The sequence below is a fragment of the Dipodomys ordii genome, unplaced genomic scaffold (genome assembly GCF_000151885.1).
Source record: "Dipodomys ordii isolate 6190 unplaced genomic scaffold, Dord_2.0 Scaffold75, whole genome shotgun sequence".
Lineage (NCBI taxonomy): Eukaryota > Metazoa > Chordata > Mammalia > Rodentia > Heteromyidae > Dipodomys > Dipodomys ordii.
In genome coordinates, this window is record NW_012267291.1 from 787,455 (window position 1) to 859,113 (window position 71,659).

Here is a 71,659-nt window from a genome sequence, read left to right on the forward strand (position 1 = left end):
CCGAGATATCCCATTTTATACAGTCTGCCCCTGCTCAAAGCAGGAGAGGACAGGAAGAGCAGAGCCAGGGGAGTGGCCTAGAGCCCTGGACTGCTGGCCCACATGCCAGGGGGTCTGCTTCCTGTAGCCAGAGGACTACAGACACGGTGCAAAGCCTGAGGACAGCACACACGTATGTACATGTGAGGGCAAATTTGATGCCTTGGCCTGGATGGGTGTGTAGGCTGACTGTGGTTTTTCAAACCTGCCAAATGTTTGTGTTTGTGTTTGATAGGAATATTTGGCATTTGCCATCCGTTCAAGGAGGTTACTGTGAGAGTTGGACTCTTAGTGGTTTCTTGACATCATCAGCACCGCCATTTTACAAGAAGACGAGCTGCCATCCTGCCAGACGCTCTTGCACTTGAGCCACATACCTTTTCCTAACAAGGTCCTGCTTTGGTGGGTGTCCAGATCTCAGCTGATTGCCTGGCTAAACTTTTACCCTTTCAAGCTAACCACGTGTGGAAGATTGTGAACCTAAATTCTGACCAATGGAAACAAGGGGCGGTGACATGCTAGGGATAAAACCTGGGTGGACCTTCCCCCAGTGTGTTTGCATGCGTGGCTTCCTGACCATAGTGTGCCCTGCAGCGATGTAAGCTATGCCTTGTCAAGTTCTTATTCCTACCTGACCTCACTAGCCCAAGACGTTTCCAAGACGACCTTTGCCGAGCGGGGTGGACCCTACCCAATTACTGCACCCTTTCAGAGCAAAGCTGAGGTTTTCTACGTGGGAGGGAATCCTGCCTCAGTCTATCACAATAAACATCTGTTGAAAGGTAGGAACCAGGGCCTGGAGTGTTGTTGGATGGTAGAACACTCGTCCAACATCCTTGAGGCCTGAGTTTGATGCCCAGGCTCCCCTAAAATAAAAAAGGTTTTAAAAAGAGCCATGACCCAATGTCCGTTGTCTTCCCGCCCCATCATTCTGTTGTGTGACTTGGTCCTCTCCGGAGAGGTTCCCTGCTTCCTTCCTCCATCGCAAATGGCAAAGTGGAGACGCACGCGAGGCTGCATGACACCCATGCAAGCCAGTGCTTGGCCACTCAGCTCGCAGCAGGCTGTGAGCTCACGCTCAAGCCCCCTGAAGGCCATCCATCCATCCTGCAGCCGTGGGCTCCTCCACCAAGCCAGCTCTTCCGGGGCTTCAACTCGAGCTCTGCTGTGTTTGCTCACCACACGGCAGCCCAATATGTTCATGACTGTGAGCCAGGAGCTCTCACGGGGTGCTGAGTGACAAACATGCCTGTTAAGTCTCTTGCTGCTCAGCCTGGGAGCCTGGGGCCACAGATGGATGTGACAGGACACTCATTTCTCCCAGAGGTGTTGAAGACTGACCTGGGGTATCTTAGCACAGAAGCCAACTCTGGGGGCAGGGGTGGGTCCAGCTCTGCACTCTGGATCTGCCACCAGCCTGTGGTTTGGTTGTGGACAAATCGGGTCTTCTCTGAGCCTAGGTCTAGCTGCTGTATGTGCCCGTTAGCTACAGCTCCAAACTCAGTAGCTTGATTAAGAAGTGCTTGTTATTGCCACTCAGCAGTGGTCAGCTCTCCTGCCAACTTCATCAACCTGTGGTTAGTTGCTGTTTAGAGGAAAGTCCCTGCTGAACCAGCCTGGGCACACTTACCTGACTAGGGCTGCTGGGAGGAGAGGATGGGCTGGGTTGGGACCACTGAGCTCTCCTCCATGGGTGGGCTCAGGCCCTGCAGACCAGGCCAGGCTTTCCTCCTCGCTGGGTTCTGAGAGACGGTTCTGAACAAGCCAGGCCTCTTAACTCTTGGGACTCCAACTTGGCATGCGTTCTGTCTTGTTCTGCAGGCCAGCTCCACGCTCACAGGTGGAGAGATAATGTCACATCTGGACAGAAGCCACTGGGTCGCATTGCCAGTCGAGCGAGCACAGGGGAGGTTAAGGCTTGATGTCATTTGTAACCCGCCTGGCAGCCTGTAGTGTTTCCTCTCAGCTGGACACAGGCTGGATGTGGTGGCACGTACCTGTAATCCCAGCACTTCATGAGCAGAGATAGGAGAATTGAGAATTTGATGCCAGCAGAAGAGAAGTTTTGGAGACCTTAGCTCAAAAACAAATGCAAAACAAAGGAATCCAAGACCTGGATCCACCTCCAATACCTAAACAAACACACAGCCCTGCTCTCCCCTGGCCTAGGGACAGACCCACCACTGTGCAGGCAAGTCACCGCTTCCTTTAGGATAAATGAATCAAGAGCCTGCAGGAGTGGCCCCCCAAATCCACCCTGCTCCCAAGGTGCCTTTGACTCAGCCTACTCCCGGGGCGGTTTCCCTGCCTGCCTGAGGGTTCTGTATTGTAAGTGTCCTCCACCACCAGGCCAGGGCGTCTTTCCAAAGCACAAATCCCAGGACATAATCCTCCTTCTCACAGTTCACCTTCCTGCCAAGCTCAGATCTGTTCCTGCCTGCCATGCACTCCATACAGCCAACCCACAGCGGCCTTCCCCTCCTCCTCCCCGCCTCGGCCTCCCATTCCCTGGTCTCCTTCAGACCCCTCAACACCCAGCTCCTTCTTTTATACTTTAGGCTGCAAGTTACTCACACCTAACGTCACCCCCTAAAATGGAGTTACAAGCCATCAAGGCTCCCAGGAGACTTACTGACCCAGCAGTGCCACCAGAGGCTTGGTTTTGTCCCACATCTCCACAGGGCCACCTGGGCATGTCACCTCTGACCTCTCTGTGTTCTCAAGGTCAGGAAGAGGCTTAGAGAGTTCTAGATACTGTGTGTGGACACAGCAACTCCCATGGGAAAAAGGACCATTTCCAGGCAGGTGACTTTTGCACCATCCAAGGCTTTCCTTCTGAACATCCCTCGTCTATGAACTAGATTCTTCTTTATTCGCTTTACATCACATTACAGACATGTAAGGTCCACCCCAGGACCTCCTCCCTCCTCTTGGCTAAGATGCAGCCCAGTATCTGTGTCACCTAGGTAGCCTCCCGGGGTGGACCTTACGAGAACCTAACATCATCTCTTTTGTTTGGGGGGGGGAGTATATTTATGGGCACATATTAATTTCTGTCTCCCTAGAGCCAGGGAGCCGTGTCCCATTCTCCATGAGCAGTACCAGTGATGTTTATTGATAATGATGTCCAACCATTGGTTGTTGGCTTGGCTTGGCCAAAGTTGAAGCGTGAGTTTGGCAATGGAAGGCACTATGAAGTCCATGCGGCTGCTGTACCACAGCCGCGTGCCCTCACACAGCAGACTTGTGTGTCCTCATCAGCCACGACGAAAGACCCAAACTCTGGGCGCCCTTGGCGGGGAGCCCCGCCCTCCAGGCTCCCCAACCGCTGGTTGCCACCACAGGGAATCCTCCTAGTGTTGGTCCCATGGCGGAGCTCACCCCTCCCTGGGGGTTTTCACACCCTGCACTCCCACAGTTTAACTCGAGTGTGACTCAGGGTGTGAGGGAGCGGCCTGTGGAAGGGCTGGAGCTTGGTTGGAGCCCCCAAAGCTTACCTGGACTCTGTGTGTGTAGAAATGAGACAAATCGGGGTCAGAAAGGTGGGCAGAAGAGCCCCCGAGACCTGCTTCCCCGTCCTGACAAGCCTCACAGCCCTGCTGGCCACAGGATCTCAAACTGGCTTCCAGTGCTCGGAGAGCAGATGCGTCCTGGTACTGGTCTTGGGAAAGAACACCTGGCGGCCAGCCGTGGTGGCATCCCAGGCCGACTTAGCCTCACAAGTACAGGTTCTCAGCTGGCATCAGCATGGCCCTGCGAGAGCCACTTGACAAGGCCTGGGAGTGGTTTTGGAAGTCAGAGCCGGTCAGGACCACCAGCATGCGATGAGCGGAGATCAGGAAGGCGGCCATGCGCCCCAGTGCTCCCGGGACACCCCCACAGAAAGTGTCCTGCACGCGACCTCCGGGAGGCAACGGTGGAAGGCTGCGGCCCAAGGAAAACAGTGAAGCGGTTAAGCCTGTGGGTTGCCAAGCACAAGGTGCCAGGTTCAAAGTCAGCCTCAAGCAGCTCCACCAGAATTCCTCTCTGGCTCCTGGTCCTCTCAGCTGCGCTGTGTGGATGGCCTGCACCGGCCAGCTGACCTCAGAGCGCGGGGCCTTCTAAGCCACACCTCAGGGGCCTGCCCCCCCCCCGCCCTCGCCAGGGACGTCGCAGGGCAGATGCCAAGGCCGCCGCCCCGCTGGCGCTCCCAAGGCACCTTGTCCTCATTTGCTTGCTCCATCGCTCATCATCTGCCAGGAGCGTGACCAGGCCCAGATGCGGGGAGGCCACACGCCAGGGCCCCAGACCATCTGCAGAGATGCGACCACTTCCCCCGAATCCTGAGACCCAGCTGCCCTGTCAGAGGGACCCTTTGTCACCAGGGATGTCCAGTGGCATTTCATTTGACAAAGGCTTGGCTGAAGCCCCAGGGCCTTCTGGAACAGTCTGTTCTCTGCATGTGCCAGGCTTGGTGGCGGCTGTGTTCCCCACAGGGCGACGGGGGAGTCTGCACCGGCCATGAACATCTCCAGAGGAGGGCTTTCCTACCAGCGTGTGGCTGGTGGCCCGGAGGCCTGGCGGGGACAGCCATTCTCTTGTGTTTCCAGCCTCTGTCACCACCTGCCTGGCTGGGTTATTGTCCCAGTCCCTGGCATCTCTGGGGCTCTGACTGCCTACAATGCCTAGTGTGGACCCATGCTTCATCTTTGTCCTAAAGTGTGAGCCTAATGGGTATACCCTGCCCCCACCATAGGTTCAAAACTGGGCCTGGTTCTCCCAGGCCTCTAGGAGAAGCACAGAAGATCCTTCAGTCCTTGTGATCACAGTCTCCTTCCTCTTTAATCTCCTGCCATTCTGTGATGGTCAGGATCACACACACACACACACACACTCACACACATACTCACACTACTTTTTTTTGTGCTAGTGCTGAGATTTGAACTCAAGGCCTCTCGATTGCTCACCTGGCTTGCTTGCTCTACCGTGTGAGCCATAGACTTCTGCTGGTTATTTTGGAGATGGAGTCTTGTAGACTTTTCTGCCCTGGCTGTCTTCAAACTGCGATCCTGAGGATCTCAGTCTCCTGAGTAGCTAGAATCACAGGCATGCCCCTCAAGCACCCAGCTTATACTCTTACTACACGCTCCCATACACACTCAATGCCCGGACCCTGCATGCCTACGTGCACTGACCTGTGCTCTTTTCCAACTGAGGCATGCCTTTCCAACCCGCATGGTGTCAGGCAAGGCCTTCCCTAATACAGGGGCAGAACAATAGTTTTAGGGAGTTGTGCCAACGTTCAGAACCCCCAGGAAAATCTTCATTTAACCCTCGAAGAACCATCCCAGGGGCCGGGGCGCAGGGGGATTGGATGACTTGCCACATGGCAACTGGGCCTTCGTGTGGGGCCGGGTTTGTACCTGGCTGTCCTCTTCTGAGCCAGGAGAAGCCGTCACCACACAATGCTGTGTCTCTAAAGGGTTTATCAACGTGAGGCTCTCAGCACACCCTGTCCCTTAGTGCATCACCACCCAGCGGTGGCTTCCTAGACACCTCCTTCCTCAGGGCCAGGTTCTAGAAGAACCATCCACAGAATTCCCACTGAGCCCTGGCCGGACACGTGCTGTGTTTTGCATGATTGTTGCCAGGGTGCTCTTTTGGTTCTGGGTTCTCTCCAACTGTTTGCAGGACTGGCTAGAAGAGTTCTTCCATCACCAGCCAGCCCTGCCATGCTGGGGCCAGTGTCAGGCATGAGCAGAGCCTTCCCGCAGACGCGCCTTGCCCCTCTGCTGGACAGCTCTCCTTACAGCCCACGGCTCTCCGTGAGCACAGCTGCTCTGAATCCATGGTCTCATGTGGAGGTGCTCCAACGATGCAGAGAGCCTTCCTAAGCCAGGGGTCACCCCAACAGCATTTCAGAAGGCCCCCAAATGACTTCCCAACCCAAGATGGACACTGGTGGCGAAGGATTTAGCTTTGTCCAGAGTAGACCCTCTTCTTACCATCCTTTTGTTCTTTCCTTGTGATTTCTATTGATGACTTGTGCTGGGTATGTATCATTATAGTGTGTGTGTGAGAGAGGGAGGGGGGGAGGGAGGGAGTGGGAGAGGGGGGGGGAGAGGGAGAGAGAGAATGCGGCTTGAACTCAGGGCCTGAGTGCTGTCCCTTTAGCTTTTCTGGCTCAAGATTGGCACTCTGAGCTACACCTCCACTTCTGGCTTTCTTGCTGGTTAATTGTAAGAGCCTCATGGGCTTTTCTGCCAGGCTGGCTTTGAACCGCTGATTCTCAATGAGTAGCTAGGATTCCAGGCATGAGATACCGGTGCTTGGCTAAGGCACATACTATCCTAAGCACTCACATGCCTTATTTCAGTGAGAACGAGGCATGACTAGTACATTTTAGATGGGGAAACTGAGGCAGTGAATGTAAGGAACGAGACCAAGCCTCCAGCCTAGGTAGCCAGGCCTCTTGAGATTTCAGAAATAACAAGACCTTTCTTTGGTGATTCCTCCAGGCTTCCCTGGGCAGGGCAGACTACAAGCCCATTAGAAAACGGTGCTTTTGTTACACATTATTTTGTCACTTAGAGTAAACCTTCATTGACAGTCACCAGAGGATGCTTTGTTCAAGTTAGAAAATGTAAGAAAAAAACGTCGCATTATTGCTATCATTTAAGCAATGTTCCCCCTCCCCCCCCCAGGTATTTTGTCATTTAAAGTAACATGATGAACATCTTTGTAATCAAAAGTTTCAGTTTGGAAAATTTCAAGTTCTTCAATCATTTTGACAAACTGTTTATGTAAGAATCATTCTAGCTTACATTTCTTCCCGTACGCTGTGAGAATCCCAAATCCTCTGCATCGTTGTCGGGTTTAGAAAATGCCAGAATAAATTTCAGTGTTCAAAATTGGCAATCTTTCTTCAACTAGGAAATAGTGGATGAACCACACCAGACTGAGAGAGAAACTAACTCCCATCTAGAATTAGCCAGTAAAATGTAGGACAGATTCAATTCAGAATTTCAGGTAAACAATGAATAATTTCACAGCATACGTCCCAATCATTGCACAGAGCATACTGACAATAAATATTTTTGTTTATTATTTACCTGGAATTTAAATTTAACTGAATTTTCTGTGTTTTTGTTAACTCTGACAAACTTACTCCAATCTACTGGAGACAGAGACTCCTTTTTTTGGGGGGGGGGGAATCCGGTCATGGGGCTTGAACTCTGGGCCTGAGTGCTGTCCCTCAGCTCTTCAGCTCAAGGCTAGTGCTCTACCACTTGAGCCACAGCGCCACTTCCGGCTTTTTTCTTTTTGCTTATGTGGTGCTGAGGAGTCGAACCCAGGGCCTCATGCATGCAAGGCAAGCACTCTACCACTGAGCCAGCTTCCCAGCCCCTGGAGACAGCAAAAAGCTGGAGTGAAGTTGTAGATCAAGTGGTAGAGTGCCAGCCTTTAGCAGAACAAGCTCAGGAATAGCTCCCAGGCCCCGAATTCAAGCCCCAGCACTGGGATACACATACACACATGTGTGTGCACACATACCCACATGTGTGTGTGCGTGCATAACTAAATACTTCTAAAATCACACTTACTAACAGCGTGCAATACAATGGTCTCCATGCATGTATGTTTAGACCAGAGCAAGCATATCTACCTCTTCAGATACATAACTCCATCATGGTGAAAACAGCCAAATTCCTCTCTTGTAGTTTTTTTTATTTTAATGTACAGTGGTACACCACTGTTCTACAGTGTCATCCTGTTGGTAAGTGTTCAAGCTTCCAGGAGCTCTGGCTCCTCACCGTATCCACTTTCACTTCTCTGCTTTGCCTTTGGAACATAAGCATGAACACACTCTCCAGTCCCTTCAGCATGACGAAGAGGTCCCTTAGCTCTCTGGGCTGTGGCTTGACTTGGAGCCACTGCCACTGGTTATATGAAGTTTCTAAGGTGTCAGGAACTCGGGAGAGCATCCGCCGAGCCTCTGTCCCTGTCATAAGGTCATCCCCTGGTGGCCTCCATACCCCTGCCCCTCGGTGCTTCTAGTAGCAAGAGCCCTCACCGTGTTCACAGCAAGAGAAGTGGAGGGACCAGCTCTGAACTCCTCTGCAGTCAGGTCTGTGTGCCACAGGAAGGCCATCCTGTCCTCAGCTACCTTAGGTCAGGCTTTGCAACCGCAGGAATGAAGAGAGATGCCACCCCTTGGGAAAAGCACTGATTACTTTAGTCGTATGTTACGGAACAGCAGATGCTCTGGAAGGCCAGGGCCGGAATTTGTGGTTGTGAGTAGACTAAGCATGTCCCATGCGATCAAGATTATACTCTTAATTAGCTCTCTTCACGGATAATTCAGAAAGAGCACCCAGTCCACACCCTGTCAGGACAATTAACCACCTCTGGATTTACGGCCTCCCTATCACCAGGGGCTGACCAGGCCGCCCTGCAGGTGCAGGAGGATGATGTCAGAGATGGTTTAACCCAGGCGTCACTGAGAACAGCGCAGATTCGGTTCCGGGTTTTCAGTAATTAACTCTGAGCCTCTGGGAGACTTCCAGTCTGAATGGCCACCTCCCTAATCCTCTCAACAAATGGTCTCTTTCTCTCCTTCTCCCACATTCCTCTCCACTTGGGCCTCTGTGGCCAGGGAGAAAGTCATAACCCAAGCGAGCAGCACCACCTGTGGCTAGCTCCAATTCCAGGCCCGCAGCTGCTGTCCAGCTGTGGACACCCAAATCCCAAGGTTTGCTGAGGATTTTCCCACCATCTGGGCCCACCAATTCCTGTGCCCAGAAACTGCCTCGTGAGCCAGTGTCCCGTTTCAGATGCTACCCATGGCCTTAGAGGATCTGTTTGCAGCCCCTTCCTTTCCCTGAGACATTCTAATCCTCTCCCATCAAGCTCACTCCCCCCCAAGAAATTGCCTCCCATTTGTCTTCCGGCAATGACTGTCCATCAGAAGTGGGGCTCTTCCCGGCCCTTCTTCCATGCCTGGAACACCTCCAGTAACATTCTGTCATCCTTGGCTGTCAACATGTTTTTATTATTCTAGTAGCAAAAAGAAGTGCTCCCGAGTGCTGAGAAAGACCCCTTTCTCACCCTTCAACCATTCTGGACCACTCACCTATTGGCTGTATAATAACTCGGGTATTTGACACCAGTCAGGGAATCAAAGCAATTTTCTCCCTTTAAGAGATTCCCAAATGCCTGCCAAATCTCCTTGCCTTCTCTTTCTCATATGCAATTCATTCTTCTCTGTTGGAAAAGCCAGTCTTGCATCATTAATTAATTCATTCCACAATTGTCCCTGAACACAAACTGAGCTCTGAGCCTCCAACAAGAGCTACAGTAATGGCCAGTGTGTACCAAGTACCCATTACTGCCTGTCTAGCCCCATGCCAACCCCCTCTATGTCATCTCAGTGAATCCTTACAAAACCCCATAAGGTGGCTGAGGGGAGCACAGAGAGGCTAATTCACCTGCTCAAGACAACTGGGAGAACACAATATTCCAGACACCGGGGCTTCCAATGGCAAGCCTGGGGCAGTGCTCGCCCCTGAGTCCACACAGCAGGAGGCTGTGGCAAACATGCAGGCCTAGGCAGCCCTGGGTGCCTTGCATAGAACAAATGGAATGTAAGTATAGTGAAGGAACACACCCCTGCCAGGCTCAAAAGTCCTTTCAGATACGAAGCACGACCTAGATTTGCTGTGCCAATGTGAATATATTAACTCTAGTTCCCTCTCTTTCTGTGTCCAGACCCTTGGTAATGTGATTTTGTGGCTCTTCTTATCAAGGGGTCCCCCACCACCTGAATCTGATTTGCTTTGAATGCTAGAATGTAGGCCCCAGAGACTCAGCTTGCTTCCCCCCTCGCCTTGGACTGTGGCCCCACCCTAAGGCTGAGCCCAGGTGAGCCTGGTGGAAGGTGAGTGACCCTGTGGAACAGATCCAGGTCAGTCCTGCCAAGGTCACACCAGAGCAGCCTGTCCCAAGTCAAGCCCCCAGTGACTACAGAAACGCAAGTAAGCCTAGCAGAGATCTACCAAGCTTGGGCCAACAGAGCAGATAACTTACCCACAGACTTGAGGAAAGGTTCAGAATGATCTCCATAATGAGGCAATATCTAACTGATATAACAACTATCAAAAAGCCAAGTATTGTGCGTCCTCTCTCCTAAATATTGAATTTAGGCAGTAATTGCACTCACGCCTCTAGGGGACAATACTGGTGGCCCAGGGACATGGCCCCTGCAGGCTCATCCTTGTGAGAAAATGGCAATGGCTTAGGAGCCTTTCAAGGGCTTGTGCTTGAAGGCTCAAATGAGGTCCATTGGCTCTGAAGTACAAAACAAAGGAAAACAAAGCAAAGCAAAACAACCTTGCATAACGAAATTAAGAAACGCTTCATTAAATCCCTTCAAAACATAGCATTATGGCAACCAGTCAACTGCCACTCGATTAATCTGTAATCATGTGGACTGAGTAAAATGGAACGCATACAAGCCAAGGGAAGAATTTCTCCTTATTAAAGATCCAAAATTTAAAAAATCAAGAAAATCCAAATGATTATCTTGGTCACATCAACAGAGCCAAGTTCCACAATATATATATATATGAAGAAAAAGAGTATAGTTTTCAGAGAATTTCATGGCCCCTCTCAGCAACTATCTAATGTGGCTCCTCACACATTTCCACATCCTCCATGGGCTATGGCCCTTGAGGACAGAATAGCACCCAGGACCTCCAAGGATCTTGCATCGACTCTGGGAAAGCAGCCTCATTTTTCAGATGGACTTAAGAGGCTGAGAAGGCCCCAAGGAGACCTTGAGTACTGGTGTGAATCCAGAAACACACAGATACACAGACACATAGACACAGACATACACATACATACACACACACATACACACACACACACACACACACACACACACACACAGGGGATGGACAATTGTAGTGACAGGCTGAGGCCAGCTGTTGGTAGACAGGCATCTAACACAGCCTAGGAGCCCCACATCTCAATTGCACAGCCCACACCGTGCCCTTGTGTGTAGAATGGTCTGCCCACCAGCTTGCTTTGCCTCACCTAAAGGTCTATATGGGTTCACCATCATCATGTCTTTGTTCATTCAGCAAACGTGCTTGGGGTATAACCACATAACAAGTGCTATTTGATCCAACCAGGCCGGGGGCAGGGGGTGGCGGGACAGGGAGAGGAAGAGAACATCCTAGATAGTAAAACCGTCTAAGGTCACAAGATGGACAGGAACTCAAGAAACTTCAAAGTGTTGGTGTGGCCAGGTGATTGTGAATATTGGGGTTGGATAGATGGACCACACAAGAACTCACCGCTGCAGAGAATCCACAATTTTAGCTCAAGAATATCTAAGAAAGGCTTTTAGCTTTAAACATTGATTTAACACTTACCAAGAGAAAGGTAACTCACCTCAGACCTCACCCCGCCCCAGTTGTGAGCAAAGAAGTATGGCTGATATCAGTAACCAGAGAATCTTCATAGCTACTGAACGTATGCTGGTGTGTCTTTATCTCCAAACTCTACCTGTGCAGAGGGCTTCCTGATCCCCTATCCAAAGATGAGTCCGACAATTACTTGAAAAATGTTTCTCCTGGTATTTGACCCAAGCAATTGAAGACACTTAGGGGTCAGCTTTGAATATCCTGGTGTGACTAGTTGCTGATGAGTTTCTTGGTCACCCTAGGGACAAAGTCTCTCTCTCTGTCTCTCTCTGTCTCTGTCTCTGTCTGTCTGTCTGTCTGTCTCTCTCTCTCTCTCACACACACACACACATTCAATGACCATCGACTTGTACTTACATTGTGATTCTTGGTGACAGTCCCCACCACTACTTCCAGAACAGAAACTTGAGTTTTCCCAGTGAGTGAGTGATCTCTTTTCCTCACTTATAACATTAGCTGATTCTTGGACCATGAGACATGGAGTGAGAAATGAACAATGTCCCTGGGTCTTCTCTAGTGAGAAGCACCACACAGACATGTGCTTGGAAGGAAGTATCTAAATAAGGCTGTCAAGATGTATTTTTTGTTGACAGGCTGAAAATGGATGAAAACAAATTTCTCTTGAAAAAAAGCACTTAATCCACTTAATTCAAGACAGGACTGATGTCTTAATCAAGACTCTTGGGTTAGGAGGCACCTGCAGTGAGTCCTTGTCACTCATTTCCCCTTCTGGGAAGAACCTTTGAACTGATGGAGTACCAGAGCTCAGGCCAGCTCTTGCCCTGTAATTCCCTTGCCCAGTGATTGGTTCTGGAATGGGCACATGACCTAGACTGGGCCAATCACAGTGGAACCAGAATCATATAAGAACAATAAAGGACAAGGCTTTCTCTTTACCCTTGGATGTGAAGCAATAAGAACTGGTAATTGTGGGTGCTCTGTTAAGCTAAAGGGCAGTGCCCACATTGGAATTGTTATCCAATTACACAAATTTAAGTAGCTGGGAGCACTTTGCTGAGAGGAAAATGTATTGTTGCATGAAATCCAAATAAAAAGTGTAACCAGCCAGGCACTGGTGGCTCACACCTGTCATCCTAGCGACTCAAAAGGCTGAGATCTGAGAATCATGGTTCAAAGTCAGCCTGGGCAGGAAAGTCCATGAGACTTATCTCCAATTAAGCACCAAAATAACTGGAAGTGGAGCTGTGGTTCAAAGTGGTACAATGCTTGAGCAAAAAGGAGCTCAAGGACAGCTCCCAGGCACTGAGTTCAAGCCTCATGATTGACACATAAAATAAAAAAGGATAACCAGTCCTTGCACAAGTAGAGTCAGACATCAAATGTTATCAAGAACTGCAGAAGTCCCCCTTCCTAACTTCTCTCCTGAGTCTGCCTCTCTCCCCACCCCTGACCAGCTCACTCACACAACCCACTTCTAAACTCCTGGAGACAGTCTTCTCCGGTTTCCAGCCCAGACTCAATTAGCTATAGCCAGATTTGTGATGTTATGCAATATGAATTTTATCACAGAGATTCAACCTGGAGATGGATGGGATGGGGGGTGTTAATTAAGTTATAATTAAGTTATTTTAAAGGGGATTATAGGCACGTCGGAATGTCTCATGGATGTGGATGGAACTTGTCTATACTATTTTGAATTAGGAAATGATTCTTCTTTTGGTAAAAATAATGCAAAAGCTATTTATATGAGGTAGGGATCCAGTGCTTCTGAAAGTAGCTGCTGTCTTCCTAGACAACCAAAGAAATTAGTCTCCTCTGAAGGAGGAGGAGCTCTGGTGAGGGGACCTGCACTGAGCAAGGAAGAAGAGACAAACTTTTTCTTTCTGTTTTCAATGACTCCCACTGCCCATCCCCATATTATCAAAATTGAAGACAGGAACCAGCTCCGGACACATCACAGGTAAGGGGAGAGGCTCAACAACCGTCAAGGGCTTCTGTGCTACTCGGAAAACTTCCTTTTCTCCTTCACAGTAATAATGTTTCCACGCCCTCTCACATCCTAACAATCGCTGTCCATGTCTACCTCCTAGCTGGGTGACTTTAGGGACATTATTCCACCCTTTGAGCCTCAGGTACTTATCTGTAGATAGCAATAGTGATAATTAATAATATATACCTTAAACCTGACAAAGGCTATCAAAAGTTACCGATGCTTTTGCCCTTTCACACTTCCAGAAATCTATCCTACAAATAGGCCTATATATGCATGAAATGAAAATTGTAGGCTATTCACTACAATATTATTTGTTATGGCAAAGTATTGGAAATAACTCCATTCTCTATCTACAGGTACCTGTTGAGTAAATCATAGTCTTGACTCCCAATGGGAAAAAATGCAAATAGTTGTAAAAGAAATAATAATAACAAAGTCTGTGTGCTAATATAGAAAAATCTCCTGGATGCATTTAGAAAAAATACAACACCCAAAACAATGTATAAAAACAATGTGCACTTGTGATTCAATTAAAAAAACGTATTTGGTCTTCATGTCTGGTTCCTAGCAAGAGCTCCTTAGCCCTTGGAAATAAGTAGTCTTTTGTACAGTAATGAAATAACTCCTGGGAGTGGGGGTTAGAAACTTTTGGTATGTATTTGTCACCAGAAAGAACTTGATTAGGGGGTTGGAACTTTCCGTTCCCTCCCCTGAACTCTGGGGTTCAGAGTTCAGTCATTAGTGGACAACGGCTTATCAATCAGACCTATGAAGTAAAACTTTCATAAAGTTCCTAAGCATCAGGCTTCAAGGGTCTTTTCTGTTGGTGACTAGGTCGATGTGTTGGAAGTTCTTTCCTGGCCTGCCATACCTCGTACAACATATTTCTTTCTTATGGCCACCAGTGAATGACAATCCTTTCTAATAAAGCTGAGATGACATTTTTGTGTATAATTTTGTGTTTTCCTGAGTTCCTGAAGCCATTCTAGTGAACATGAGAGAGGGATGACTAATGGAACAAGTTGGGAGTCAGCTGGGCAGAAATGGGGGTTTCATGGAGACCCTATCCATGGCTGGTGTCTGCAGTGGGGGCAATCTATGGGTGTGAGACTTCAATTTGTGGGATTTGGTGCTAACTCCAGGCAGATAACATCAGAATTGATTGAATTTCTGGACACCCAGCAGAGTTGGAGAATTGGTGTGGAAAACCAGGATGTGTTTGGTGTCAGAAGAAAAAAAAATTTCAGCAGCAGAAGTGGTATCAGAAAAAAAAACAAAACCAATGTGAAGTGCTAACTTCAGCATAAGAAAGTAGGAAGAAGCAAGACTAGGTGTTGTATTTGCTCATACTTGGACTATAAAATCAGAAAGGATAGACAAGAGAATAATAAAAATGATGAACTTGGGTGGCAGGGAAATGGGGTGACAGGGGAAGAGGCGTGGGCAAGACATGCACACAGAAGTTTCTGGTAGTTTCAATTTTTGAATCGTTTTACTTGTTAAGTATTTTCATCAAAATTATCTCCTTCCTCTAGATCTAAAGTACAACTGGACATTGATAACTTATAGTGGATTCTAGGCATTCCCAAATCAACAGTCAGACTAAAGGGGGATACTCTTAGGAAAGGAAACCAAAGAAGTAATTCCTCTGAACATTTAAAATGCTACTTATTTAAAATACTATAAAGAACAGTTTAAATGGAAACATGGAATATTTTTTGTTGATGGTGGTAGTGTTATTGTTGTTGTTTATTTTTTGTCTTTTTCAGGGGCCAAGGGAGGAGCAGAAAGGGAGGAAGGAAGGGTGAACAAATGCAGTCATGGTATAAAGTATACACAATGTGGAAAGTGAACTATGTAACTGCGGGCATGGGATGGGAGGGGGAAATGGGAGGAACAGAAGGAAGGGTGACACAGTCCAAAAATGAAGTTTAGTCATTACTGACTTATGAAATGGTAGCTCCTCTGTGCAACATCTTAACAATAAAATATTATTTTAAAAATACCTTCTTACTAAGTACTATCAGCCTTAACTGCTCACTGTCACTTGCTAATTATGTAACAATGCAAGCGAACATTACACATATGAGTGAGGAAAAACTTTGTGTTTTTATACTGGGAGATTGAAAAGATGGTGCATACTTTGTTATACATTACATTCTTCACACACACCTTACATGTGGAGAATCCTAGCAATACCTATGAGTTCACTGATGGTCAATTTATTGATGGGGAAACGTGCTCTTTTAACAGCCCTGAGTTTTCAATACTAAAGTCAGGCTCAGAGCAAGAGAACATTAAGAACTGGAGGGTGACTCCAATAGTAATGGGCCTGCCTGGCAAGTATGAGGCCATGAGTTCAAACCCCGGTACCATCCAAGAAAGGAAAAGGAAACATAATACACAAGCAAAAGAGAAATGGAGAAAATATATACCTTAAGTTAAATTCAAGTAATCATCACTAAAAGGCCACAGAAGGGCAGAGCAGCCCTGTTGGGTGAGAAAGCCCTAAGTCTTTCACAAATAACTGGGAGAGAGTCCTGAAAAGTGATGACCGATGCTAGTTGGTACAAACTGAAGAGTAAATGTTATCCTACCCTGATTACTTTTCACTGAAGCTGCAGAACACCAGAGATTTAATAAAAGCATTAAAGTCACCAGAAAGAAAAGAAAAATGGCCTACAAAGAAAGGACGGTTGATTTTAGAGAAGGCTTTTAAGTGGCATCAAAAAAGAATGGGATAACGTCATCAGACAACCAAGGCATGATAGCTGTTAACCTAAAGTTTTATCCCCAGCAAAACTATCCGTTACAAGGTTTAAGACAAAGATGGAGACATTCACTACCGAGTGCTTTATGGCAGAGGTGTTGAGTTGCAATGGCTAGCCATCCAGCCCACTGACCGATGACATCTAGGTGAGATAGAAATTGGACAGTCACATACTGACTGTGGTGATTTTCCAGTTACAAGGAAAGAGTATTTGTAACAGCAATGCCAAGATATTTGCTGTGTATGAAAAATAGTAAAATATTTACTAATAGTGACACAGCAGGAAAGCCAAGTATTTTAGAAGGAAAAAATGTTTCTTGTTTACAATGTGTACTGAGCCCTGCTCCTCCCTAGGATTCGGTGGGTACTGAACCCTGTTCTTCCCTAGGACTCAGTGGGTACATTCGATTAGCACTCCACATGGCAAAACAAATGCCCTATTCCCTGGCCCTCAAGGCCTTTGTCAGGGGTCAACTCTCTGGGAAGTTCATCTGCAGGGCCACTCTTCTTGTGAGAAGATGGTGGGAAGAAGTCAGAAGGCCCAATCCTGGGCTGGGTTGAGAAACAGCAAGACAAAGAACCTATCAAGGCACCAACCAGCCATTCGGAAAGTGAGTTGTAGAAACTCTGCTCACTTCAGGTATGCCAAGAGGGTTCCAAATTCACAGGAACTCTCTTGCCTCACAGCTCATCTTCTGACCCACCCTTCAGGGCCCTTCCCCGTTCTTTTCCAAGCCTCAGGCTCTACCCCTTATTTGGGCTATTCCTCCCAAGTGTCCTGACTTGACTGGCTCTTACTCACTCCTCCAGGAAGTCTCCCCTGGCTCCCTGGCAGGGCCAAGGCCCCTCCTTTGGTAAAAATTTCCTTGGTACTATCTCATTTTATTGTGAATTATATAGTCCCTATGTTGAGTGAAGGTCACCCATCTCCGTGTCTCTGTGTCTGACTCTTCTCTCTTTCTGGGGTTGGTCACTTCTAAAACCAAGATTGGCAAAGGGAACCCTTGCTATGCAATTCAAGGGAGAAGAAGCAGGATCCTTTGTTATAAATATCCCCTCCTGTGAATAAGAAGGGGCTGTGAAAAGGGGATTATGGCCCTATGAGGGTATCAGTCTCCACATGTGGTGTTGAAGGCTGAGCAAACTGGCCCCTGGTGGCTCCTGTTATGTGAATTAGCAGGAAGATCCACAAGGTAGATTCATAATAGCAAAAAAAAAAAAAAAAAGATGGTGGAAGGGGAGGGACAGAAGAATAAGGAAAGGAAAGGGAAAGAGGAAGGCTGAGAGGGAAGCAGCAATGTCAATCTTATTTGTGGTATACCCTCCGCTGTCCCATAGGATTGTTTTTCTCCACCATGAATCCCTGACACATCTACCTTTTCCACTTCTCAGCCCTGCTTCTCTCATTTATTGAGTACATGATTCTAGAATGCCGGGAGGGTTAACAAGACAGGCATGCCAAAAGATTGTTATGTTCATTCATTCTGGCCCCTGACAGTTACTGATTCTTACAATTTCCATGCACTAAGTACCATCCACATCTCAGCAGTTCTGAGCATCCTTGCCAACACAGAAAAAAGAAATTGTAGATTCAGTGACAGAAGGGCTCAAGTAGATTTATACTGTACTAAACAATAGGTAACTGTATGTGCTTAAACTTTCAGATAGAGTACTTAGGAATTTGCATGTAAGATTTGGAGTTTTGGGGAAGTTTCTAGGGAGGAGAATATTGACTACCTTGACACATTTCTATAAACCAAAGTAACTCTTACTTTGAAGTACGTCCTTGACTCCAAAGCAGGCTTCCACGTGCAACTTTCCATAAAATAAATAAATAAATAACAAGAACTGGGACTAGTTCTGAGCAAGTTTGAAGATGTAAATACTTGAGTTGTTCTCTTGAAAAAGTTGTGAGGTAGACAGGGTTGCTTACATTGCGGCCATTTTGTACATAAGGAAACTGGAATGAGTGAGTATAAGGTGGGTGCTACTTAGAAGCTGGTAGCAAATCCAGGTGTCCAGACTCCACAGCCCTTTTCTGTATACTTCCTGAAAAGGCCGCTGGGGCATGCTCAGAAGGATCCTGCCTCCCACCCCTGCTGCTGCCCCGGCCACATGGGCACACTCAGAAGAGCCTCCTCTCCGCCCTTCATTCCTCAGTGAGGCCCTGCAATTTCTGCAGCTGGCCCTGTTCACACTCCATAGAGAGTCTGTTCATTACTCTTCCAGGCACCAGGAAAATTCATCACATCTCGCACTTGATACTTGGACCTTCCCCACTGTCCACCCTTGCTCTTGGTGCCGCTCGAAGGGCTACCAGCTTCCAGCTCTGTCGGTACCCCCCCACCCGCCCCCAGGAACACCAGCAGCTCCTGCTGTGCCATTTTCCACATCCTGCTGAATAAATTAGTACCCAACTCTCAATTCATCAAAGTCAAAACTCTCTAAAATGAGTTTAATTAAAAGAAGAGGCTCTTGGGTTTTCTCAGATTGGATAGTGATCAAGGCTACTCGGAATATTGGATTTATCTTTGCTCTTTGGCTGAGTCTCTGCCTTTGTCTACATGTTCCCGCTGAAGGTCTCTAAGTCAGAAGGGGATAGGGAGATTGGAGGCGGTGGAGGGAGAGAAAACTCACTCCCTGTTAGCACCCCATCCCAGACAGATGTGTTGAGAGGCTTAAGCATGCCACCCCATGGTGACTTCAAGGTCCCCTTTCCCTCCCCCAATTCCCCAGTGCAGTGTTGGGGGTGAAGTGACCTGGCTGTGTGAAGCTACAGTAGTAGCAAGGGAAGGTGCCAACCATCTCCCCACACCCCCTCTGCCTACCTGCCTTGAATGTTTTCTCTCCTTTGGATGGTCCCCACACCCCACTCCTTCCTTAATATTCAAACTGCTCCTCATCTCACTCCCTAATTGACTTTAGGTGGATTCTACTTCCCAAATTCTCACTCCCACCTCTCATCTGCAGAAGGCCATGAAAAGCTGATGTGCAGCCAGGCACCTACCAACAGGAAGGAAAACCCCACAAATCAGAGCAAACTTTCAGACTTTTTTTTTTATTATTCATTCGACAGCATTTTCTCAGCATTCGCACCATGAATGAATTTCTCTCCGAGATACCATCTCCCTGCTGTGCCAAACAGTGCGCATGCCTCTTCAATAATAATTCCAGCTCTAAAGAATATGAGCTTGCATTTAAAACACAATTTACAATCTACCTATCTGTCTATCTATACATATACATACATACATACATTTATATATACAGTGACTTCACGTATAACAGAGCCTATAAAGGAATTGAAGTAGAAAATGGTTCCCCAATAAATAGTCATTTCTCTAAACTATACAAAATCCTGCCAACAAACCACTTGCTTCCACCTCCTCCTGATAGATACACACTTACAATAGTCCTCAAGAGGCCAGTGCTTTGCTCTGCACCACCCAGCTTCTCCATATGTGGCCTCGGCACACATTCAAAGCAGGTTGTCTTTGTGCTATGACCAGGTGGAGATGTGGGCCGCCTCTCCTTGCTTGGGCCACATGTAAACAACTTTACACAGCCAAGTCACAGTTGCACACACTTGCTGTGAACTCAGCGTGGCAGAAAAAAAAGCACAGCTGAAACAGATTTTGAACCATCAGGAATTCTAATTCCCAGTTGTTGCCAACTATATAGATGAATAGGAATTCACATAATTTGCAAAGAGTTGGTGGTTTACTCTGAGGCCACTCTTCAAAGATCCACATTTATTCGTGAAAGCAAGTGTTCAACCTAAGAAACCTTGTGCTTCAACCAAACAATCATTCTAACGTGCATGGGCCCAGGGTTACAGGGTGCAAGAAAACATCCATGGGAAACATGCCTGCAGCGTGGCATGCCCCGCGCTGGATATCAAAAAACATTTTCTCCTTTTTTCCCCCCACAAACATCCAGGCTGCTTCTTTTTTCTCCTCCTCCTCCTCCTCCTCCTCCTTCTCCTTCTCTTTTGAGATGTAGTCTTTTAATGAGTCCCAAGTACAGCTGAAAATATCTAAGTCCTCTAAGCTGCTAATTCATAAACTACGGCTATGATCCCAGTTTCAAGCTGATGCCTGGCATTATTACTAACTCACACATAGCGTGCAGTCTTCAGAAGTTGACGGACACATGTTTATCTTTGTAAAGGGCCAGCCTGGTGTGCACTTACTCTCCAAGAGGAATCATGTCAAAACCCACTAAGTGGAATTCCCACTCACCATACGTCTCTAAAACCAATTTCCTGTGAAACTGGAGCCGCAGGCATCTGGCCCTGGGGCACATCTGGGATCATTTTACCCATTTAGGCGGCTGGGGGCATTTGGATGTGGGCATTCATGGAGTAGAAGAAACTGTTAAGTAGGGCGGGGGGTCTACTGGATGAGTGATCTGCCCCAGGTAAATTCACTGTGTCTACAAGGGTGGATATCTGAACTGTATAGGAATAATAACTCCTTCTTGGAAGAGATGGAGGGTCGTCGACAGGGACAGCGAGGGCAAAGTCCACTGGGGATCAGCAGCAGTGGAGGCCGCCTAAGGCCTACATGCTTTGTTGGCCTTTGACTTCAACCTGTCTCCAGCAAAAGGGACAAAAGAAAAGAGAGGTATGTTAGTTAGGAGAGTTGCTCTCCTTCACTGGGAAAGCTGACTCTGGGTTGGCTGTCCCCTCACCAACACCTCTCAGAGCTGCCAGCAGAAGGGGGAGGTGAGCAGAAAGGTCCCAGCAGGGCACCTGGCAGAAGGCCTCTTGTAGCCCGGCTCCAATTCTGACTATCACCATCCAAGGATGGTTTAATAGCTGCACTCATGAACGTGTCTCTGGTATTTCTAAACTCTAGTCTTGCAGGAAGGCAGGGACTGTGGTATCATGAAAGACTGCTCCTCCAGGAGCTTCATTGAATCATAAAGTCCTGGAAACCCCCCTTCCGAGGCCACACCTGTACACCTGGCCAATTTGAATTGCATCTTAGAAACATGGTACAGAAAGGTATTGACAAACCATAATAGCAAAATCCTCAAAACCCTCTGCCTTTTCTGCACCAGGTTCCCTTGCTAGCTGTTCTAGGGATATATCCAGGGCCTTTGCACTTCCTGTTCCCCCCTGCTCTTGCTCATCCCTGTGACTCACCCCTTGACCTCTTCAGGTCTCTGTGCCAAGGTCACCTGGCCAATGATTCTATTCCTGGTTGCTCAGTCACAAATCACAGCCACTCTCAACCTGCTGCCCTGTCCTCTGCTGCTCACCTACATTGTATCTATTTCTTTGCTATCTGTTTACACCACCATTTAAGCTCCTTGCAGACCCTTTGTGGTGTCCCCAACAGGGAGAACAGTGTCTCCACAAAGCAGGTGCTTTGCTGAGTGAGTGAGTGAATGAATACATGATGGAACGGAGGGATAGTTTAATTACTCCCACCCTCATTGAGAGTCTTAGTTTAGAGTAAGGCAGAATGAAAAGGTCAAGTGAAGGGCAGCTGGGGTCTGACTCGCACTCCCCTGGGAGACCTGTCCTCTGCATCTGCCCTGCCCCCCACTCCCCATTTTTATTATGGATGCTGACAGATCCCTCTCCAGACCACCAGAAGTGATCAGCCACCAATCTGGAAAGCCACCTGTACACTGGATGTGGTTTAACCTCCCTTGATAAATCCGTGGAGGGTTCCCAACTGCCGCTGGGCCATTAAATGACCATGAACATAGATGACCATGAACATAAATGATTACCATGAACATAGATGACTCTGAACATAGATGATTACCATGAACATAGATGACTCTGAACATAGATGACAGTGAACATAGATGACCATAAACATAGATGACCATGAACATAGATGAATACCATGAACATAGATGACTCTGAACATAGATGATAGTGAACATAGATGACTCTGAACATAGATGACAGTGAACATAGATGACCATAAACATAGATGACTCTGAACATAGATGATAGTGAACATAGATGACCATGAACATAGATGATTACCATGAACATAGATGACTCTGAACATAGATGATAGTGAACATAGATGATCGTAAACATAAAGATGATTACCACGAACATAGATCATAGATGACCATGAACATAGATGATTACCATGCAGAGATGATTGTGAACATAGGTGACTGTGAACACAGATAACCGTGAATATAGATTACCATGAACATAGATTACCATGCTGTGCAGATGCGCTGGCAAGTCATCAATGATTTCTGATTGACAGAAGGACAAATAACCCCAGGTTGGCTGAAGAAAACCCTCAGGACTACTCATTCAAAAAAAAAAAAAGAGCAGCTAGGCGCCCGTGGCTCATGTCTATAATCCTAGCTACTCAGGAGGCTGAGATCTGAGGATCGAGGTTCAAAGCCAGCCTGAGCAGGAAAGTCCGTGAGATTCTTATCTCCAATGAACCACCAGAAAACCAGAAGTGGCGCTGTGGATCAAGTGACAGAGCGCTAGCCTTGAGCTGAAGAGTTGAGGGACAGTGCCCAGGCCCAGAGTTCAAGCCCCACGACTGCCAAAAATCAAACAAACAAAAAACAGCAAGTTTAAAAAAAAAAGAGAGAGAGAGAGAAAAGTAGAAAAAAGAAAGAGAAAGAAAGAAATAGAGAAAAAAAGAAAGGAAGGAAGGAAGAAGAAAGAAAATAAATGAGCTGGAAAATCAGAAGGACAGCTCAAAGGCTGTCTTTACCCCTGCTGTGGGAGCTCTGGGAAGTGGAGCAGCTGGCTTGTTTGGGCCCAGTGAGGTCCATGCCAGGCATCCCTGCCTAGAACTAGATAGAATGCACAGCAGGCTCAACAGGGCCATGGATGTGATGGGGACTGTCCCCAGCTTCAGCTTGTGCTGTCTCCAGAGTCAATGGGCCCCCAAATCACTGTCAACTCTGAGTGCAGCACTGGGGTCCCCATGGCTACTGTCTGATCCCGGACACCACCCATGCCCTGAGAAGGAAGGCACCCACACGTTCACCTTTGACGCAGGCCTCTGCGGGCCCCACCAGCCTTCCCTTTCTTTTCTTTATCTGCTTTTTCGGCTCCCCTGGAGTCACTGTGGGGGAAAAAGCTGATTTTAATGAGTCAGCCTGCATTTCCATGTGGCTGTTTTTTTTCAGTGTCAAATTATGACTTCCTCTTCCCCACCAACGAGCGCATTAGCACATTCCCCAGGGACTGCAACTCAGGCACGGATCCCGAGTGCTGAGCGCTTGGTGGGTGGGTGGGTGTGTACAAAGTACAGCACACACTCCCCGCTTACTCATCAGATGTTTCCAAGCCCAGGAAGAGGAGAGAAAGTGCTGTTCATGCTGGGCTTTCCAGACAGCAGGCCCTAGAACCCGGTGGCTGTGGACCAGTCCTGCTGGGGCTCGTCTCAGTCGGGAGGGATGTGACAGCCACATCCCCAACATGAGCCGTCGGGGGTGGGCTGGAAGGGGATGCTGCACAGGGCTGGGTTGTGGAGTCTGGGCACAAAATGAAGGGAGGGAGACGGAGACCACTGGCAGGATACCTGCCTCACAAACCAGTCTGTAAGGAGGTCAGCCTGAATCTGGCCCGGGCTGCTGCTTCACCTGCTAGAATGACTCATGCCTTCTCCAGGTGGCTAGAGCAGACAGACAGGACCCCCAGGTGCATAGGGCCTTGCTATCTTCGGGGAAAGGGGGCAGTGGGGCCAGAAGGGCCAGGTGCTGTTTATGAAGAAGCAGAAAAATGTGCATTTGGGAGGCTGGCTGGGTCTACCAAGCTTCAAAATGGACAGTGTGTCTGGATCTGTGCAACCTGCTGCTGAAAGTCAACATGGAAGCAAAACAGACAGAGCTGTGCCCATGCATGGCCTCCCTCCCAAAAGGCAGCCCACGTCGGGATGTTGTGCCGCCCAACCTCTAAGACAGGAAGGCCAACAGCCTCTGGGCTCGGTAACCTCCTCCTCCTGGGCAGCCAGACCTGGTTGAGCCCCTCTGCAGCCACCTTCGAGAGGCCCCCAGTCTGGCAGCGCATGGGATTCGTACCTGCTGACGCCCAGGGGACGCGTGCAGAAGCGTCTGCATGCCCTGTCATCTCTCCCAACGCAAGCACAGCGCGAGGGGGTCTGCGTGGAGGGTGGGGCGCTCCCTGGAACGGTCCCTGAGGAGCGTTTGCCCCGGAAACTTCCTCTGTAGTTGGAGAGTCCATAGGGCACCGTCTGCCTGCAAAGCACAGTGAGGTCAGGGCAGCAGGGCCTCCTCCCGACACGGACCTCCAGGGCCCCCAGGCCTCCTCCCCTCCTCCCAACATGGACCTCCAGGGTCCCCTGTGTGAGGCTTGGCAGGGTCTCTGCTTCCCCCCACCCCCAGCAGAGCACAAACTACACCAGCCAGAAGACAGCCAGCCGGCTCCCCAGCCCCTAGGAAGCAAGAGAGGGTGGAGGGAGGGATTGGAAAGACAGGGAGGAGGACAGGTATCCCACGGGCAAGGTGCCCCTGTGCCCCGGGCTCCCCAGCACGTGGCAGGGTTTCAGCCTTTTCTAGATCAAACCAAAAAGATGGATCCTTCAGGGCAGGCTCCTATCCTGGAGAGCCCAATCAGGGCCTCCAGGTCGCTCCCTGCAGGAGAGAAATAATGAAGAACAGTTGGAGGGTCTCCAGCTTCCCACCACCCCAGCTCCTGACAAGAGCATCCGGGTGACCCCAGGCTGGCCCCGCCCACCTCCCCAGCTCCAGCACCCGGCCTGGGCACCTGGACTTTCAGACCTCTGGACCCATGAGGCTCCTATAGCCAACCCCACTGGGGGTGCTGTCCCCAGCAAGTCGACCACGAACTGAGCTTCTTCCAAGGGCACCGAGCAGAACTTGCTGTGTGCACAGAGATGGCAACGAATACAACAAAGGTCATCAGGAATGCACCCCGGCCTGTGGACACCACTTCCTCAAAGACACACACATCAGAAAGAACACTGTGCCCTCCAGGAGGCGGCGACGCAGGCTTGGCAGGATGGCTGAAGCCCGAGCTGCTCTTGGGAAACTTGCTTTTGAAACAAAAAAAGTCTGAAACCCTTGACCACTTCTGTTTATGGCCAACGTGGGAAGGGGTGTTGCTTGGAGCAATGACTATTAAAATATGTTTCCTATGCCTATGTATATTCAAACCATCGCTCTCCAAAGGAGAGGAAAGACAATGCCAGTTGGGGGGGCGGGGAGTTAATGCCATATGCCTCATTCATTAATAGAACTGAACATGACTTAGGGGACAAATTACTAATAACTCCAAGAAACAGAGCTACTTTTCCAGTAAGTCTTGGTTTTCTCATTTGTCCTCAGAGATGGAGCCACCTGGGTTTCAATGAGGTCCGTGGAGTACCACCAATTACCCAGCTCAAAGAGGGCCCTCACATCCTCTCTGCATGTTCAAAATAAAACCAAATTGAATTTCTTTTCTTTAGAAACACACTCCATGGAGCCTTTTTTGGGGTGGTGAAAGGAAATCAGGCCGGGCCACCCCACAGTGACCAGATGCTCAGAGCAGCCCATCCCTCCCTGCTGTGCTAGTGAGCAGAGACCAAGAATGCGTCCGGCCCAACTCTCTCCTCTTGCTCTTGTCCCAGCTCCTTCCACCCAAGTGCCTTGAGAAACAGCAGACGCGCACGCGCGGATCCTGTGGGCGGAGGCAGACCCAGCTGTGCAGCAAAAGAAAGCAGGGTCCTGTCTGCAGCTGGACCTCTCCTCAAGTCCCGTTTTCCTTGGAAATAGCAGATGTGGACGGGACAGAAAACACAACAATGCAACCATTGTTGTGAGTCCAAATTTGGCTAAAGGTATATTTTTCCAGTAACAGGGCCACGTTAAATCTCTAAGTGTTGACATTAAATCCAGTCCTCCATTTTCTTGGGGAAAATTACACACAAGGAATAACAACGCTTCCATTTTTCCATCAACAGAGAGGCCTGCAATTTTGAAATTGCTGTCAGCTGACTCTGCATTTGTGGGTGGAGAGCCACTCGACAGGAGAAAAATTATCCAAAGTGTTTTAGGTAAGGAAACAAGTCCACGAGGTGTTTGTTAATAGAGACATGTTTAACACCTCTCCAGAAGTGCAGAACGCAGCCATCTGCATGCCGACATCCCCACAGTTTCCAAGGATGTTTACAAAGAAGCCAGCCCCAGGAACTGAAACACATTCAAGAGATGACCAGATCCCCTCTGGCAGAGCCTGCTCTAACCATCATGTGCAGGGTTTGGAACAAGAGTTCAAATGGAGGCCTTCCTTCCATAAATCTAACCATTAAAAGATTTTTAGATCAACTTAACAAGCTCTTAAATAAGAATTCTCGCCCCCAACTTGAACAAATGTGACTTCACAATGCTTGAGAAGTCCAGCATTAAAGTTAGAATTTGAGAACTTCTGAGGGTACTTGGAATAGAGAAGACGAAGGGTATCTGGCACCATCGCCTCCCACTCCCAGGTGGATGTCTTCGGTTGCAGCCCTAACCACCTTCCGCCCTGCAGGCAGAGGCCCCTTGGTCACCCTGCAAGCTGAAGAGTATTTTCTGACCTGGAGGGTCAGACCCTGGAAGTGTGATCGGGGACCCTGAATAGGTGGGACTTGGCTTAGAAGAAGGGGTATATGACTTTCAGACCTATAGATGCCTTGCAGCAAAAGATGCATAGCCCAGGGAAGGTCCTGGGTATCCCTCTAACCCATAGGGCAAGTCATGTTCCTTCTTAGCCAGGTCTCAGAGTTGAATTCCAGCTCCTCAAGAAAAGAAGCCAAGTCTTTTACTTCTTTAGAACCAACTACAGACATAGCATAAGGCAGAGCAGATGAGAACTATCAAACAATCAACTGGTAGTTAATTGTGGGGTAATTGTAGTCTAACAGACTGGATTCTTCTATACAACAACCACGAACATCATTACAAAGAATCTCTAACTTCCGTCAAGCACCTGCTCTATTTCTAGTATCATTCCAACTGTGATATGGATACAGAAAGACACATATGTGTATGTGCCTCCAAGAACTTCATATGCTATTGGAGTCTGAACTCAGGTGAAGGGAAATGTCAACCCCACATGTACAGATGCACAGAGTGCAGAGAGAAAACCTGGCAATTCTGTCAATACATTCTGAAGAACTTACATGATAATCACTGTTCCCTCATTTCCTGATTGAGAAGTGTTCTTGGACAAATGTGATGAGGTACTACATGGGAAATATTTAGCAAAGGATCAACAGTGAATGAAAGTTACTACTGCTATTATTTACTTGGTTTAGGAATTGTGAGTTTCATGAGGCAAAAAAAAAAAGTCCCCTCAATCAGGCCCACATTTGTGATGTGTGACTAAGCAATAAGAAGGGCAATAAAGAATCCGAACTCTACAAGGACCAGCAATGCCATATTCTCCTTTGGGCAGGTCTGTCATTCACCACTGCCTACCCCAAGCACACATGCACTGTATTTGTGTCTCTGTCCTTTGTCCCTGTTTCCTGAATTGGGAACAGGGGCCAAACAGTGGTACCATGAAAATAAAGCTAAATTGGCTGACCACCTTGAACCAGCACACTGTACTCAACAGTGCCAGCCTACTGTTGAGCAGCATGGTTTGCAGAATGTAAGTCTTTGTAGAAACAGGCAGCTCTTCCACACACTGATGCCTCTGAAGACACAGCCCAGCCATTGATGTTTCCTTAAAACATAGATGTTTTCTTAGAGTGCAATGCAAGAGAAGCAGATGCAGAAATGAGAAAACCAAATGCTCTCCATCATACCTGCATTTGTGATGTCTAAGCTGTATGTGTTCGTGTAATAAATCTTCTCTCAATTTTTGTGTGCTGGGAATATTTGTTATTTGATCAGCAGTGGGGGTGCTAGGGTCTTATTTATCACAGTGTTCCTTATTTGTCAAGTTTTCCCAAATGTCATATACAAATGCCATTAAATATTAAACTCCCAAGTCTCTCATATCCATTCTTCATGGGTAGCACCCCGCTGAAAGCACTTCATTTATCTCTACAAGAAGTTCTTAAATAAGCAAAGTGACTTTTTAAAACAACACTGCTTAAAGTTCTGTGTTGTCTTTTCCTAAAGGAATGAATTATTTCCATTTTCCTGATGGGTAACTGACTTCTTCTGAATTTAAAGAATAGACATAGATGGTCACAGAGGCCAGCCCAGAAAGAGCAACAAGGCTTTACCTTCCGAATTCCACATTTTCAGAAAATGGTGTCAAACTGTAATTCCCTCTGAATGGCCAAGCAGTGTTTAGGCAACAGGCACACAGAGCTTTGAGGGTTGGGAGAACAGCACAATGCAGACGAACAAAGGATCCCCCACACAAGCATTTCTCATTTCATACAAAAGTTGACAAATTGGCATTGTTTACTTTCAGTCAGTGTTGTTAGGTTAGAAATTTCACAAAAAATACCCCCATTTCTAGCTTCTCTTGAGTACCTAGGAGTTGGGTTGATCCAGGTCCCAGATTCCAACATGGCAGCCACACTTGTTGTTGACCGCACCTAAGTATTCCATTCTGCCCCAGTCCTCAGCATCCCCAGTACTTTATTCCTATCCTCCACTCATTTCTGTGACAAGTCTGGTCATCCCAGGTCTCTAAATGTACAACTCTGAAGCTTACCCCATAAAGGAAAGCCAGGCAGGTGTCAAGACCCTTGGACAGCATTTAGCCCCTAGTGCTAGCTTTCTCTTTATTAATACAATTGTTTTCATTTTAAAGCCCAAGCTTTGGCTGACGATCCTGAAGGTCAGGTAAGTTCACCTCATGATTAGAATACATGTCAAGATGACGGTCGGTCTCCTTTGAGCCCCATTTCTCCTTCTGAAGTGGGGAAGCGAAGGCAATAAGGTGACTCTGTGCCTGCAGAAGCAAGGCTCCAGGAACTACACTAGCCACGGAGAGGAGAGGGACACAGCGGCCTCCTCCTGGAAGCCAGGACTCAATCCCTTCCCACCTTTCTATAGACAAACAACTTCAAGACCCCAGCATGCTTCCTAGCTTTGGCTCGATTTCAGATTTTATTAAATTCCTTCCTTGGGAAATACCACTTGCTAACCCATTGCTTACCCCAGCTCAGTGCTTTGGGGAAGGGGGAAGGGGGTAGTATCTGTTACCTTCTTTTCTATCTTTTGAACATCAGTGGTTGGACTTGGTTCTAATGAGTTAGGATAGGGGAGCTATAGCAAGTGGTGGGGCAGTCAAGGGTATAAACACACCCTTCCCTCCAATGGTGTCTGCATGCGCTCACCTGCTATGTACAGATGTGTGGGCAAGCTTGTTTAACTCAGAAGAAGGATCACTTGCTTCCAAAGATGAAAGAGTTGGGCTTCTCCAGAGACCAAGGCCAGTCAGTTGATTCTGGCTCCGGATCTTTTCAGAATCATCTCCCTCCCATTGTGTGGGGGCCTGAGGGGCTGACCACCACTGACCTCACTTCTCCTGCTGGAGGACTGGTCAGGTGACCCCACGGGGCCAGCAGACCCTTTCTCTCTCCTCTTCAGTGAAGGGACTCACTATCAGATAAGCACTCTGGAGCTGCTGTTTGTCAGAGGGCCCTGTCCTACCTTGTCCACTAGACTGTTACCCCCCACCGTCTCCCTCATCCTGGCCCCTCTCCCTTCTCCTCTCAGCCTGGGCTGCTGCTTCTTTTGAAGTTAAAACACCCTGAGTGCTTCTAGTGAACCTCCTTTGTGTATTGTTCACTGGACTAGGTGTCTGTTGCTTGTGCCCAGTGAACTCTGACCCAGGACCTCACGTTCATGAAGTGACAGGTGGACGTCTGGTGTAACAAGAAGGGTATTCAGTCTCCTCAGCTGCTGGGGACAATCAGAGATTTTCTTCCCTATGATAATATACAAAAGAGCATGTCCTGAATCAGGAAAAAGCCAGCAAAGTCGGCTGGCCAGAGAGCATTTGTTTCAGCAGTGCCTTTGGTAATATCTAGCTTGGCTCGTACTGTCCTGGAGTAGATGGGGTCAAGTACCCACCCCTACTCCACCCCAGAGGCACAGGCCTGGCCCTAGCACTCGGCTGACCACCCAGAAGTCCAGTGTCCTCTGTTGAGCCTGTTCGTTGTCCACTGACCAAGTGCTTGTACAAGCCACAGTGGGTGAGGCCTTAATGTCAGACAATACATGTGGGGTCTTTCTGATCTCCAAGAATGAAAATGGATTTGGAAGCCTAGGCTTTCTTTTATGGCCTTGGAATACAAGCAGAAAACATGCACACTTGCTGGCTCTAAAATAATAACACGCATACCTTATTCTTCAAAAACATGGAGATGGGGGGGGTTCCTTTACTCATGCTGCAGAAAATCTCAGCTTACAGTTGGAAGGTCCCAAGTCTGAGTGCTCGTTCGGCATTCTTCTTCCCATTGCCATGGGAAAGGCTGCCCCCAAAGCCCTAGAAAGGACCTGTGACCATGGAGCCCTTGGAAACACCCAGGGCAGAGTGAGCAATGTGCTGGGGACTGGTTGCATAGCTTGTAAGGAATTCCAAAACAATGCTACTAAGCCTTCAAACCCAAGGTGAAGGGCCATTTTTCCTTGCAGGTGTGGCTTCCCTGCATTTGTCTTTCACATACCAGCTGGGGTCCCTGAGTGCATCTTCCTTGTTCATTTCTACGACAGGTGTCTGGCTCGCTGTGGACACTGACTAATGCCCCTGCATGTCAATAATGGGCATCTGTGAAATGACTACCCATCACCCATACCAAATGTATGAATTCTGGGCTGGTTGATAGAACGAGTGGGTTTCTACTCCATGTTTTGTCCAGTTGACTGGAACTGGAGGAGCTACATCTCGATCATCACTGGTGAGGCTACAACCTACCATGATGGACAGTGCAGGCTTCACAGACCGACAAGGCAGAGGCCATGCTGTGGGCAGTGCTCTGAGGGCAGCCCCAGATCTTGCCACACTGAGGACTCGCTCCCTTAGAGTTCTGGGTGGACAGCAGAGGTCAGCCTTTGGATCTGAAAAATGGCAAGGCCGGCTAGGTTCCTCAAAGGCCTCACCCAGCTCCAAATTGCTCCACCACTTGGGACTCTTCAAGCAGTGCAATCCCAGGAGAAGGGCCTGGAGACCTGCTCTCCAGCAGGCAAACCACAACTCCGCATGGGTCTCCTGCCCCACCCACAATACAGGAGTCCCAGCATCTCCCAAGCTGTTTACAGAGTTCTGTGGCACGAAGCCACGTGGCTGAGCTTTTAAATAACCCCAGAGTTGTGGAATTCATCGTCCTCCAGATCACTGGAACTCAGCTAGTCCTCCCCTCACACAGGGGTCACAGGAAGGAGACAGATAGGAAAAATGCCCTGTTCTAGTGAGGGATGGGATTTTTCCAGTTACAGTCCCCATCCCCCAAAGCTACGGAAATAAACTCCTGCCAGGGGTGGAGAACGGAGCCCTCTAAAGCTAAGGTGTCCTCTTCTCTGTGCAATTCCAAGGTATCAAATGAAGCGGGGCTAGAGTTTCTCTCTCTGGGCCTTTGCACTCCTGACAAATTCCAGGTCGAAAGGAGGCATGAGGACCTACATCTGTCTGGCCCGGCTTCATTATAACTTTATGCAAAGCTGCAGACAGATGGGACTCAAAATAGCTGCCTGTGGTAGAAACAGAGCAGACATCAAGGGAGCAGATATTCTCATGGGGATGGGGTCTCCAAGGAAGGATTTTTTAATATTATATTGTCACACATCTTTTTAAATGATACACCGAAAACAAGAGAAGCCAGCCTGGCTAATGTTCAAGGCTTCCACGTTTGGGATAGGAAAGTCCTTACTGACAACTCTGGCTCATGCCCTTTCAGTGATAACAACATATTCATTTTCTAGTATAATGGTGTGTGACCTTGTGCAATGATCTCTTGGCAGCTCCGACGAATGTCTCACGTACCCCAAACTCAGAATATTGGGGTCCTTACTCGAGATACTTCTTGCTGACTCTCCCCCAGGAAGCCCGGGCTAGGACGCAGAAGAGGCTCAAGAACAGATCCTTCCTTATTAGAAATGTGGATATTCTGTCAATGATGAATTTTTGTACCCACTTGGACTTTCTGCAAATATTCAATTACAGTGTTTTTCCAGGTGAGGTTCTGAGCCTCCTAAACATCTGCACAGCCTGTATTCTCAGCCCTACAAGAATCCTGCAGAAATCCTATTTATAAGCTGGGTGCTGGTGAATCATGACTGTAATCCTAGCTACTGAGGAGGCCGAGATCAGAGGACTGTGGTTCAAAGTCATCCTGTGGAGGAAAGTCATGAGACACTTGTCTCCAACTAATCACCAAACAGCCAAAAGTGGATCTGAGGCTCAAGTGGTAGACTGTCAGCCTTGAGCAGAAAAAGCTCAGCAGGAGTGCATAATCCCCGAGTTCAAGCCCCAGTACTGGCACACATCCACAAAAAGAAAAAAAAATCGTACATATAAAAGCCAGAAAAGATGGGTAGCCCTCAATTAGTGTCTTCTTTCAGCAAAGCTCTGTGACACTCCTCAGGCTGTGGAATAAATCTGTCCCCATTAGCCATTTGCCCTGAGTTCCAATTGGCCAACCCCCTCCCCAGACCTGACTCATTCGAAGAATCTGTTTCTGGTTTTCAACGTGCTGGGCTAGGATGTACATCTCTGTCCTGCTGTGTTCCGGAGTTCCCGTTTATCTCCTGCTAAGTCAGCCTGAGAAGGCCATAAAAGAAGGCAGGCTGAACATTGCTAAGTTGTGTGAAAGCTTTTGGCTCTAAGAATCCAGGCCAGGGCAGAGGAGAACACAGGCAGATACATGATCCTGTTGAGTGGCTCCATGGAGATCTGGTGGGTGGGCCAGGATTCAGCACCACCCCACTCACAAAAAACCACACAGGGCTGGGAAGGTGGCTCAGGGGTGGAGTGCTTGCCTCGCATACATGAGGCCCTGGGGTTGATTCCTCAGCACCACATAAGCAGAAAAAGCTGGATGTGGAGCTGTGGCTCAAGTGGTAGAGTGCTCGCCTTGAGCTGAAGAGCTGAGGGACAGCGCCCAGGCCCAGAGTTCAGGCTCCACGACCAGCAAAAAAAAAAAAACAAACAAAAAACACCACACAAAACTATGGCTGGGCAAGCAATTTGTCTTATCACTGTATTTAGTCATTCTCCAGACTTATTTTCTCTCTGAGTACAAATGATATCTATCTCAAAGGGGGTAGGGGGTGTCTGTGTACACTCACACATGGGTGTGCCTGTGTTTGTGCATGGGTATGTACAAAGTGTGTGCATGTTCCTGTGTGTGCATGGGTGTGTTTCTCATCTTCAGGAACTCCCTGTTGTCTATTGAAACATGAAGGAAGAACAGGACATTTTCTCATGCAGAACTGCTCCAAAACTGGGCTGTGGCTACACAGAATATCCTTAAGTATGATCTGGGGCCCTTTACAACTCCCCACTGTTGGAGAGAGGGAGGGAGGGAGGAAAAGAGGGAGGGAAGAAGGGAGGAAAAAGGGTGAGAGGAAGGAGGGAGGAAGGAAGAATTGGAGTTCTGAAGCCAGGCTGATTCCAGCCACCACTATGAAGCCTTCTTAAGGAAAGTATTGTTTGCCTCCAGCTTCCTTTGTTTTAAATTCTTGCAGGGATAAACCACACCAGAGATGTTGGAGACGTTCATCTGCTTTCAGATTTAAGGCCAAGTTCCTAGCTGCAACATCCCTTTCATCTAGCAGAAATCCAAATGCTCCCTCAGGGTCACGTTGGGTCACAACCTCTTCCTACCCAAGTGCTCTTGCTTCAAATTAAACTGCTTCGGGGCCTCAATCTGGGTCAGTTGCACTCCAGCCAAGCCTGTCTTTGCCCCCAGACAGCTCACATCCTTACAGCAGCTTTCGGGGTTCTCAGTCCCCGGGAATCCATGGGAAAGGTCAGCTTATCGTGTCAACCTTTCCAACAAACTCTGAAATTTAGCCCCAAGGCACTCGCATTTTAAAGCATCTTGCTATCAGATGATCTGAGGGCTCCCCAATTCCAAGTCAAAACCAACATGCAAGGTATGCTAGGTTTCCAAGCAGGAGATGGAGTTGATGACTAGAAAACACAACTCATGAGTGAAGGAAAACCGTGATGGGTCGGAACTCAGAGTTCAGGAGCACTGTTATACAGCCAGAGCCATCTTCTTCTTCATGTCCTGCTCAAAGGCACAGCGTGGAATTAATTATTCCTCCTAAACCCACGTCCACGGTATTTCCAACTCCCAGGATATGGTACCCATGTCAGGACGCTGGTAATGCTAGGCCCAGAGATGGGAAATGAAGCCCTGGGCCCCATGAATCCTCAGCTGCAAACCCTGGGTGTGACAGTCTGCCAAATTCCCCTGTGAAGAAGGTACAAGACTCCTCTTCCTTCCAAAAATCTCCCTGGACAGTTTAACGGGTCCTTCAACCCATCCTCCACTGACATCTTCCCACTTTGTGGAGGGAGCGCCTTGCCCAGTCCCCAGACCTTCCTATTGTTTACCAAGCCCAAAGGGAGCACCAGGAAATGTCAGAGGAAGGACACGGATCTCAACCCACCTGCTGCAACCTTTGGCCTCCCCCCCGTCTTTATGGAGCTGCTTATCAGCAGCAGAAGCGGCCAGGTGGCCTTTCCCAGAGTCTGGGAACTTTATGCTAATTGAATTTTAATGGCTGTGCACCTGCACCTCACCTCTGGAAATGCCAGAGGCCTCTAGGACAGAGGGTGTGGGCTCGTGCTGGGTTACTGCGGAAGGATGAGAGAAAACTAGAGTTGAAAGTCCCTAAAAGGCCAACTTCTGCAGCCCTAGAGGAAGAAAGTTCCAGTCATTAGTGCCCCTTACTACACCAAATGGGCAGGAAGACGTCTCTGGCTGGGAAAGGTTTCTGCAAGGTTGTATTGGCCCCATGATGGCCACATGACCTTGAGTGCTGACCAGATGCAAAGTGACCATTGCCCATGCACTCTCCCTGTGCAGATAGAGACCTGCTCTCACAGAGGGCATGCGCCCACGGTAGGAGATTCAGAATTACAGCAAAAATGATGTGAGCCCTGGCTTGAGCTCCTAACCATGACAGGGGGATCCGCTCCCCTCTAAGAGAAGTCAGTCAGTGAAGGGAGCCTGGATGCCCTTTCTCAACCCCAAAAGTGAACATTTGTGCAAAGCAGGACAGTCACTAAGCAAAACAGTCACTAAGACTGTACCAGATAGCGAGAAGGCAAAGTGAGGCATCAGCCAGAAGAAGATTGTGTACAGAGCAATAGTCACATTAAGCAAAGTCCTGCTGGGGATGGAGCAGGGGTCTTTGAGTCTCTCTCAGCTGGGGATCTTAGTTCTCAACCGCCGGTGTGCGGGGGCCTACAGGTTCTTGTGGCTCTCAAAGGCTAACAGGAGCCTTGCACTTCTCCATAAGCCCATAATATCTCTCCAGAACAAAACCTAGGACACCGAGGTAGACCAGGGATGTGAGCTTTTGCTCCTGTGCCCATTTATGTCTATCAAGTCACCGTGCAAAGGTCAACTGTGTTAGGTCATAGAACTACACAATGCATCAGCACCCCAAAAAACAGAACCACCTTTCAGGAGTCGGGATGGGGGAGCAGGTCTTTCCTTGGTTATAGGCCCGAGCCCAGCCCAATGCCATGCAGACACGGCACCCCATCGAATCCCATTGGCTGACTGGCATGCAATGACTGATGTGTGGCCAAGTCCTACATCACCACTGATATTGAGATCAATCACTCCTGACACCATTCTTGAACCATAACACCACAAAACCATCATGTTTCTGCTTCAAAGAGCCAAGTCTCCACCAGTGCTCCTGCTCAGGGCCAGGCCACAGACTTAAAGGTGACTTAAAGGGCTCCTTCTCTGATCCTCTGGGCGAGGGACCCAGCTGTTTCCAGTCTACAGAAAGCTGGGCTTCCAGAGCCATCCCCAGGATATTCTGGGACTTGGAAATGTGGTCAAAGGCTTTCTTGAAGAACACAAGAGGCAAGGTCAGAATTTGTAGTGATGCTGCCTTTTTGTGGTAGAATCCATTAGAATGCCAGTTCCAATGTTTTGTTAAATATGATGATGATGATGATTTTACTCTTTGGGAAGGAAAAGAACATAAAACAAATGTCATTCTTGTGGGGTGAAGTAAGCGGGGCATGCCAGGCACAGCCTGGGCAGCAGGCTGGGCATCCCACAGGAGAAAGTCGGTCCTTGGGGTCCCTGCGAACTACAGGTTCACTGCAGCCCACACCCTATAGAGGGGAGGCGGGGAGCTGAGGGCCCCTCCCACCCCGCCATCACAGCCAGGACTCCAGGGCGCAGCGAAGCTCCAGCGCATGGAGACTGCCGATACCAGACTTTCCACCACACTCATCTTTCCAAAATCCTGCCCTGCTCTTTCCACAAATACATTCCTACTTGTCAGCCATGTGGCTCGGATTTTTGTTTGGAAAACATGGTCACCATCGCAGTATCACAGTGCCTTGCTCATATGTCCGTGTTGGAATGAACAGATGGCAGGTTCCCTCAACCACAGGCTGGGGAGGGGCGTGGCCGGCTTTGTGGGGTGCGCTGAAGCTCAGTCACTGTTAGACAGACTGACATTCCTCTGTAACCAGGCCATGGTGGGACACAGCTAGAACTGATGTCCCGCCAATGTCTGCAGGGAGACACAGGCTCTCCAAAGAGGGCTCTGCCACACCCTGCATGAAGAGACCTCAGGGGAGGCAGGGCGCCTATGGACCAGAGCTGCTGAAGCCACGAAGGTGCAGGGGCAGGGGGGGGGCAGGGTGGAATCAGGTATAGGATTTAACCAAAAGTCAGGCAGAACTTACCAAGAAACCAAACTCAGATTGAGGAATAAAAATGAGAGAGACAGGGAAGCTCAGATCTTCTGCCTCCAGACTAGCCTAGACAGTCACCCTCCCACAAGGATGCAGGCAGGGTCTCCTACATTATTCCTGAGCTGCGGAGATGCTGCCTGAGACACAGCCTAAGCCACCCTAGTCTCAGCCTGGCCCTCTGAAGATGCCCACAAATGTGCTCCAAAGACCAAGTTGGATTGTAGGTGGGCTGATCTCCATTCAACCACATGGACTCAAGGAAGATAGGCTGACACGCTCAAAGTTCATCCTGGAGCATCGAGATCCCTCCAGGCTCCAAAGCAGAAGGGACCAGGAGCAGACCACCTCCTGGAGGAGAAATTCTGGCACACAGTGAGACCAGGAGGTCTGGAGGATAGGGTGAGTAGAGCTGAGACAGAAGAGGCCCCGGGCCTCTGGAAGTATCACACATACATAGTGACCTTTAACTCCACACAGTATTTCTTTAGGTTCTTTTGTTTTGTCACCTCCCATGCTCCCTGTCACTGCATTCCCCCTCTTCCCTTTTTTTTCAAATTATAATCTTATTCCAGATGTTTTAAAGACAGCAAGTAGACCCATCTAAGGGAGGAAGGGAAAGAAGGCATCAGGGTGGGCTGCAGGACGGTAGAAAGGCTGTATAGGAAAATCTTCCGTATAATATTGATTTTCTTTGTCTAGTTTCAAAGTGCTTTGGTGGCTGCCACTTTTGTTGTCCAAGTAGCTCACTGGGCATACACACACTGGATTCACCCCCCCACACACACACACTGTTTAGAGCAAAACAGAGTAAGAGCAAAGGGAAGAGGTAAACTTTGAGAGAAAGTGATCAAGTTAGCTACCTTGGGAAAAGTCAAAGATCCCAGATTTGTTTTAGGCCACACGAGCCAAGTCAAAATTCTGAGGTAGGATTCCAAACACCTCAGTGTGTCCCAAGTAACCACTTCCTCCCCAGCTAGTGCTCAGGGGCTTGGAGGACCCGAGGGGTCTCCATAGGCCCCTTCCCCTTGAGTCCCCTCCCCCTCCCAGGGTGGACTTGCTTCTTTCTCCTTCTGGAGTCATCGCATGGGTTGCTCACTAAGATCAGGGCTCTGTCCCATTGTTGGCTGCCCAGTGATCTCTGCTCAGTTGGGCTAATTTGGCAAGATCACACAGGCAAGAGGATCAGAACCACAGAAGACAAGTGACAGGAGGATGGAGCCTACAAGAAAAGATGACCGTGACTTTGTCCCAGAATAGAAAGTGATCCATGACAGCCCCGAAGTCCTAGCTCGTATCATGCATTCGTGACTACAGAGGCCCATCAGAGGCAGCCAGACAAACAAATCCTGGCATCAGGATCAGCAAGAGAATTTTGTGACAGCTCAGGATAAAGCCCTTGGTTCAAAGGGATGAAGAATTGCCTGGTGGTCACGGTGGCACATTAACCAGGGTCTATCTCAGTGCTAGACATCTAGCTGAATGACCAGGTAGCCACAGGATGCCGGCCCTGCCACCCACACCGGCGTTGTGCTGAGGCTGAAGAGGGCGTAGAGCCCTGGTCCCCTGGTCACCCTCCCTTGCACTTCTTTCTTGAGATGTTCAGGTAAGAATGACACCTCAAAGCTGACCCCCAAAGGGTCACAGAGGCTAGAAAGGACATCACGAGGGAAGACTGGAGATGCCTCCATGGTGGCCAACAATCTGCATTCACAACCATCGCCACGTTCCCAGCCAGGAATCTCTAGTCAGAAGCTTCAAAAGCATCTCCCAAGATCCCAACACCACCACAGCATGGACGCAAACAGCGGCATGCTCAAGCCAGGTTCTACCGATTCAGAGAGCAAACCAGGTGGAGGCCAGAGCAAGGTCAAGTCCTCTAGATGTTTGTGAGATGTGTCTCAGCAGAAAGGTCTCCTGAGGCTGAGTGGAGAGCGCTCCCGTGGCTCCATCAGCTTGCCAGGCCCTGGGTACGAGCTCTTAGGGACTAAGAGGAGGGGTCCTCTGTGGCGTGCCTGGACCAGGGCATGAATCACCTGGGGATGGGCAGTGGTGGGTGCCTCACCCTGCCTCAGCGCCCAGGAAGGCAGGGGACCAGGAGCCCAGGCCATCAGCCTGGACAGCAGGGGCTGTCAGAGTCTCTGAGCCCACCCACCTCTCCACAGGAAGTGGGCTGCTTTTAAGGAATGTTCGCTTCCCCCTGTCTGGAAGGGTCAGGAGCTGGATGGACCCGCTGAGCCCCCGGGGCAGGAGAGCTGGCTTGGAAAGGAGCCTCAGAGCGACTTCTCAGGTGTCTAATACCCTGGGTGGATTACTGCCCCTCTGACAGAGCCCCTGCCTGCTGGATTCCTAGCTATAGATTGAGTTTCTCCTGGGCCAGGCTTGGGAGGGGGGGGACGGAGAGTGCAGGGGGGAGGGGGCACGCAGACTGGGTGAAGGCAGAAAGGAGGCCCTGAAGAAGCCAAAGGCTGTGCCAGGGCCGAGCCCCTCCCCCCGCGCCGCAGGCAACTCACTCGGGAGTGTTGATCCAGATGATGTCCAGGTGGCAATAGTAGACGCACTCCTTGTCCTTGTAAGTGAAGCACGTGCAGCGCCGGGCGCGGGGGCGCGCGGGGTCCCCCCTGGCTGCCTGCCCCCCAGCTTGACCCGGTGCCCGCTCCGGCCCGCCGCGTGGGTCCTGCATGGCGGTGGGGGACCCCGTCTTCTTGTGGGGACCAGCCACCGTCTCTTCGCAGTTCCACTCGGATCCGGCTGCGAGAGGGGCCCAGGGCACGCTGGTCCTGCCAGAGCCCCTTGCCGGAGGGCAAGGCACGAGTCCTGCAGGAGGCCAAGTGAGGGGCGCACTGAGGGGCCCTTCCGAGCTGCAGGGGAGACCCCAACACCCCCGTCTCCTCGAGCCCTGCGCGGGAGCCACGGGCTGCATGCACTTTGCACACTAGCAGCCAACTCGGTCCCACGAAGTTTGCGAAGCTATCCTGTGCCCGGAGCCTAGAACTTCTGCAAGTTACGTGCAGACTTGGTGCAAAGCTTGCGAGCTGTGTGCACTCTCTGCAAAGTCTGAAAACCGTTTTGCCCGGGATAGAAGGAAACTTGCACCCCCGCTGCACTTTCGGGGCGTCTGGGCAAGCCTTCCCTGCGGTCTCCGAACGAGGAGCTTGCAAAGGTTCTAACAAGTCCCCCGGTGCGTTGGGCCCGCAGCCCCCGCCCCCCGCCCAGCAGCACCGACCCCTTGCCCCGCTCCTTTTGTGTGCCTGGCGCCACGCGCGGCGCGCCGCCCCTTACCTGCGGCGGAGGTCACGGTGAGCCCGAGGAGGAGCCACAGCCCCGGCTCCATGAACCCCGATCGGGCGTTGGAGGCCCGGGCCGGGAGGTCGGCCGTTCGGGGCTGCGAAAAGGCACTGGGGTTGGGCCCAGCTTGGAGGTCCCACCGCGCACCGGCTGCTGCTGCGTCCCGGGTTCTGGCGGCCGAGAAGCGCTAGTGGCGGTGGTCACGAACTTCTAGAGCTCTCTGCCCATCCCCGCCAAGGGCCGGCGGCCGTGGCTGGGGCTTTTCTGGCTCCTGCACCACCCCCTTCGCCTCCCCGCCTCCCGGAGGGGCTGGAGCTGCTGCGCGGGGCCTTTGAACCTGGGGCGCACGGGGGTCGCCTTGGAGGCGCGGGGGCGGGGAGCCGGTGGGAGCGCAGCGGCAGCCCGGGGCGAGGCGCACCCCGGGCCGGCCGGGGGCGGGGGCTGCGAGGCCTGGTGGGGGGAGGAAGGGGGAACGGACAGCTGCACCAGGCTGCGATCCGCTCCTCAGGCTGTTCCGTCCCGGACCCGCGTCCCCGAATGGCAGCCCCTTCCCCAGAGCAGCCAGAGGGACTTGTGTTGAGTTGGAAAGGAAACAAGGCGCTCTGGGGCTCACTTGATGACACCTTCCCCTGCCCGGGCTGCGGTGCCAGGGCGCGGTGTACTTTACACCCGTGACTCACGGGCACCGACGGGCTGCTAGGTGGGGTAGTGGTGGGGAGCAAAGTTACAAGCATTCTGGAATAGTTAGCGGTCTTGGGGTATCCTCACAGCCCTGCGCCGGCCTGAGCTTCAGTGAAGAATTGTCGGGGGAAATACCCCAAAGAAGTCCCTCTCTTCCTTCCTAACCTCCCAGCTCCCCCAGGACCCCCTCCCAGACAGCTGGGAGACCTGGTGTGATCACAGACATCCCAGGGCCCCCACAAGAGGTGGAAAGCATCTGTAAAGCCCCCGACCCTCCTCTCACACACCTTGGGGTTCAATAACTCCCATGACCCCCACTCACAGCCTCTTCTTAGATGAGTTATAAAAGGTGCTACAACTTCCACTCTGCACGTTTGCCCACCCACAGCCACCATGACAGAAGGAAGCTCAATACAGTCCAACTGAGAGACCACGTGGAGGGCCTAGTAACCAACAGCCACCTCAGGCACCAAGACCAGAGCGAAGGAGAAGATGATCCATTTTCCCAGCCTCCCAGAATGCCCACAGGTGAGAGCAGGGTGACACTGGGTGCTGACACATGCCAGAAGTTGAGAAGCCGTGTCAGCGGGTTTGGCATGGAGGGAAAGGACACTCACTTTCCTATTGCCAATGGCGATTCTGAGGGAACAGGATGTCTGCTGATGCTAGGGAAGGAACAAACACTCAGATTCCAACAGTCACCTCTTTCCTCGAATTAACATGTTCTTCTTAAAAATATATATCTTTCGTTGAAAAAATAGCTGGAGAAAGAGAAAATACACTAATGAGATGAAAAAGAAAAGGGCAGACTACAGGTCCCAGGCTCGTTCCAGACATGGATGATTGCCGCTTGTTTCTGCAGCCACGGAGTCCGGAGACACTGGAGACACCCAGCATCACCTGTGGAAGAGGGGCTGACTGCCAGCTGGAGCCACTGCTGCCTCTGGTCTGCATTCAAGCTAAGACAGGGGGAAGTTAGCAGGAAAGAAGCAAGAGCTTCAGAGGATGCTCTATTCCTGAAAGTGAGGTGGCCCCGTGGTTACAGGAAATACCCTACAGTGGCATCCATTGCTGACTCACAGGGAAGAAAGGTCTCCTCCTCTTTATTCTTCTTTGGTCCTTCCAACCATGCCAGGAGAGCGTTGGGCACCACCCCCGTCCTGTACCAAGGGGAGCTGACCGTGGGCTGAGCCCCAGGCAGGCCTGGACTCCATCTGAAGGGTTTTATAACATTGCTACCACTACAGTTAGTTTTATATTTATCTTTAATTTATGGCAAGTAATACTGGTTTTCCTCATGTGTTAGAGATAAAAAAAATTCCTTTCTAAATTAATTTACTTAAGCTAAAAACAATTAAAATATGAAGTAATCCATTGTAAAGCCAGTTTGAACACTTGGCAAAAATCACAGTTTGTTGGCCCATGACCCAATCCTGGAGAGCTGGGGTTTGAAGGGCAGGGAGCATAAAAACAGACAAGGAAGAGGAAGGAAAGGGAAAGAGGAAGGGACAGGGGAAGGGACACTTTGATATCCGTGTCCGTAAGCTGGATAACAGCGAGAACTACCCAATAAGGAGCATTAGGAAGGGGAGATCACATTATTCTTGAAAATAACCTTCCGAATCTGCAGGGATCCGCAAAACACATACAGTAGATGTTGGAGAGCTGGTGTCACTAGCCCCGAGTCAGCACTCTGAGCATAGTCATGGGCAAGAGGACATTGCTCTCTACATCGCTGGCTCTGCCCTAAGAAGTCAGAGGATTTCCCACTTCTCTTGTGCTTTGATCTGGGGGGCTTGTGCGGGAACTGACAGACGAGTTGGCTGCCTGGCAACTCCCTTCTCTACCTTGGGGGCTGTCCTGTCATTCACCTTCACCTGACACTGATCTTTTGCCATCACTTGGAAGGCCACTGTGGTCAGCGTGCCTGCCTTATGGTTTCATCCTGTGCTTCTTCTTTGAGGAACCCCTCTCATTCTCTGTGTGGCTCAGGTGGGGCCTGAATGCCCCATGAATCTGGAATGTCAAGGCATGATGGCTAATTGGGTACAGTGATGGGTTCAAGGCCAGGCTGGGACCAAGTTAGACAAACCAGAGGTACCCTTGGGACTTCTCTAGTTCAATGAGATTGTCCAAAAGAAACACAACCTGCCTACAACTACGGATAGCCATCTTGCCACTGTGAGACCATACCTTGCCTGAGTATGGGCCTGACAGGGAGAAAGCAGGAGATGGAAGAACTGGATTGGAATCCAGATGTAGCATTAAGCTAGGTCTGGCTAGGCCTGGAATCCACACTAGCCATGGTTGGTTTCAAGTAGCTCAGAATTTTCTTTTTGTTCAAAATTCTTTGGGATTCTGGTGATTTCACCCTGAAAAGTCCTGGTTGGAATACTTGGCAGGCTCCTGGGCTCTGTGCTGAGTCATGTGCAAAGGACACGTGACCATTCACCCACCCAGTGGCAAGCTGGGGTTGAAAGTTTAAATCACTGTGTGGCTCAAAAAGTTTAAAGCAATCTATCAGCCACCGTGCCATGATTAAGGAGTCCAGATTTAAGCTCCATTCTATCTCATTCCAAGGACAAGGTTCATAACCATTAGGCCATACTGCCTCTTGAACTCATACCCTTCATTTATTCCTGTTTCAGTTTTCATATGTGTGTTGTATCTCCACCTGTCAGATTTCCTCATTCCCATAATCTCAGATGAAAGGTCACACAAGGGGGTGGTGACCCCGTGACTCTTCTGCAGAGGACACTCAAGAAGCGGTCTTTCTGCCCCTCTAAAGTCAGCCAGCATCCCTTGGCCTTCCCTTGCTCCCCCTGCCATCAATGATGGCCCAGAAGTCATAGATCAGGGCAATTCTGAACCTCGGCTAAGCTTGGTCCTTGGGTTTATTTTTCATTAACTTCTTCCAAGGCGACAGATGTGCGACCGTTACCCTGAGCCCATACCTCTCGCTTGCATTTGGATTCAGAACCCAGCCATTGAGAATTATCTCAGCTCAGCATCCCCTCAAGTTGCTCCTTCATGTACTTTATAACTCTTTTGAAGATTGTTTTCCCTGAACTTTAAGGGATTTAAGGGACAGTAACATAATACATTATGGAGTTTTCCATTCTCCAAGAATGTCTTCCATCCACCCTGATCATCAGAAGCTCTGGACTTGCTCAACATTGAGACGATTAAGAGCGCATCTGTCCCGATGATCCATGTCTTAGCTGTGCTTCCCCTGGTGATCAGATGGCTTATTCCCCGGCACCTGTGGGGGAGCTCCCAAGCTCCTTTGCTTTGAAGACAATATAAGTTATAAGTAAACTGCCTGGAGAAATAAATAAATTCACAATGACTTCTCTACTTCAGATCTGCTAGCTACATGTGCTCAGACCTAAAGGTAATCGGCTGATCCCTCAAAGAAGCCTGACAGCACAGTTAACAAGAACTGTGCAGGAGTGCTCCCAAGTTCTCTCACTGGCTGTCCCTGTTCCCTCACTATCTCTCCATATCTTGCTCCTACAGACCTGGTAAGGGGCTCACATCTTCCCCTAGGGAGCCACCCTCCCCACTCCCATGTGGTCTGATTGGTCCTCCATAGGCTGGTTCTGACTCTAGATGAGCCAATCAGAGTATCACATCAGCTCTGAGACAGGCAGGATAATGGTCCCTCCTTAGAACCTATGAAAATGTCACAATACGGAAACGGGGCTTCACAGTTGTGACTGGGTTCTCGAGGTAGGATAGCAGCACTGGAATATGCAGCGGCCCCAGGATCATCACAATGGGCTCTAGAAGCTGGAAAAGGGGTAACACACAGACCCTTTCCTACAGTCTACAGAAGAAACACTCTCTTGTCACTATGCTTTTTTAGACTTCTGAACTCCAGATTATAAGGGACTACATTTGCATTCTTATAAACCACTGTTTGTGGTGATTTATAGAGGAGTGATGAGAAATGAATACAACTTGAAATATAGTCATCGATCTAGGGATGGGCCCCAGAGCCCAGCCCAGGGGGTTAAACCCAAGGTGATCTGAGAGAGAATCTCCTGCCTCTCATGGAGCTAGAGAACAGACGCGATGGGAGCTGCAGTGAGAAGGTTGCCCATGAATGGGCCAATGAAGAGGGAGGGGATGAAGAAGCAGGAAGGTAAGTTGAGCCGCATCCAACACGGCTACGCTGAGCTTCCGCCCCATGGCTGAGGCCCTCCAGTTGGGCTTTCCACGTGCGCTCGCAGGCTCCAACTCCTGATGCTCAGGGAAAGGAAGGCGGGCAGCCAGGTCGATTTGAGGACACAGGCTGCCTCAGCAGAGCAGCTACTAAAAGAAACTCTTGTGGCGAGTCTAGAAATCTGACCTGCCACATGTCTAATCCACACATCATGGGTGCACCATCAAAACCTTCTCTCATGGGATAGAAACTGTGTGAGGGGAGCAAAGCAGCTCCTGAGCCCGCAGAACATGCCATGCATCCCAGGGCCACCAGACACAGTGCTCACCACAGCTCCAAGGCCTCTTGGCACACGTAAGCATTGGGATGGACCACTTCCTCCACCGAGGGACAGAGCAGGTCCACCCGCCCACAGCATCAGCCCTTCACGGAAAATCTACAGGAACATGTTTATTTTTTTGAATCTCTTGATCTACATTTTACTCCCTATTTTCTTCAGTAATGGCTCCAGTTTGTATCTTTCTGTCTCTCCTAGCTAGGAGTCCCCACCCAGAACACACACACACACACACACACACACACACACACACAGCCTTCTCACTTTATCTCAAATAGTATATGTGCATTTTTACTGGCACCTTTAGTGCTTTAGCTAGAGGTGGGAATTTCAGGCATCCAGAAGATTAATGGATGGACAGTTTTGAGTAAGTTAAGTCAACACACCACAAACACACCTGCCTGCTTTACCTCCTTGAAGTAGCCTTGACATTTATCACAGGAATTTTTCACAAAGTAGATCCTTCGAAAGCTCATACAGTGGAGAGTACCTGTGTCCACCAATGAAAGCAATGGTGGACGATTTCAGCGATGGTTACATACCTCGAAATGTTTGCAGAATGAAAATATTCACAGAAGCATTTTTCTGTTCCCAACTCATTACCTCTTACCCAGAACCACTCCAAAGCCCAGATCAAATGCTGTCCCTTCTAGCCAGTTCTACCTGATTTACCTGTTCAAGTTTTCTTGCAGTTGCTAAAACATTTAGACTTGTAGCAGAACATAATTGTAATGCTCAGGGACTTTCAAGTCAAAGATTAAAGTCCTGGATTCAAGTCCTGCCTTTCCTTTGCCTAGCTGTGTGACCTGGGAAAAGCTTTTCACCTCTCTGAATTCCAGTTTCCTGTTTCTTGTCTGTGAAATGAGGATGACAAGGGTATGGACCTAGGAGGTTGTTGGACAGACTAAATGAGAGAGCGTAGGTGAAACACTGGAGGTAGGCCCAGGAACAAAATCAATAAGCATTCAGTAAATGCTATGCAGCTGTGGGAGTAACTATTGTGTGTGGGGATTTTCCTCCCAATGGATTGGAAATCCTTGGAGGAGGGAACACGAGTTGTCCATGGTTATAGCCACCCTAGGGACACTGCAAACACGCGTCACGCCATGGCGGTGGCTGAGGTATCTGCTTTGGGGCGGCTCTGTAATACTGTTGAGAGCTCTGCTCCAGGCCAGCCGGGGTTTTCTTCCTGGGAAGCAGAAAGTACCCAGAAGGAGCCCCTTGCAAGGTTGCTTGGCATTGTGTCTGAACATCCTAAGGGCAGCACAAAGGTCACATGGCAAAGGGCAAACGGTGTGGAAAGAAGGTAGGAAGACCTGGAGCCACCTGCAGTCCACCACAACAGGGAAATGAGCCCTTCACCATGCCTAAAATGCCCATTTGTAAATAAGCACCGGTGGCCAAATGTGAATTTGGGATCTATACCTCAGTTGCCATTGTTAAACACAACAGCCAATGATTTAAAAATAGAGAGTATAGATAATTCACACTGCCGTGATATGAAGAATGCTTGCAACGTCCCTATTGTGTCTATAACTGTGGACAACAGTGTTCCCTCCTCCAAGTTTATGGTTTTATTGGGGTTCCCCACAAAATACAATAGCTAGCTTTATTTCATTGCTACTTCAACTTTTTTTCCCCTGAATCAGAGATTTTAAAAAAGGGTGAACTTGCCCTACATTCCCTAGTTTGTCACCTGCTTCTTCTTTTCACCTAAGTTTCCCTCATACTTGGGGAACTGTACAGACTTTTGGTTGTTTTCTTTTTTTATGCCAGTACTGGGGCTTGAGATCAGATCCTTGTGCTCTTGCTTGGCTTTTTCACACAAAACTGGTGCCCTACCATTTGATCCACATCTCTACTTTGGGCTTTTTGTTGATTAAGTGGAGATGAAGTTCTTTCGGACAGGTCTGCCCAGGTTTTCTCTGAACTGTGATCCTCAGATCTCAGCCTCCTGGGTAGCTAGGATGACAGGTGTGAGCCACCAGCCTCGCTGTGCAGACGTTTGGCAGCGAGGTAAAGAAGTGATGAGTTAGGGGACAAGAAGCCATGGAAAGGAAGGAGACAGGAGGAGGGAGGCAAGGCAGAAGTCTGAACAGCGGCCTGTTGTGGAGTTTCCGAAGCTTGGTTTGAGGAATGGGCTCCTCAAGCTATGGCACAGATGCTTTTCCTTCTGCAAGAAATTTCACAACCATGTCTTTAATGAGCTCCACATTTTCTCGTGTGAAAAGGATTTCCTTCAAAAAGACCAGAGCAGGCATCTCAGCAGGACAGAAGTTAAACAAAGGAGTAACGCAACTGAGCCTGGAAGTCATAACTCAAGTTCAGAAATCCAGAGAGGGCAGATCTGACCTGATACCTGACACAGAGCCCAGCGGGGACAGGCCACAATCCCTTGCACCAGAACATGGTGATGGATTGAGGAGGAGATGGAAATCATTTGGGGTGTGTGTGTGTGTGTGTGTGTGTGTGTGTGTAACTTTAAGATTAAACTCTTAGTCTAGGAGATATCATATAGAATCAAGTATACTTGAAAGTGCCTGCTTCTTTACCCATTCAACTATTTATTAAGTACCTTTGGAGCCAGACGCTGCTCCTGGGAACAAGACGTGCCTCTAGGAGACCTCCTCATAATTGGGGAGGAAGGGAACGAGACAAAACAAATACTAATCAACATGATGTTAGGTCTAGTGTATTCGTTAGCTTTTTGTTGCAGTGGCAAAAAAAAAATTGAGGAAAAGAGACTGAATGAGGAAGGACTTGGGGTTGGTTCACTACTTAGGAGATTTCAGCCTGTGGTGACTGGATTCCATTGCTTCCCATGTGGGAAGGACATGGTGAGTGAGTGAGCTCAGCTCACTGCAGACAAGAGGCAGAGAGAGAGGGAGAGAAAGACTCACCCTCCCTGCCAAGACAAGATACACCCTTCCAAAGCACCACCAGAGACCTGCTTCCTCCGCTAGGCCCCACCTTCACAGGCTTCTGAGACAGGATAGCTAGCTAGACGAGGCAACGAGGAAATGAAGTCTTATTAAAAGGGTCAGCCTCAGACATTAGAACAAGGAAGTCAAAGCTGAAAACTCAGCCGCAGAGCTCTTCTTGTCACCGGCTGTGGGCCACCGGCTTCCCCTCTGAGATGCTAAGAAACTCTTCCCCCGACTCCCACCCCGAAATAGGTATGTCTGGCAGAGAGAAGCCCTGGACCTCTCCTGTCACCCCTGTCTGGGATAGGCCTTTGATCCTGTCTATAAGTTTCCACACAGTAACAGCACCCACTTTGGCTACCCGAAACCATTGTCTGTTGGTTAGGGATTGCTAGATGACATGATATGACCTTGTGTCGCACCCAGCTCAAAGAGCAAAGAATCCACCTAAGAACCACCATCTCCAGTCTGTATTCTCATTTCCTATGTGGGGAATCATATACCTTCTTTTCTTTTTTCCTCTTTCTCCCTACCTTTATCCTGTTATACGAAAATAAACCCTTGCTAAAATTTACACCTTGTGAGACTCTCCTGGTTGTAAGCTACCCTAAAATTCCTTTCATGCATGGATCCCAAGTTCCTGTGATTGTGTGTGGAAAAACTAGGATGCTGAGGGAACTCCCTCATCCCCCACCCAAGGACAATTCCCACCAGCTTTCAACAGAGCCATCAAATCCATCTCTGCCAGTGGATTAACCCACTGATTAGGTCAGAGTCTTTGATAAATCATCTCTCAGTGATTGCCCCCCCTACCCCCACTAGGACCAAGACAACAGCACAGGAGCCTTTTCAGAAACATTTCATACCAGATTACAACATCTAGATAAACTCTGGGACAAAGAAGATGGAAAAGGCAGTGTCGATAGACCTTCAGGCTGGGAGAAAGGGTGATCTTTTGAGTGGAAAGGAAAGTCATCCGTGCAGAGGCCCTAAGAGGTAAAGGAGAAGAGCCAGCCATGCTGTGATGGGGATATCTGGGGTGGGGGACAGTGGGATGCTCTTGGTGTGTTCCAGTCCACTGGGGGTCCTATGTACCCAGACTCTCCTTGCAGATCACAGGTGAAGTGGTACTTTGGGAAATTCCTCCAACTTCTCAGGCAGAGGTGGTCTCCCATTATGGATACTGAGGAGACCAGGCTCTCTCCTCTCTCTCTCTCTCTCTCTCTCTTCAATTTTATTTTATTATAAGATGCTGTACAGAGGGGTTACAGTTACATGAGTAAGGTAATGAGTCTATTTCTTGTCGAGCATTGTTATATTCTTCTGCCTATGGTAGATTGCCCTGTTGTTACCGTATTGGATTTTGGTACCTTGCATCTTGTATATACATGTATCTAATTTGGGGAGGGGAAGGGGAATAACAAAACACTGAAACAAGGACACAGGACGACCTATTGCAAAGATGAGACTCACAAGACACTATGCTGGAAACGAACTTTACAATTTGGGAGGGAGGGGGATCAGGGGGGGAGGTAGGGGAGGGAAAGGATAGATCTCTATAGCATTCTTCAGAGATGTGACAAAATGTGTTTCTGTGACAATTGGTGCATCTCCGTCTTCACATTGCTAGGAGCCATAGCACACACATCTGCCCCTCTACAGCCCCATCTCTAGACCAGACCTGATACCCAGCAGCTTCTTCCAGGTCAGGCTCATTGCCTTCCCTCATCCTTATTTAATCTTCACAGCAACTCTACCAGGAAGGTGTTGCCATTTTCCTACTTCACAGGCGAGGAAACTGACTCTGAGACAGAAAGTGACTTGGAAAGCCACCCAGCTAGGCAAGGGGCAGGGAGAATGGAGGGAACCTTGGATTTTAATCTGGTCCTTTATGACTTCAGAGCCCCACAGCATGCCTTCCTCCACCATGGCTCCTCATTTAATCAGAGCCTGTGGGCTTCTGGGAAAGGCAAGACATCTGTGTCCCTGGGACCTATCTTCCAACCCATGGAAGATAGAGGGAGACAAGAGAACCAGGTCCACGGCGGCCCAGTGCAAGGCATTGGGCCACACAGGCATCTGTTCACCCCGGGCCCCACATCCTGGCCGAGCTGCCAACGACATAAGGGCACTTCCAACATGGGGATTTACTACTTGCTGGGATCCGCTGGCCTTGCCCATCACTGCTGAGAGGATTGTTTTCCTAAGCAAACTCAGCATACGAAGTATGCTATCACATCTGGGTATGCTCTTTATCAGTGCTGCTTGAACACCAAGTTTTCTGGAAAGATTATTCGTGATTCTGCTGTGGCCCCCATGGCCCAAGCCTGCCCTGGGAAGACAGGGCACCTGTGACAGCTCTGGGGTAAGAAAACTCTCAGCCTTGCTCTCTACGCTGTGAATGAATGATGAATTCACACCGGACGCTGAAGGCAGTGACTGGCACGGGACCCGGTGAAGCCACATGGCTGAAGTCATTCCGCGCTTGGTGCCCAGGCCAGGTGGAAATGGGATGTGCTTCACATGTTAAAAGCCTGTGATTTTCCAGGGGTAATGAAAAAGGCAGGGAATTGCTAGAGAACAAGGCAAGACAGATGCAGAGGGGAAAGGTACCTCCCACGGCAAGAGAGATGGGTGTCCAAAGCAGCCAGCGCCCTCGGCAGCCGTTCTGGGACCTGTAGGCCCTCCACTGCTGGGATGCACTCTATCCCAGCATGTTTGTCATGACTGCCTAACGTGTTTCTTTTGTAATTTTTTTTCCTCAAAACTTTTCGCTTTATGGAAGTGGCGCTGTGGCTCAAGTGGTAGAGTGCTAGCCTTGAGCTGAAGAGCTGAGAGACAGCACCCAGGCCCAGAGTTCAAGCCCCATGATTTAAAAAAAAAAATTGCTTTAGAGCCAGGTACCAGTGGCTCACGCCTGTAATCCTTGCTGCTTAGGAGGCTGAGATCTGAGCATCATGGTTCAAAGCCAGCTCAGACAGGAAAGACTATCAGACTCTTATCTCCAATAAACTACTCAGAAAAAGCCAAAAGTGGTGCTTGGCTCAAGCGGTAGAGTGCTAACCTTGAGCACAGAGAGGCTCAGAGACAGCACCTAGGTCCTAAATTCAAGCCCCAGGACTGGGGAAAATAATTGCTTCAGTAGCTGGCTATAGTGGTCTGTACCCAGATACTTCAGAGGTGCAGGCAGGAGGGTTGAGTTCAAGGCCAGTCTAGGCAGCTAGTGAGACCCTATCTCCAAAACAAAAGGGCTGGGGCTCTACTCAAGTTGTAGAGATGGATAAGGCCCTGAATTCAATCCCAATACCTCAATAATAATTATAAAAATGAGAACTTACTAATAATTATATATTATACATATTCAAAGAATGTTATATATAATAGCATTTATTATTATTATTGCTTTAGAAAGAAATGTCATTAGTTACACAAGTAAGAGCGACTCATGTATCATAAATAGAAGATAATTATCAAATTAAACATAATAGAAGCACAAAACGACATCATCAGTCTTCTAACTGAATATTACTATGTGTCAAAGAGCTCTCAGCTCCTTTTTCTGGGCTGGGAAGTGTGGGAGACGCTGTCATCACGGGGAGACGGTCCTGAAGACAGCGGGACTGAGACAGAAGGAAGGAAAGCCTTACCTTGACGGTACGAAAACGGAGAGTCAAGAGAACTAGAGGCGTAGGGGAGGCATGGCCCACACGCGACCCGGCCTGCCTGCCGGGCAGCTGGGTGAAGACTGGAGGGTCATATCAGATACGGTTCAGGTGCCACCGTGAGCCCGTGACTGAGCTTTCCAAGTCTCAGCTTCTTCCCTGGGAAAATGGTCGCAATAACCAATACTTCCCAGGCTCACAGCATTGTTGGGAAACCTTTGAGTGAAATGACACTGTATAAAAATCTTTAGGCAGAAATAACTTCACAAAAACACACCCATCATTACTTTCACTACAGTAATGATGATGGCGGTACTATTTGAGAGTCATGCTCCCTGCCTGTGTGGTTGAGTAGCAGCTTCCAGCTTCAGGAAGTGCTCGATTATCTAGAAACAAAAGAGGATGCTGGGCTGGTAGACATTGCCCCTGCCTTCGACAAGCTTATGCTTTAGCAGGAATGCAACAGGAGTCTGGGCAAAGATCGGCAACAAAGATGCCGGTGACCTGAAGGAGGAAGTGTGGGAACAGAGCCAGCTGAACGTGTCTTGGAGATCAGAAAAGGCCAGGGAAGAGGCCCGAGACAGAACAGGGGCCTGGGGACTGCCTGCTGTGCCGATGAGCAGGTGAGGGTGGCCGTGGGTAAGCGGCCCAGCACCTGGCTTGCCAGGGGTGCTGTTCACAAGCAGACCTGCCGCGCCCTCCTCTCCACCTGTGTCTCCACCCGGTGCCCTTCCCCTCCAGGTGGAGGCCAGGCAGGCCTCCCTGCGAGGGTGTGCTCTCCACGAGGGCGCGCCTGGCTTCAGCTGGTTCCAAAGGGCTGGCTGGGTGTGCCTGAAGGTCATTCTGGTGCAGTGTGCCACCGCTCTCCACCCACTCTTCCTACGGGAAGAGAGAGTGAGCTCCCTGGCCACGGGCTCACCACAGGGCACAGAAGCCAAAGTCAGGCACTACCAGAGTGGCTATAAAGCAACCCTGCTTTACCAGATACTTCTCCTCTAGGCAAAGTCTAAGGATCATTTGTCACGTTCGAAACCTGAATGGATCATGTCTGCCTCAAAGAGTTGGAGTGAGTCCACAGACAGCCCTGGAAGACAGCCTACCTCAAAACTGAACATATGACCTTGGCTCCAGCGGACATCTGAACAGAGCTCACCACCACTGCATCTCTGGGGGTGTCAAGGCCCCCTCCATGGCTTTTCCCTGCAGCCTGTGGGCCAGGCCTTGTCCCCCCATGGCTCTCAGCACCCCCTGAGCCCTGTAGGGCCATGGAGAGAATGGACGGCCTCTTTCTAGGATCAAAGCAGGAAGCCACCAGAAGCTGTTCTTGCTTGTGCAGACCACACAGGAGCTGTTGGTGGCTTCACCCTGGGTTGCTGTACTGGGACTAAGGATAAGGTTCAGGAACTAGAGAAGGGACAGACAGAGCCCGCTGGACTTTGTGATGCATTGAAGTTGGGTAGGAGGCAAGCGTGTTGGGAAAAGGAATCCAGATGCCTTCTGGGACTCGGGAGCCACACGTGGGAGGAGGGAGCGCGGTGACAGAGTTGACAAATCGACACTCGGTGCTGGCAAAAGGGATCCTCCCCCCCTCCCCCCGTCCAGCAGTTGAAATCAGAGCCAAGGCGTCTCTGCACAGACCTCAGAAGATGGAATCCCACAGGCCTTCCCCGGCCCTCCATCAGTTCCTCTCTTTCCTTCCCACCTTCGTCTCTACTCCAGACATGGGACACCATTCCTAGAGACCAGTCCCGGGGACTCAAAGGACAAAGGAGCAGCTCTTGGAGACCAGCTCAGCAGCAGCAGGCTGAGGGGGCCTCCCCTGCAGGCAGCCCTCTGCCCCTCTCCTCGCGCCCGCTCCCCACCGACACCCATCCAGGCTGGACCGCTGAGCCCCTCAGCCACTCCAGCACGTGTCTTGGGCCTCGCTCACAAGGACTCATCTGTTCTTACCATGCCGGTCATTTCCAGTTGGAAATCATCGTATCCACACCGGACCTTGCTGCTCTGAGTTGATTGAACGCAGAAGGGAATGAGGGATGATGCCCTCTGAACAAGCAAATGGCACGAAAAGGGTTCAGAAGTGGCACACATGCTTCACACTTTGAGGAGGCTGGGGTGGCTTTGAGCTGCATGCCGGGAGCAGAGATCACACGAATAACTTGGAGAACTGCTCTGACTTTTCCCTAGATGTCTTTCATTAAGGAATGCTCGATGATGTGAGTGGTCGTGAGGCCTTCCTCAGCTGAGCCTCATAAGCTGGATGGAAAGGATGTTACCACTTCCCAGCCCGTATGCCACACAGCAAGGACGGTCTCTTACCCTTGCTTTGTAAACAAGGCGACTCAGTCTCGGAGGACTCAGCAACTGCCTGTGGTGGAACAAGGGAAGACTGGGTCTGGAGATGAGTTGGGAGCTGTGGGCTGGTGGGTTACCCATAGAGCTTTGGGTTGAGTTCACTGGTAATGATGCAGAATGAGGAAGAGGAAGAAGACCCAGAAAATGGAATTGTGAAAGAAAAGACAGTGGGGTGTCAGTGAATGAGACCTAAGGATGGAGGCTCAAAGCCAGCAGGCAAATCCGAGAAGTTCTTATTCTAACTAACTAGTAAAAATCCAGCAGTAGAGGTGAGGCTTAAGCGGTAGAGTGCCAACCTGGAGTGTAAAAGCCAAGAAAGAACACAGGGCTCTGAGTTCAAGCCTCGGTAGTAATAAAAGATAAAGGAAAGGAAGGGAAAGGAAAGGAAAGGGAGAAAGGAAGGAATTTAAGAAAAAAGGAAGGGAGGAGAGGAGGGGAGAAGAAAGGGGAGAAGAGGGGAGGGAAGGGGTCAACCCCATTGTGCCTCAGCTCCCCGATGATGGGGCTGACCATCCTGACACCAGTGTACACTCTCCTTTCCCAGTGGTCGTTTCTCCCAACGTCTGCTAAGTGAGCCGGGGCTGGCACTACCAAGCGGCTAACTGCCATGGGAGGAGGCAGAAGCAGAGCCATCACAATGCCAGCACCTCCCACCAATTCACGGTTCCACGCATGTGCATCCAACCAAGTACACATGAAAGAATATGTGGGGAAAATGAAGCATGTCTTGAATATATACAGATAATATTCTTGTCATTAGTTCCTAAAAATTCAGTATAACATCTATTTATATAGCACATGCATTTTATTAGGTATCATCAGTAATCTGCAGATGCTGTATACAAGGAATCATTTTATATAAAGAATTGAGCATCTGCTGATTTTAGCACCCTCATAGGTAGAGAGGGGTCCTAGAACAAATGCCTATGAATATCAAAGAATGACTGCACTAATAATTTGTCTAGAGTATGCCAAGATGCCAAGGGTGATAAGTATCAAAGAGAGATCATCCATATAAACCTGCCCAGCGGGTCCCACAGGTCCACCTGACAGCATTGAGTTAATAACACTCCCATATATATATATATATATATATATATATATATATATATATTCACATGTGTGTGTGTGTGTGTATGCTGGTGATTGATTGGATTTAGGACCTCCTACTTGCTTAAGCAAGTGCTCTACAACTTGAGTTTATATTTTCTGGGTTGTTCTGGCTTTATAGTTTGGTTTATGTTTTGAGATAACTTCTCACCGACTGCCTGGGCTTAGCCTACAGCTTGCGATCCTCTGCCTTTGCCTCCTACGTCGCTGAGACAGTAGGCCTGCACCACCACACCCATCCACTGAGCAGAGGAATCTCAGCAAATAAAAAAGAAAATAATTAAAAAGAAATGAAAAAGAAAGCCACCAGGCAACACCAAGATTAACTGAGTGACACATCTGGGCACCATTCTCAAACATCAGTCACCCACACTGCGTCGGGCATCTGGAAAGTCCAAAGGTGACACAGGATCACAGAGACATGGCAAATGTGAAGGATGTGCAAAACACAGAACGTTACCAACGGAAAACACTGAGCCCTCACCGACCAGCAACTCAGAAAACACTGAGCCCTCACCGACCAGCAACTCATGCTCATCAAGGGCATTCTCATGCAAAAGGATCAAATCGGACCTTTACTCACAACACCTACAAAAAGGCCTTAAACATAAAAACTGAAACTATAGAAGTCTTAGCAGGAAGCACACAGGAGAGCGTCATGACACTGGTTTGGCAATGATTTCTTAATTCTGACACCAAAGGCACACAGACAACCTGAACATCAACTTCAACGCTTCAAAAGACACTACCAATTACGAACAAAAAAAGACAACCCATAAGACAGGAGAGACTATTTCTCAGTAAATGATAAAGGATTAGCATCTAGAATACATCAAGAATTGCTCAGACTGAATTACAACAAAAATGATTCCCAAATGGTCAAGGCCTGAATAGACTTTCCTCCAAAGAAAATAAACAAATGGCTGATACACAGATGAAAAACTGCTTGACGTGACTAAGCATTAGAAAAATACCATGCTACTTGTGTCATCTAGGATGGTATTGTATTTGAAAATAAAAAAGGAAAGGAAGAAAAAAGGGAAGAAGTGTTGGCCAGGTGAGGAGACTGAAATCCAAGTGGGTTGCTGGTGGAAGTACAAAGTAGCGCGGCTGCCACAGAACACGTGCGGCTATTCCTGGGAAAGCAAAGAGAAGTCCCACATGACCCAACAGTTACCCTTATGATTATAAAGCCACAACACTGAAAGCGGGGTGTGAGCAGATGCTTTACGCTCTTGTTTATAGCTGCATTATTCACTGTAGCCACAAAGTATAAACAGCTCAGGTGCATATAGATGGATGAGTGGACAAAAAGTGGTATGTAGATATATATGTGTAATATATCTGTATGTACACACGCATGTAGCATTTATGTATACCTATGTATGTGTGGATATACAGATAGATAGCATGGTGTATATTTGTGTATGTGTGTGTGTGTGTGTGTGTGTGAGAGAGAGAGAGAGAGAGAGAGAGAGAGATCATGAAAGGAAACTCTAATACAAGCCACAACATAAATGAATCTTGATTTTGTTAGGTGAATGACACCAGCCACAAAAGGACCGATTGCACTTATCTGAGTCCCTGGGAGGGGTAAAGTTCAGAGGCAGCAAGTGGAATTATGGGTGTCAGGCTGCGTGGAGGCTCGGTGGGAGGCATTGGTTGGTGGGGAGGAAGTTTCGGTGTGGGAAGGACATAAAGCTGTAGAGATGAAGGGTGCTGATAATTGTGCAGGAGGGAAATTTACTTAATGACACAAAACTGCTCTGAAGTATGGGTAAAACAATAATTGTTTACATTATAAGCATTTTATAACCATTAAAAATATTTTCTTAAAGGGGAAGATACAGCTCCCCATTCCCCCTTTTCATGGCTCCGGGTGGCAGTGGCTCTTAAGAGAGAAGATGAATGGGTTGGAAATGTGGTTCAGATGGTAGCATCCAGCCAATGAGTGAAAGCAAGCATCAGATAGCGAGTTCGAGTCACAGTCTTAAAAAAACAGAGGTAGGGCAGGGGAGCGGGGACTCCTGAGAGCATCCCTGAAGCTCCAGAGTTGCTTCTGTCACCAGGGGATGCCCTGCTGCGCCCTGTCCCTGGAGTCATGGGTGTGTGTGTGTGATGTGCAGGGCCTGCACACATCTGCCCGGTGCCCATGGCAGAGGCCAGAGCTTTAAGAGGGAAAAAGATGGCCCAAGTCTCTTCCCTAGCTAAGAAATCACCAGAAGAAAGAAAAGGGAAGAGAGGCCTTTTAATTATAAGCCAGGTGTGAACATGGCCCTGGGGTAGTTTATTTGTTTTGTTTTTGTTTCCGTTCCAGCCTGCTGTATGCCTGCGCGATTCAGCTCTCCTTGAATGAGAAGAGAAGATGGTACAGGTGGTCTGGGGTCCGTATGATCACACATAAGTGGTTTTATTACAGAACAAGCACACTCTTTCACTGGGTCAAGCATTGCAAATGGTGACTTTCCTGTTGGTTCCCCAGATGTTTGTCTGAAGAACAAAGAAACCAATTTCTCCAGCAGGCTTCTTACCCTTTGTAAGACCATCCACCTCATTTATAAAATGCTGGCTTTTCTTTTCTTTTCTTTTCTTCTTTTTTTTTTTTTAACAGAACCAAGGTCTTTGGGACAGCTTTGGGCTCTTGGGGAATTTTAATTTTAATGTACATTAAGAGTTCTCTTACAACAGCTTGGGTCTTGTCTGGAAGAAAGCTTGTATTTAGTAGCTTTGGAAAATATTTCAAATTAAAGAATTTTTGTTGACATTCAGATAAATTCAATGGGAAATTGTTCCATAGAGCTGTCAGTGACAGAAATCGAGATCCTATCTTGTTTATGCATTTTTTAAATTTGGCTTAACTATTCTATATTTTTCTCTTAGATTTCCTTGTAAAAGCCAATTTGCAGATACACGTTGACGTGGGTTCATCTGGGTGAGCCTCAGACCAACCACTAATTTGATCAGCTAGTTTTAAAACCTGGCACATTGGGCAATTGGACTTGCAGGGTTTCTTTTCTTTTCCTGCATTGGCTAATAAAATTAATTTAAGATCGTGTCTTTGTTTGTGACATTGAGGAAAACATAATTGTCTTGTCCTTTTGCCTGACATTTTCTCTAGAACACTGACTTCCCTCTCTCTAATCCAAAGTTGGTGCATTTCAGAGAGAAAGGAGGTAGAGATTAGAAACTTGTCTTAGAGGATAAAGAGAAAATTCTGGGCAAAGCAGAAGTGATGAAATTAAAGGCTCAGCCGAGGACAAATCCCATGAGCTACAAGATGTTTAGATTTTATTTTATTTTATTTGCCATAGGTCCCTGTCCACAGGCGTCGAGAATCCTGATGACTTTCTGGGAATCCCAAAAGCATTGTGGGAAAAGGTTGGATGAGCATTGAGTTGCTTTTCATCTCTGCTGCCACTGTGTTGAGTTGGGGCCTTTGTTCTGCCTCAACAATAGAGTTATGAATAAGATTTCACGGTTAACAGGAGCCTTAGACACTTAGGGAAGCATGGGCTGGGTCTCAAGAGAAAACACTTACATAAACCAAGAAAGGAGGCCAGAGGTTGTCTAAATAAACTTTGAGAAACAATAATTCTGAAATATGCTGAGACGGGTCTGTGGTGTAATGTAGGCTCAAAGCTGCTGGGCCTCTACAGAAGGGGAGAGGGGCGTGTAGCGAGGGTGAGGGCTCAGCCATCTTAAGAAGCCCAGGCAAGCCTGCAGGGGCTGAAGGCTTGGTCTGACGGGCAGGAAGTGTCCACCGTGCAAAGCCCCTTCTGAGATTTTCACACTTGTGAAGCAGAGAAGGGAGGCTATGCATCTGATGACAGGAGCCAATTAATCCCAGGATCTGTTAGAAACAGCTGCATATCTTTAGCCGAGAGCAAATTTGTCATCTCAAGAAGAATGGAGGACATCCACGGAGGGGTGACATTAATCAAGATGCATTGTATTCATAAACTGTTGGATGAAGCCCCTTTGTACAGCGGCTTAATGATAACAAATTAATGAAATAAAAACTAAAATAAAGAGGAGTTCTAAGGTCCGGATAGATTAAGTGTGATTAAGATGATAAGCAAACTTCTGCTTTCTTCAAAGCTCTCTTTATTGAGGAATTGAAAAGACAGGAGTGTGGATGTGAAAAAGATAAGAAGTATCCAGGAAAAATTAAATGACCCCTAGCAGAACAGCAGTGAATGGTGACTGGAGGTCTCCACCAAATGAAGCCAGTTTATCTCCTGGAAGGTTCCGGAAGGCAAATGGCTTGGATCAATCTAACATCTGCAAATGAAGATGGCAAACTTCCTCGACATCATAAATAGCAGAAGGAACAAGGTCTTAACTTTGGCATTTCATTGCAGTTCAGCTTATTTATTTTTCATGTTCTTATCCAACCCACATGGTACTTTTTGTACTTTTCTTCAATGTGAGAGGCCGTAGGTGTGTTTGTATCCGAGGTTCTCAGCTGGAACGATTTGCTCCCTGGGGGACAGTTTGTCAACTGTCAACACTTGAATGCACCTTTGATTGCCAGTGCCCCCATGTTTGCGGGGGATGTTGGACAGGGATGTTGAAAAACTTCTTCCAGTGAATAAGACAAAGAAGCATCTTGCCCGATTGACCCTGTGCCAAGATCAGGAACCTTGGTCCACTGGGGTGGACACTTTGGGGCATCCCAGGTATCTGACAACAAACCCTCACTGAGGAATTCTTTGCCTACTGGACTCCGTGTATTCTAGCTAGAGGGTACTGAGTCTGCTCCTTCATACTGAGACAGAAGAACAGTTCGCTGGCCCTACAAAATACTACCATTGGTGGTAATCTCTGTGAGTCAGGTGTCCTTAGTCCTCTTACCCGAGTAAGAGGACTCTGACCCATTCTCTGACTCAGGCAGAAGACATTCTGGTTCTCATCAATGGGGGGAAGGAACACAAAGAGCCAGAACCCCTTTGATTTTTCTATTGTCTTATAAGCACACTCTAGGGCTGGTTAATGTTCCTCCGGGATTTTAACTTTTCCTGGAAAATAGTGGCAAAAATAAATACAATTTGGATCTGGCATGAATTTAAAACTCCTGGCATTTAAGCACATACCCTGTGCAATCTAGCACCTCTTCTGCTGTTCCATACAGCCCTGATGCTCAGCACAGCGCCAGGAGGGCGTCTGGTTAGCTTTAGACCATTTCTAAGTCCTACGAGATTGGGCCAGGCACTGTGCTAAGCTAGCATCTTCCTTTCCTCCTGCAATATAAAAAAGTAATTGGTTTTCCCTAATACCCATTTTTCTTCTGTGGTCCCCAATAGGCTGTAAGCTCTTCAACGATTAGGAAAATGTGACTTATGATGTTGGGATAATTGCAAACGCAAAAGGCAGCTCACTTATAACCATCACTACTTCTTCCTAGCCAGGCAAGTTCAATTGGACATTCACTAGAACTAAAGACCCAAGAAAACAGAAACAGGCAGTCTGCAGCTTACTGCAGTTCAATGGGTTTTGTTTTTGTTTTTGTTTTTTTGTTTTTTACTTTGGCAATATGCATTCAGGAGAAACTATACTTCAAGGATCCAGACAGTTGTTCTGCTCTGCACCTTCCCTGCAGTAGTGAATGCGTTACATGAGCTCTTCTACATGTTCTTATACAATGGCCTTTGTGTTTGGTGAGACTGTCCAGCTGCAGGCTGGTGTGTATCCCAGGCCCCCGGACTTGCCACAGGTCGTCTGGCTGACCCAGGGTGCTCCGCAGCTCAGGTGCATCCAATGCACTTTTACTTAGGAAATAGTCAACTTAGCGCGAGTTTACTGGGATATCACCCAACCTAAGTCCAGGAGCACCTCACCCCTCTGGTGAGAAGAAGCAATCAGAACAACAGACTGGGTCCTTTCTGGCCTTTTATTCAAAATATCTCACATTTGTATTGCAGTTTCTATTTTAAAGCTTATCTCTTAATGTATTTTGCAACTTCCAAGCCTTAACCACTCTATTAAGACTTCAAGCATCTGGAATACTAGGACTTTGTTTCTGTACCTACATGCATCCAAAAGCTGCAGCCATGAACTTAGATTGAGAAGAGCCTGCTGAGAATGGCCAGTTGAGTCCTGTGGTCCTCATTTTGCACATAAGGAAACCAAGAAAGAGCCACTTTGGAGGCCCCTCCCAGGCTTGAGAGGGAAATTAATGTGAGCCACCCTGGGAGACTGTCCCGCCACAGAGTTCTCCTGAGCTATTCTATTGTACAACACATCTTCCCCTTCTCGAGCCTCACTTCTCAACTGCATGCTGAGCTGTCACACTAAGGCTCTGTCCCTTTGTCTTCTGGGCTATTTATCCACAACCAGAAATTGCTATGTTGGTTTATATTCTGGTTTCTCACACGCCCCAGTTACCAACAGCTGGAGCTTTAGTTCCAAGCAGAGAGATGGTAACTCAGAAGCCACCGAACAAAGAAAAGTGAATGGCTCATTCCTAGGCTGGAGGTGGAGATACCATCTATACAGGACTGCTGATCCTTGAGGACAGGAAATGGTCTGATTCATCCTTGTCTGAAATAGACACTTTACCTTTATGCATTAGCCCTCCATAACCACTCACCCAGGTGACCCACCTGCCCAGTCCTCCTGGACTTGCTCTGCCTTCTTCTAACCATCCTCTAGGCATGTCTTCATTGAGTCCTAAAAATGACCCCACTGAGAGTCTACTGAGAACTGTGACCCTTAACAGGTTATGATAGGAGCAAGCCACCCCTGTCATTTTCTCCCAAACCTATAAGCCTGTCTAATGTAAGGAAAACATCAGATGAGCCTGAGCTGAGAGGCCGTAGACAGAATTCCCTGTCAGACCCCCTGAGATTCTCAAGGTCCTTGTTACTATTTAGATATAAAGGGACACCCAGAAGACTCAGGTGCTGAAGGCTAGGTCTGCAGTTGTTGGATCTAATCACTGAGAGGTGGCTAGACCTTGAAGCTCTGACCTAAGTGAGGATTACTTTGAAGGCATTGATAGAAATCATGAATCCTTGTTGGTTTCGATGGCATTACTGTGAGAGAGTGGAAAGTAGGAAGTGGGCCTTACTGGAGGAAGTATATCTTCGACTGGCCTCTTGTCTGACCCCTCCCACCCTGTTCCTGGCCACCATGAGAAGAATGACTCTGCTAAGCCATGTCCTCTTAGCTGTCAGGGTCTTCAGCCTCACCAAAGGCCACAGCGATGGCACAAACCTATGACTTGTTTTCCATGGATGGAGACCTCAGAAGCCATTAGCCAAATGAACCTTTCCTCCTTTAAGCTGTTTCTCTTAGGTCTTTGTCACAGAGGTAAAAAAAAAAAAGTTTAATTTAGCCAGTCATTAGATCCTAGGAAAGTCTGAAACACTGTGACAGATCAGAGGATCCTAGGCAGACAGTGACATCCAAATGTAAGACCGTGCCCTCGGCGGGGTCTTCAGGCAGAAGTGAAGCACTGGAAGGTAACGAGCGAGGAGCGAACATGCTGTGGGCATTCATTGATCAGAAAGCAGTGTGGTTAGCACCGTGTTGTGGTAAGCTCACAACAGAGTGCAAGATGTGGGCCACTGGGTGAAAGTTGTGTGGAGTTCTGTATTACCTTTTGTAAATTTAAAATATGGTTTAATTCCAAACCATTTGCCAAATAAAATAACCCTCTAAGGCAGGCACTGTGCGTGTGTGTGTGTGTGTGTGTGTGTGTGTGTGTGTGTGTGTGTGTGTGCGCACACGCGCATGCGCACATGTGTGGCACGCACACTAATTGATGGGCCAAAGGAGACTGTCCAGAGGAGTTCAAATCATTGGCTCCTAACCTGATTATCATTCTAGCAATTTCTCAGACCTTGCTCTAAGATGCTCCTGTTTACCCCCAGGGCTCTCAAGAATTAGATCACGAAAGAAGATCTCAAAGAGGTAATTTCTCTGCTCGGAAGCGTGAGTGACCCGCATGGCTTGGAGGGAAAGAGAGAAAATGAGGCTGCAAGGTCTGGGAGCCAAACGTCTCACACAGTAATTGAATCACTTCAGCCCTCCCAGGGAGAAAACGTCACCAGATTGATTTAGAAGGACGATGCTCAGATACCTCCTCAGAAGTCTTAGGTGCCCAAGTGGGTTGAAAAATGGTTCCAATGGAGTGGCGCCTGGGTGGGGAGTGGGGCAGGAAATGGTCTGGAATAACCTCTCACACCAGAAAGGCACCAAACTTTCTGCTTCTCTAAGAAAGTCAAAGGCCCACATCTGCTTCCAATCAGAGAGGCAAACTTTCCATCCAGAGCACCACATTCTCACACACTCCCTTCACTGACTCAAAGCCCAGCTCCCTCACCCTAGCACCAGGAAACGCACACACTCCCTTTCAAGCTCTGGGTCTTCCCTCCCTCCCTCTGTCCGTCTCTGTCTGTCTCTCTCCCTCCCCGCTTTCTTCCCTTCCCCTTGCAACATCACGGTATCCTCAGATACCTCCCGCATTACCCAGAGGGGTTCCTCAAGGGTCCTCCTCTGGCCTGGCTCTTGAATCTGTCCTCTGGCTCTCTCTTTCCCCACTTCCACCTCTACCGATGCATTCAGTTGTAGAACCTTCCAGGGCTGCACATCCTGGGCAGACTGCAAAGGAACCCATGAGTTGTAGCCACCTCTCCATATTTCTCATTGTTCTTCCTCCCATGGCAGCGTGGTCCCCAGCCCATCTCCACAGTTGGCTCATGATCCCAGCACCTTCCACCACCACGCCCCCTCCCCCCTCCCCCCACCCCCACCCTGAGGCCTGGCCTTGCTTCAGTCCCAGTAAATGATGGCCAAGCAGGTCAGATTTGAACTTATCACCAATCCCCGGAGATGTGTCCCGGTGACTTGCACAGCTCCTTGCCAGGGCTCCCGATGGGGGCAGTGTGACGCCCTGCCTCTTCCACTGGCCCACGTGGGCCAGCTGTGTATCATGTGACCTGGGAGAACCACCCTTACCTGCGGATACACTGGTCCTCCCTCTTCCCTCCAACCTGTGACTTGAACGTGTTGTCATTTTTCTTCGTTTCTCTAAAAATCCAGACATCCTCAGTACCGACACAGGTTATCCATCTTCCTGTTTCTTACAATGTTGTGGAGGACCCCACGGAACCCACGCACGGGCTTCCAGCAGTGTGTCAGTGTACCAGTCAATGAGCCACCAGGAGACAAGATCCACAGTGGCCGTGTTTGTTTTCTAAAAGGAGAGACACACGTCCATCATCCGACATCACTGCCCTGGTCCAGACAATGGTCACTACCCTATGAGCCTCAAGGCTCCATGTGAAACCAGAGCAAATGGCTCATGCTTGCAGAGACCTTCCCTGTACCTCAGCCCCCAGGGCTCTGTGCATCTTCAGCTCTGAAGCAAGCAGGGTTATCACCTTGTGGTACAGGTGGGGAAATGTGTGGAATTGGAAAGATGCCAATTTGCCTCTCATCCCATCCAAATCCTCATCCCAGGCCTATGACCCCCAACTCTGCCCACCAGCTGCAGCTGTGGGCCAAGAGCCCGGTACCTTGTCATAATCCACTGTGCCCCCGGAGCTCTGCTAATGCCACTTCCACCATAATCCACCAGAAACCAGAGTGACTGGTGTGGACTGAGATGAAGAGAGCTTCATCTGGCTTGAATTACGAGGAAATCGGGGTGATGTTGATATTTTTCATGCTGTACTAGAACAGTGATTATTTTCTTTTATTCATTTATTTTCTTTTTCTGTCAACTGTAGCTACTAAATCCTCTTCAGTATAACCTTCCTGATCTTCCCAAAATTGCACCGGATGAGGGAGATTTGCTGCTTCCCAGGCTGGGAGGCTTTGCAGGGCTGGGCCAGGCTGCCCATGGATAGACGGACAAACAGACACTTCCTTGATGTCCTCTCCTTGGTCTATTTTGTCCACAATGGCTGGCTCAGCAGGGAAATCTTGTCTCTGAGACACTCCTTCTGTCTCCACTGATTCCTTTCCCAACTAGCTGCCTCTGAAGCCAACTAACAGGGCCTCTGTCCGTCCAGCTGAGGCCCTGGTCCTTGGCCACTGGTTCAGACAGTAGCACTGAACTAAAGTACTGACAGATTTGCAGTTGAATGTGGCCTCACCATTCCCCCATGCTTGTTTTCTCCCTGGGGCTTCCTTTAAAGGACCCCTCTGAAACTCCAGGCTGCTGATTGGGCAGCCAGAGACAGATCATCCCTCCCTGGGATGACTGATGGCCACATTTGACCTGTCCTTTGTGCAGCACCAAAGTAGCCCTTACAAACGACTGCTCTCAGCAGACCACTTGGAGCTCCTATCAGTGCCATCCCAGAGCTCTCTGTGAGGAGACGTGGTAACTGGGGTTGGAGACGGGCGGGGGGTTCTGCGGGCAGGTGACCGTCCTCCTCCTGGGCTTGGAGTAGCACACATAGGGAAACATAGAGAAACTCACCTAGTCACGGATCCAGGTTCAAACCCACCTCCCCAGCTGGGGCCTGAGACACCCAGCAGGGTCTCAGGCCTAAACACACGGAGGACTGGGGTGGGGTGGGGAGGACAACGAAAAGCAATGAGAGCACTGCACGGAGTCTTAGCTAGCTGTTAGAATAGATGAGATGACACCTGGCCCCATGGCTGAGTCTTCACCGCACAGCCCTCAATGGAGAAGACCAAGGGACAGGACAAGGTCAGAACAAAACCACTCGTGCAGGTTGGAACTCACGCAAAAAAGTCTGTCTGTGGTGATAGAAGTTAGAGAGCAGCTACTTCTGGGTGGAGCTAGCAATGGACTAAAAGCAGCATGAAAGAACATTCTGGAAGCTGGAGGCTTTAGTATTTTTATCTGAGTGAAGGCTCTGAGTACTAGATGAACAGAGTGTGATGGCTGATTCCTGTGATTCTAGCTACCGGGGAGGTAAAGGTCAGGAGGATCTTGGCTCAAGGCTAGCTTGAATTTAAAAAGAAGAAGGAAGGAAGGAAGGAAGGAAGGAAGGAAGGAAGGAAGGAAGGAAGGAAGGAAGGAAGGAAGGAAAGAAGAGAGGGAGGGAGGGAGGGAGGGAGGGAGGGAAAACGTTTCTAACACACCCTTCTCAACTAGTAAAAATCTAGGCATTGCTGCATGTGCTTCTCATCCCAACTGCCTGGGAAGAACTAATAGGAGGTTCAAAACCCAGGCCAGTCTGGGCAGAAAACAAGAGACCCCTTGAAATATAACAAAAATAAAAAGAAATGAATGGAAGCAAGGTTCACATGATAGCATGCCCATGGAGGCAGGCCCTGAATCCAAACCCCGGGAGTACTAGAGAGAAATAGAGAGTAGGAGGGGTGGTTTGGAGGGGGTTAAAATCCATCTCTGCCTGTGTCCAAGCATACAACACAATAATACAATGACCAGCTTCTATGGTGATCACTCTAGCGCCCCACAAAGGCTCCATTCCCACAGGATCATTCCTCAAAGCTGAGCCTGGGCCTCTGCATTCTCCAAGGCCAGCTCTGGAAAGGATGGAATGAGTTTGAGGATGCAATAAAAATGTTAAATATTAATGTCTTTTTTCCCTAAGCTTCTGATTGAATCTGGAGTGTTTACCCCTGAACTGAGGTCTGATAGCAATGAAATAAAATCCCTATGCTTTTCCTGATTCTACCCAGGGCAAAAACTTCATTCCACACAGTTGTCAAAGTTAAATTCCTGGAGTATATAACAGAGCCTTGTAAATTGCAAAGCATTATGCAAATGGAAGTAAGATATTATCTTCATCCTGGTGTATGAAGGTCTCTTGTGGTATTGATGATTTTTTTATTTGACAAAGATCTATGCTTTTTCTGTGCTGAATTAAGTCACTTATGCTAATAAAACAAAGAAATCCAGTTGCCAGTGCCTCAAAAATAATCTCATTTCTTCCCATGAATTCTAATGTGACTTTCCTCTTGTCTCCTATTTTTCTTTTTAACTGGAAAATGAAAACAGATAAGGTGCCAGATCTGTGGAATAGTTTGAACCCAAAAGAATAAATGACTCATAGGTGAGAGAAGCGGGAGGGGGGCGGAGGAGGAAGAAAAGTGCAGGAGGAAGAGGAGGAGGAGAACAACACCACCAACGACAACAAGAGGAAGAGGAGGAGGAGATAAAGAGAATGAGAGAGAGAGAGACAGAGACAGAGACAGAGAAACAGACAGAGAGAGAGACAGAGAGAGAGAAAAGAGAGACACAGAGAGAGACAGAGAGAGAGAGCACAGTTTTTGCTTGGCCTTAGAGCATAGCTCCAGATACAAGCCGCTTGAATGGACTATCGATCTTTTGGGTCAAATGAGACAAAGCAAGATAAACCCATGCTTACTACAGCGATGTGTCTACTTGTCCTTCAGTGCACCTGCTTTCTTTCTCCTCCATGATACCTGTATTGGGCAGCCCCACCACAAGGTAAACCAAGGCAGAGAACTGTCTAATGATTTCTGCATACTGTTCCTCTGTAAGTGACTTCCAGCCTCTGAGACGCTCTCAGGTGAGAATTTAGATTATGAAAACAAACTTCAGAATCTTGACCCGTTTTCCAAGCCCTAAGTCTCCATCCACAGGGTTGGCCCGGCACCTGGGGCAGCTGATGAACAGGCTCATAGAGGATGTGCTGGTCAGTCCTCAGCATCTTCCTGTCTACCTCAATGCTTCACAGCCACGCCTCCTGTGCAGATCAGCAATCCCCCTCCAGCCTAGCGCCCCCCCAGGTGTGGGGGGATGCATCCGGGTTGGAAGGCCAGCTTGCTTTACTGTAGGACCTCAAGCAAGTTCCCAAATCTCTCTATGCCGCCATTTCTTCCTCCGTCCATTGGAGTTGCTCTGGGAGGCAAAGGTGGGAAGAACGCACTGGATACCTCTCAGGTGTGATCTGGGCGTTGCAGCTCCTTAGGGGAGCTTTTCAGGACCATTTGCACAGCCATGCTAAGATGGAACCTGCCTTTTACACGGAGATTTGCTAAGGGGAAGGGAGAGGAGGAGGAAAGGGGGTGTTAATGAAGAGCCAACGTAGTCTTAGGTAGCTGTTAGAATAAGTAAGATGAGCACCTGGCCCTATGGCTGCTGGGTCTTCCCTGCAAAGGACTCAATGGGGAAAACCAAGGCACAGGATAAAATAAGAACAAACCCACTCAGGTAAGGTTGGAATTGAAGCAAAAACGTTCATCTGTGGTGATAGAAGTTAGCTAGCGTAGCTGGGCCAGGGGAGCTTCCCAGAGACAAGAGCAATGGCCTAATACAGCAGGCACTAACAGAGACGTGTGAAAGCAGGGGAAACCGGCCCCTTTTCATTAAGTTCCTGTCTTGAAAAATGTTGTTTTCTATTTGAAAATATGTAATGGATTTAGTGTTACTTCAAAATTAATTACCAGAGTTAACTGTTTTCCATTTTAATTTATAAAAACAATACAAACGGCTAGTTCACACCAGAGATTTTTTTTTGTAGCAAAAGCTCTTTAGGGTTCTCAATTCTTTGTAACAGTATCAAGGACCAGTGTGGATGACTGGATAGCTATGGAACATTCCAGAACACAAGTGGCAGCTTGTCATCTGAATACACGGAACCTAGAAGGTGACTCTTCCCCTATTAGAGGAGAAATGACTCAAAACCAGAGATTCGGAGCCAAGCCAGCCTCCAGCGCAGGCTTGTCAGATACGCAGGCCACGGGCACGGCCAAGCATGGTGCTCTTTCTCAGTCACTCCTGGCTTCATCAGCATGCTAGGCATCCAGAGTTGCCTGTGTTTGGGACATGTTCAGTGAATCAAGATTAGAGGAGAGGTTCAGCTTACTCACGTGATACAATCCTGTGGACCATTCTGTGCTTGCCACAAGATAGGCCCTGTGCTAGGGTTGAACTCTTCTTCCTGAGAGCAGGTCACATCTTTGTCTGCTCTCCAGCACAGACTGAACTTACAGTAACTGCCAATGCACAGGTAGGCAAGCCCAGGTAAGAATTTGTTGTTCTCTTGCTGTTGTTTTGGTGTTTTGGTATGTGGGCAAGGGGTACTCTTCTCCCTAACAGCAAAAAATCTTCCTTCCTTCCTTCCTTCCTTCTTCCCTCCTTCTTTCCTACCTTCCTTCCTTCCTTCCTTCCTTCCTCTTTCTTTCCTTTCTTTTTGTGCTGGTACTGAGGCTTGAACTTGGAGCCTAGGAGCTCTCTTTTAGCTTTTTCCTGCAAGGCTGTTTGGTGCTCTACCACTTGAGCCACAGCTCCACTTCTAGTTTGTAGGTGGTCAATTGAAGATAAGAATTCCATAGGCTTTCCTGCCCTGGTTGGCTTTGAAACATGATCCTCAGATCTCACCTTCCTGAGTAGCTAGGATTAACAGGTGTGAGTCACTGATCCCAACTTCAAAAGTCTTACTTTTAAAGGGAAATATCATTTTGTTAAAGAAAATTCCTGGGGCTGGGAAGGTGGCACAGTGGTAGAGTGCTTGCCTTGCAAGCATGAGGCCCTGGGTTCGATTCCTCAGCACCACATAAGCAGAAAAAGCCGGAAGTGGTGCTGTGGCTCAAGGGGTCGAGTGCTCACCTTGAGCTGAAGAGCTGAGGGACAGCGCCCAGGCCCAGAGTTCATGCCCATGACCGACAAAAAAAAAAAAAAGAAAGAAAGAAAGAAAATTGCTGTACTCAATCCCATCTTCAAAACTCTGGAAGCTTAACAGAAAAATGTCCTGCAATGCTGGAGCTACCTGCTACCCTTAATCCAATCTTCACACCTAGAGAACTGAATATCCTCCAAAGCTGGACACAATTTATTTTTTGTTCCAGACTTGCAAGGTAGAAAATGGCTGAGTGCAACCAGAGAAGCCTTGAATTCAAGACAGATCTGGGATGGATTCCTCAGAGCTTTACAGGAAGGAAAACAGCCTGTTCTTCCACAGAATGCTAACAGGCTGGGACCCTCACAGAGGGGGCTTCACCCCTCCATGGCGCCCACCCATGTTCTCTAACTGAGTCTTTCTCGGGCCAGTAGTTCCACTCATGTGATACCGACAGCCTGCAGCTCAGGGCTGTGTGCTTTCTTCAGGTAATCATTTGAAATTCATATGTACGTAACCAAAAGCTCCATTTCCTCTTGTTGTGCACCAAGTCCCCAGGCAGGGACCACTAAGGTGCTTAACAACATGGCTCCCCCCTCCCCACTCCCAGCTCCAAGGTGTAGAAGTCAATTAAATCTCCACCTTTATGTTCCCTGCGGATCTAAAGCACATTATTCTATTCGATCTGTCAGCCATTTCCAATAATCGTGCTATACATTTTAGAGTAAAATCTGTGAATTTTATTTTCTTTTGCTTTCTGCTTTGTCCTCACAGAGGGTCCACCTTTCCAGTCGGGAAATCCGTCCTGCTGCTGAGATGCCAGGGGTCACACAGACTCTCAGGGCCCCAAGGTCTGTGGGCCTCTCCTAGGCCAAGGGCTGCAGCTTTGGCAACTCTTAATGTACTGGGCAGAAGTGTGAGTTATCACATCTTTTTTTAAATTTTTTATTGTAAAGATACTATACAGAGGGTTACAGTTACATGAGTAAGGTAATGAGTACACTTCCTATTGAGCATTGTTACCCTCTTCATTGTTTTCCCCCTACCATCCCTTCCCTCCCTACCTTCCCCGAGGTTCCTTTTTTTTTTTAATTGTGATTAAGTGATTACATAATTTCCCAAATTTCACAGTATTGTGGAATAATGATGCTCATTTAAAGTCACAAGTTCATTCTAACTTTCCTGGAGCAAATTGTCTATCACAGTCTATAACATATAACGGTGTACACATATACACCATACATGTGATCAGCAGCATAGGGATATTTAGTAGGAGTTATCACATCTTTTAAATACATGACATATATTATGTCATATAGTACACATATATGATAACGATATGTAATACAAGCCTTCCTGCTGGTAAGCATTTGGCTTTGGGTCAGTTTGCACTGGCTCAGTTAGGTCCCAGGATGCTGGGACTATGAGCTCATCACGGGCTTCCTGCTGCCTTTAAACCTGTGGTTATTTAAGATGTTAAACGTTCTTGGTTCTCAACAGTTCTCTTAATTAAAAACCAATATGCACCTTCAGCTCCAGGACGGA

The 71,659-nt window shown here is 48.6% G+C and overlaps 1 protein-coding gene across 1 annotated transcript; it reads right to left on the reverse strand.

Moving 5' to 3' along the window:
• Positions 1-20,768: 20,768 nt before the first annotated feature.
• Edn3 (endothelin 3) lies at positions 20,769-40,389 on the reverse strand. The gene is made up of 5 exons (XM_013024333.1): positions 40,338-40,389; positions 39,569-39,872; positions 24,263-24,439; positions 23,227-23,304; positions 20,769-20,822 (listed from the first exon to the last, which is right to left on the reverse strand). Exons 1-5 carry the CDS (start codon positions 40,387-40,389, stop codon positions 20,786-20,788), a joined length of 648 nt encoding a protein of 215 aa, XP_012879787.1. The 3' UTR covers positions 20,769-20,785.
• Between the last annotated feature and the right edge of the window lie 31,270 nt (positions 40,390-71,659).

Coding starts and splice junctions, on each gene's coding strand:
- Edn3 (XM_013024333.1), bottom strand. CDS start 40,389: ATGGAGCCGGGGCTGTGGCTCCTCCTCGGGCTCACCGTGACCTCCGCC. Junction 39,873..40,337: donor CACCGTGACCTCCGCCGCAG/GTAAGGGGCGGC, acceptor GGCCTCCTGCAG/GACTCGTGCCTTGCCCTCCG. Junction 20,823..23,226: donor CGCAGAGGCCTGCGTCAAAG/GTGAACGTGTGG, acceptor TGCTGGAGACAG/GTTGAAGTCAAAGGCCAACA.